The 62,501-nt window shown below is 37.5% G+C and overlaps 1 protein-coding gene across 1 annotated transcript; it reads right to left on the bottom strand.

Annotated features, from left to right (window-relative positions):
- Nucleotides 1-2,040: 2,040 nt before the first annotated feature.
- Nucleotides 2,041-32,476, bottom strand: LOC148817506 (leucine-rich repeat-containing protein 38-like). The gene is made up of 2 exons (XM_088938489.1): nt 31,849-32,476; nt 2,041-2,288 (listed from the first exon to the last, which is right to left on the bottom strand). The coding sequence occupies exons 1-2, from the start codon at nt 32,474-32,476 to the stop codon at nt 2,041-2,043; spliced, it is 876 nt and encodes a 291-aa protein (XP_088794615.1).
- Between the last annotated feature and the right edge of the window lie 30,025 nt (nt 32,477-62,501).

Raw genomic sequence — 62,501 nt, forward strand, 5'->3', positions numbered from 1 at the left:
TGACATCAACTCTTTGAAAATACCAGCAATTCAGTATTTTCAGTCAGGTGGAGAGCATAGATGTGGTTACACAATTGCTCAAAAAGGCCTCGAGCCCAACATCACAATAATTCAACCTCAGGGAGAAGATCACAAAATCAACACAGATAAGAAATAATTCAGTTTAGCAACCCCTAGACTAAAGCGAGACTGATGTATTTCTTGGAAATCAGAATGACTCCTTTACAATAACACATCCTGGAAAGTGGAGAGCATGAATTCAAAGCTTGTTTTTTTTTTTCAGAACAAATAATATCTTCAGCTACAATACAAGTCAATGGATATATTGAATGAATTAATGGATTTGCTATGTTAAATCTTTCAAATAGTAAAAGAGTGAGAGAAACAACACACTGAAATTACTTACAAAAGAGAATTAAAACCTCTTTTGGCCACAGCGATGAAAAAGCCAACAAACAGATACATGACTATGCTTTTTGGTCCATTATTAACCTTTGCAGCAATGTAAGAAATGAGTCCATATCTATGCTTTATCAGCACTTTAAAATAGGTCACTTATTCAATAGCACCTCCTACTAATTAAGCATTACAAACTCCAATTTGATTAAAACCCCAGCATGTTACAAACTTACGCAGATCATTAACACTTTATTAAGAGTTAGTATTAACTCCACAGCTTTGATTAGTTCAAATGAATTCAGAAGCAGTTCACTTAGAAATCCTATGTAGGTAATATGTAACTTCACTGGAATTAATAATATTTTAATGTACAGCAGAAATCACTAAACTTTCACTTTATCCTTAAACTTTGAATTAATCTTTGGCAGTCTCTGACAATCACATTTCTTTAAACGGAACATGAACCAGTATAAAATGCTACCATTTTCACCTATAAAGTGCAATTCATGAGATGTCACAGCAACTGGCTGAAGCTTGATTGTAATTTAAAACATTTTAATCTATTTAAGCTCTACACTGAACTAAGGTTGTTTTCTCCAGTAATGAGTAATAATTTCCACGTCTATTTTTCACCATAAAAATATAATAAACAGATTATATCCTTTTGATATGAAATCTAATCAAATAATGGCAGGTTCATTTATTTTAATTATCCTTTTTTGCGTTTTTCACGTTAATTTTATTTTATACGGAAAATAAAAGGAACCAGTAAGGGGCAGTTTTAGCTGTTGTCTGTGTTTCACAGAGCCATATCCCATGTAATTACACTTCCCACGGGTATTTTCTGGTAGTCATGATATTGCACTTTCCCTTGAAACTGGGCCTCTTCTGAACAATACTCATGACATTACTGCTGCTTAACATAGACATACACTCAGCATAAAATACTTTTCCTGTTTAGCTGTTTAAGAATAAGTGATAACGAATGTACAGTATATTCGTACTAATGAGCATGCATGCCTCAGATTGAAAAAATGTATATTCATGTACAGGGTTCCTTATTTTCATCGTTTTCAGCAAACTAAATTTTGTTTGTTCCATCTGTTGTTGTTTTTATGTTGTTAATGAGTCTTTGTCAAAAAGTATCATTGTTAATTATGAGAAGTATTTAACGGCTAGTACATGTGGGCCTGATTTGTTCCCTGTGGACAAACTGTGAACCACCAACCAGTTCTTCTATTATCCAGCATGCATCCAGTTTGCCTCTAGTGAAAACAAACACCAGCATTTTTGCACAAGATCGGAAGCATACGTCAAAGTACAAACACCATTTTGCACAGGTGGAATGATGCTATGGAACACCAGCCATTATGCTGAATAAAAAAGATAATTCTATCTTTAATTCTATCTGATGTTACCCACCAATTGCTTCTAGTGTGATCCTGGTCAATGTTGTATAATAGCAAATGCACTAATAGCTCAAACTACTTCATTAATTACAGCACTACCCTTCTCATTTCTCAGACCAACCAGGTCCGACATGGCGGATATCACCTGGAGCCTTGGAGCTCACTTCTCATCCCTATTTTGTGAAGAACAAGGCTGTCAAAGGGAGCTTTGCCCACAGCCCCTCTGCCTCTTTTAGTCATCGCTGTCCTCTTCATCGCTCTTGTTCGCTTTGCTCCAGCGCTGGAAGCAGTGCACAGTGGAGGCCAGGAAGAAGCTGGCAAGGATGGCAGCCACCGAGACGGAGATGCCCGAGAAGATGATGATGAGATAGTCGGTGAGGGTCAGGGTCAGCTGGCATTCGCGGAAACTGTCCACCGAGAGCTGGCTCAGTGCCACTCTGCGCCCATCCACAGGGAGGGAGCACTCCATGCCATCCACTCCTGCAGGGAAAGAAGAGGGTTAGACATGGACTCTTTAACGGACACTCCCTGGGCTCAGCTTTAAAGCTGTTGGATGGCTTATGTAAAACCTAGATCTTTGTCTGAGTGAGTAATTCTGTGTGGGATTGACAGATATACAGCAGTTAATTAAAAGTGAGGGTCAAGAGATCCCTCCTGTTGCATGTCTCTCACCAAGATAGTTGTCTTTGTTTTACACAAATAATTTTGTAATGTTCATTATCATTCCATGTCTTCAGTCATTAACTCCAGTAACTGCAATGACTCCCAGATACTCTAAAGTCTTGATCATGGCATTAATTAAATTGTGGCTTCACAATCCACTTTCACTTTGGCACAGAAATCTTATACTGTATAGAAAAGGGAAGTGCACTTTTGTCAGCATGAAAATTATTGAACACACGGCTTAAAATATCTTGGTTTGAGGGTAGAAGATGCCATGCATTTAAATTAGAATGCTCATCTACTAAATTTTCTGAGGTTTGACACAGTGTAAATCAATCCATCCAATATACGATATAATCACTTTATCCAATAGAGGATTGGGGGGAAGCTAAAGCCTATCCCAGCAAGCAACGGGCACAAGGCAGGATACACCCTGGACAGGACACCAGTCATTTGCAGGACACACATAGACACCACACATGTACACACCAGAGACATTTTTTTTCCAGAACCTAATTAACCTACCAGTAAATTTTGGACTTTTGGAGGAAACTGAAGAACCTGAAGGAATCCCAAACAAAGAACATACAAACTCCACACCCATAGCACCCCAGGAACTGAACTCAGGGCCCCCAGGCTGTGAGGCAGCAATGCTTTCCACTGCACCACTGTGCCACCCTGTACTACAAATCATGAAAAGCAAGACAAGTCAAGGTGCATACTGCCCTTCTCTACTAAGGGATCCTTTTCTTGACACCTGGCAATCAGAAGCTCAAACAGGATAATATAAGCAATGCAGTTGCAGCATGCTCCTTTGCAACAAGCAGACAGAAAATATTTGGAGTGAAAGAGAGCTAAACAAAAAACGTGACAGCAAAAATGTAAAAAGAAATGGCAATTAATTTGAGAAAATAAAGATTTATGTATTTCAGAGACCACTTAAAGACTATGAATTTTTAAAATGAACAAAACATTTAAGGCAAATTGAAAACGTTATGTTTGCACAGTCTTAATTAGGTTGATATTTTTTAATGTGCTAATATACTGTAGATTAAGTTAGATTTATATATATATAACCCCTAACATTATTTCATTGGCTTGACTATTTTTAGCTCTTCAATTGCAATGTGAGGAGTATTAAATGGATGCTTATTTCTGAAAAATAACTGTTTACAATTTGCTGTGCATTTTCTGTACATAAAATAAATCATTAATTGTTGTCTTGAATTAATGTGACCAAGATGCACTACAGCACTGCAACATGATGAATGGTTGTATGTTCTGCATATTAACCAAATCATTAGTATTTGCCCTGAATTAGTGTGACAAAGTAACACAACAGCACCGTAATGTAATATGAAGATGCTGCAATACTACAATACTTTGTCATTTTGAGTGGGGTTGCAGATCACATATAGTACCTACTTATTTGTATATTTGTATTTAAATAAACTTAGTTCAATATTGCTATAATCTTAAAGAAATGTCAATAATGGCATATTGTATGCATGTAACAAGAGGCTGATTCTACATGGTGCTAGCTGTCATGTTTTTATTTAATTAACATTAATTTAATATAATTTATTTAATTAGTTTGATAAATCAATTCATTGAAAATAAAAAAATGAGTATTTTCAGCACTAAGATACTGTAGAAGGACTATTTTTTAATTCCATATCTACTGTACAAAGGAGGAATAAATGATGATTGTCCAATTGGTGAGGAGGCTATGTACTTATTCTCTAGTTTTTGTGGATAACATTGATACAACACTCTCTGACTCAGTTCCCAAATATCGTGCTTGCCCATACAATGTGTAGTGTAGCCCAACATTTGTCTGTCAATATTGCCTTAAATGCCCACCCACACTCAGAAGTTAAAGGCTTGTACTGTTACTGTTGATATGAAAATTGATATCCAGGTGAACTGAAACTAATGATCATGGCAAACTTAGGTCGCTTACATTTTAGTAAGCATCCATTATGAACAAAATTAAAAAAATGTTTGTCTCCACTTTTACTTCCTGTTGGCTAAGCCATGACCTTTGTAGAGTGTCACGGCCTCTACACTTAGAGGTGTACCTGCTCTTCCTGTCCCTAGTTCCCTGTGATTATTCATGTCTTTCCAGTGTGTTTTGTTGTGTTGCCTATTTACGTCCTGTGTCTGGTCTGCTCCTGGCTCAGCATTGAGCGTACGGATGTCCTGAGACCCACCTATTACCAGGTCGTCCCATGTCCGTGGCCTGAGGGCACAGGTTTCTATACCGACATCGTCCGACCCCCTGAGCCTGGGCTAACCTCCCTGTTGCCCCTTGTGCCGCTACGCATAGGGTCTCATCTGCTCTCCTAGTCATTCCACAGCATGCCCTTCTGACATCTGTGACATAGTCTCCCTTACTGTACAGTACGTAACTGAGACTTGAACAGAAACACACAAATGATCAGCAGTCTGGAGCAGTGATAAGGTTTCTGGATTTACCACTGGAAGGCTGTAGGTTTAAATCCCAGATGAAATGCTGCTGTTGTACCCCTGAGTACTTCACGTCAATTGCTTTAGTAAAATACCCACTGGAATAAATCGGTGCACCTATAAGTTGCTTTGGGTGAAAGTGCTATTTAAATGTTTGTAAATGAAAAAATTAAGTTTAAGTATGGAAACAACAGATTGAATTATTGTTAATTTCCTGTTCTTGTCTAAATCAACAGCAGCTTGGACACATCATTTGTGACTTCCTGGGATCATTTATATCACGTCTGACCTTATCATATTAAGGGTATTTTTTTCAAGGTAATTTAATTTCTGGCTTTATTTCAAACTATATTTTGTATCATTACCCTTGAAAGGATATAGAAACCATTAATTTGATAAACTACTTCCCTTTTTGTCCTTTCCAGATTTCTAAATGGAATTACTTTTTTCTGAGACCAACAGTAAACCTAACTTTCTATTTTACAAGGTATGGCCATGATAAATTATCTTATATTGTTTATTTTAGCAGTATATCTTTATTAGAGTGTCCGTAATGACAAGTCAATTGATGTATGTTAAAATGTCTCCTTTAATTAACAGCCTGTGAAATATTTTGCTACCTCCATTCCATATCAACGAGAGGCTCTTTTTGATATACTCAATAATGATAATATATTAAAAGTTAATAAAAGTGTCATAGAAATTAATGAAATGTGGGCACTATGCAGGGTGAGTACTTTGAAAAGCACAATAGCAAAACTGTTGTTCAGTTTCACACTGAAAACTACTTTTCCAGTGAGAATTCTACAAGAATTCTGGTTTTATACTTAAACTTGCCTTTTTTAATGAAAAGCAAACATTGATCAGCATCTCCTTTAAAGCGGACAAAATATTGTATTATATGAGGGAAAAAAAGAACACGTAAGCCACAGTAGGCGAATGTAATGAATTTATAGAATAAGTGGAAAGTTTTGTATACAGCACAGCAGGAGGAGGTCAGAAGGAGGCAGGTAGTGCTTTTAGTAATGACATGTCACTCTATTGATTTTGAAATAGCTGCCCATGTCTGGCTTCTCCATTCCTTCTTGTTTCTGAACCTTTTATCGGATGAAACGCTACTATGCGAGTCCACTGTCAGTGTGGTTTCAGATTTCACAACTGACTTTGAAAACTGTGACAGTGGAAGTTAAGCAGCAAAGGCAACAACAAAAGTGAGACAGACGACAACAGTGTCTCCTGCACTACTGGTTTGAGAAGTAATTTAAAGAAGAATTTCCATTACACTATTTGAAACATGTCCAAATATATACAGTACTATGTTCTATTAATACAGTATGCAATAGGTGAAAAGACTGAACTATATTTCACAGATGTTCCTGTTGATGATGATTTTCAAAAGAACGTTAGAGTATGCATTCAAACTTTCAAGTTTAGCGTGCACAACAGTACTTGTTTTTAATATATCTGTACCCACTTGGAAGCAGGTTGTATGATCTTCCCTCCAAATATATAAATATTACATTTTGGACAATCCTGTAAAATTTCTTCCTTATAAAGCTTATTTCTGATTTTAGAAATATAGGTTGTTAAAGGTGCCAAGGATGCAAAAACGTAAAAGATAAATGGATACATCTTGCAATGCATTCATAACTTGGCCCCATTAAAACACATCTGAACCAGTAGCCTTATATTATTAACACCAATTCTTATTATTTTATTAAAGTAACCCTATAGGTGTACCAAAAAGAAACACAACACATGGGCAAGCAATTAAAGCTACAGAAAAATAGGAGAAGAAACTGTGACTCTCCATTGCTTGGCTATGAAATATCTGAGATTTTTACTTCTTCTTCATGTGAGGGATATGATGAGAGCTTGGGTGAGGGATTTGGGAGTTCAAATGAGGCAGCAGCTTAAATAGCTGTTGTTCTGTACACTAACACAGGGCAATGCACTTAGAGGGCAAAAATTCAAGTTAATGATTTAGAAGAGTTGCAAAACTCAACTTGCAAAAAATGCAGTGCATGAACACTTACAAGGATCAGTAGGTATAGCTGCTAAACAGCCTGGATTACAGACATCAATAATTCTATATAATTTATGCTCCCGGAAATGGCGGAGTGTCTCTGTTTCTCTGTTGTCAACATTGCGTATGTTTCCCATTTAGAAGAGACATTCAGCATGCAGCAGGTGGCCCAGCTGGACAAATTTAAGAACACGGAGCTGAGAGGATAAAAAAAAAATTGTGGCAACAAAATGCAAAAACAGAGACTAAATATATTCAGCTGAACGTAGTTTGCTCTCTATATGAATCCTTTCAAAAGGTTCACAAAACATTCCATATCTCCGTGCAATAAGATACTTATTTGGCCTGTATTGCTTCTTTCTTTTAGCTTTTAATGACAGTGCAATTTTGTTTTCCCTACTTCTATTCATACTTTATATATTTTTCAGACAGCAGGGTCAGTTTTGGCCTCGATTGGTTTTGATTTATGAAAAAAAATACTCTTCTCAGGCTTTCAGGATAATTTATAATACAAGACATACTCCTGTTCCTATAAATAAAAAGACACATGCCAAATCACAGATAATAGGATGTGGGGAGAGAAAGTAAATTTCAGAAATGATAATGATAAATGATTAATGATAAATGCTCTTATGTGTTTCTGCATTTAGACATGGTCTTATTTGTGGGGGTTGAATGCTACCACATGCAAAACAAGCTCATGGGCTTATGTGTGGGACTACTTTAATGTTGGTGCAGCTCTTTAGAACAGCTCTTCTGAACAGCAAATAAAACGTTTCATTTTCCTTATTAACATCATCACAATTTTTTGCAAATGGTTTCTCTGTTTTATAAATGAGGTCAGAGTGTCTCACTCTCTGATAAGCTTTTACAAAGAGAGCAGAGTGAGTCTTATTACCCAGAACCAAAATTCCCAGAAGGACCATGGTCCTGCAGGGTTAAAAGGGAGATTTAAATAATCAATAAGTGGAGACCCGGCAAATGTTATTTTGTAAAAATTAAGCAAATAATTGATCAAATATTGTCAACTAGATCAGCTCAGCATGTGCAAAAACAGATATCACTGTGGCTGTCATGAGCCACGATTACAGTTCTCTGGGCTGGGTTAATCTGAAGACTGCGAGCCAGGGAGATCTCAGACGCAGGGCATATTTAACTGGCTATTGCATTGTCGAAGTGCATTTTTGGATTATTGTCTAGAAATGCTCCACTTAATCTCTGTCACTGTCTAGGAGAGGGCATCATCATTAATACCTGACTTTTAGGTCTGTGGATGTCACTAAACTCTCTCTTTTAGTGTTCCAGGAAGGAGGTCATTCTGTATGAATTCCGCTGCACAACCACACAATGAACAAACACATTCTCGACTTTCATTTTACCCACAGCAGACTTTGAAGTGACATGCATTGGAAGGGAAGTGTGTACAAGAAGTGTGTTCGAAATTTTGTGGCCCTGTGTGGTTCAATCATAGCCTGTTAGACAGCTGGCCTGGCCCAATGAAAACCTCCACCTGGGGACACTGCCAAAAGCTCAAGCACCTGTTCTTTCGCTGCAGTGTTAAGTTACTTGCTATAGGTATAGCTTAAAATCTCCTAGAAAAACTCTTCATGTTTTTGTGGATCGTTGTTTTAAAGATGAAATACCAAGCAAAACAGAACCTGACCCAGCAAAACAGACAACAAACATTGCTGCGTGACACCGAAAGGATGACAAGGAGCTGCCAAATGATTGCTGTGCAAGCAACAAATAAGCACGTTATCCTGAGACCAAGAAGGGTTGCCATTGTCTGCCAGGGGTTACCTCATACACCAGCTCAGATCTATCTTTATTTACTGCCAAGATTTATACTGGTGATTTATTGTTCTTTACTGTTTGGGCATGTCTGACCACCTGTTAAACATTATCATTCAGAAGGTCAACTGGAAATCTAGTGTAACCTAATTAAACATGTCCACACTGTACTGTTTGAGAGTTCTGCAAACAATACCAGGTTTCTATCCAGGTGGTGCATGTATATGTCGTGTCAATATATTAAACAGCTCAAAAAAAAAAAAAACAGCGCAATAACTTCCAGTTCTGCTGTCACGTCCCACACTCTCCCTCGCAAACTCTGTTGCATTCCCAAACCCACTGTTTCACACTCCCATTCCTAATTGAACACGTCACATTCCCACATGCACCAGATTCCACAAATTCTCACTCTCGGACCAATTATCCAACCACGTCCCTTTACCTTCAATATTTAAAGTTCCCTCACACACCAACCCTTGCTCGCTATTGAGAAGCCTCCTGTAGTATTCTCTTGTGTGCGTTTCTAAGCCTTTTAATTCATCTCCTGGTACCAAATCTTTGCTCCTGCCTTTTTGACCACACCTTTTGGATTTCGTTTTTGGATTGTCTTTTGGATTTCCCTTGTTACCGAACTCATTGCCTCCCGTATCGACCAAGCCCCTGGATTACGTCTTTTGGATTGTCCCTATACTACTCCGCATTCTGCGGGATTCACGGTTCCGCATAAGAATCCTCCTAATCTACCAATTGACTTCCTGACATCTGCTTCCAGCTATCCCATAGAGCCAACAGTCTTCCCAGGCAGTCACACACAGGACACAAGAAAAGAAAGTCAGAATGAAAGAGGGAGATACAACCCTTCTTGTTGTTTGTGTATTGTAGTAATTTATCGATTTCAGGGTCTCATCCAGCTGTTTTCTTTTAAGTATCTCAGGAAAAGCAGCTTCAGCCGGGACAGTTTCATGGTTTCAAACATCCACAACACCTAGTGTAAATCCTTTTATCAGCCCTCTGTGTGTCTCTTCAGAATTTTTATGTGAGCTTGAGGGGTTTTGTGTCATTGCTGTATGTTAAAGAAATCCAGTGGGCTCAAGTCCTTTGAAGGGCAGTGGAACACTGGATTCAAACTCTGTCTCAGGAGGGCTCAACAACAATCAGAGCCCTGGCCTACCAGACTGTTTGCTCACTCTTTGGGAAAACAGTGGGCTTGCAAGCTCCCTCCCTTGTGTCAAGTCAATTGATCATATGTCCCATAGTGGGACAGCTAGAGCAACAGCAGGACAAGCACTCTACAGACACACCGACTACAATAACAACCTCCTTGTAGAACATCAACACCAAACAATACCTCCTTATTTAAACATGCGGCTAATTTAACATATAAAGTACATTTCAAGAGCATGCTAACAAAAGTTAGTATGCAAACATGTGTTTCATACTTCCCAAATGAAAATTATTAGTTTAATGCTTTCCATTCTATTCTTCAAGACATCTGTAAATTACTAAAATTTTATTTAGTAATAAAAGTACTATATGTGGACACTGGGTGCGTATAAATATGTGAATAAATACAGATACAATTTATTGGGTAACAATAATAAATTCATCATCATAATATTTTATTGAAAGTGAGAAATAATCTTTTACATAATGTTAATACATTTAGATCAATGAGAGTAAGAATACTGGCCCTACTGCACAGAGTAGAACTCTCTGCAAGAAAAATATAATTCACAACCTCAGACCTGAAGTTAGTGTACATGCTAAAAAACAGAAATTAAAATTTAGATATTTCCGCACAATATGTGAGATACTCTTCATATATTTTAAAAATAAGCTTGCATTTTCAGATAAACCAGTTTTTTACATTTGCAGATCCAGAATACTCTTCAGAAGTACCATGTTACAGGTGCTCCAACCCACTAAAAACACATTAAAATAGGTTCATCTAGAATAGGACTTCACACATAATACCAAGGAACAGTTCAATATGATCTCTGACACCAGAAAGATTTCAGTTTGAATAGTAAACAATTAAGTCCATTCCTTGGGTGTCACCTCTTGCACTGCACATATAATTTGCAACCCAACCCTGTTATGAGTATTTGTGTCTGTGATTCATGGCTGTAGGCAGGCTGCATGGGCAGAAGTGAAGGGCTGGGGACGACGTTTTGGGGAAAATGATTCCAGGAGACCCTTCCATTCTGTCTCCCAGTGCAAAACTGCCCTGTCCATCTAAAAAATGACTGACTGCACACTGCACTTCTCTCAAGGTTTTACAACAACAAATCAAGCCCTCAGGAATGACAAGTTTCACTGCACTGTAAATTCCCCCAACAACAGCCTTTCAGTTGAGCATTCATTTTTGAGTAGGCTTTTTTGGAGTATGTTTGGAATTCCAAACATCTAAGAGCATTGTCATCATCAGCATATGGTACTTGAAGGCAGTCAGGTACTGTAGTTCTGTTGCTGGGCATGAGTCAACAGTGCTGAATATGATGTTTCCTTCCCGGCAAAGATGTTTGTTATCATCATGAAAACCCCATGAGTGGATATTCAAGGCATGGAGGGCATTTCCATACTGACAATTCTGGATTGCCACATTTAGAATTTCAAAATAAGAAGCTTAACAATAATAAAAACAATTGCACGTGTACCAGAAACACTCATAGTTAAAAAAGTCTTCATTTATGTAATGCTTTTGAAACGCTGGGATTAATATCCAAACATTGTTTTATATTCCAAAAGCAAATAAAGGCAAATTACACTTTGGTCTTTTTTGTTCTATTAAAAAGGACAAAAATGCCAAAAGATACAGCACTTGCTTCCCTTTGTCCTGGGAATGGGGATAGATATTTTTAAAACAAGGCGTGGGGACACTGATGATCTAAGCAATTATCTGCACTGGGTAAAAAAAATTTATAAAACCAAGTAAAAACAAAAAAAAAACTCTTTCTAGATGTTGGAGTGTACTGTACTCGGACGGCTTTGAAAATGGTACTTTTTACATTATGATTAATGTGTTCTATTTATATTCATAAATACAGATACCCTTTGCCTTCCTGGAGAAAAGATCCATCTTGGGACATTATTTTTTTATTTCAAAATGATTTTAGACCTTTTTCTTATATGCATGAATAACGATATATTTACAGTTTTAATATTTCATGCATTCATTATAAATTGTAATCCTTCATCTTAATTTTAAAATGTATAAATTAATATAGAAATGTTAAAGTTTGGAACTGAATGGGAGAACAATTTGGACCTTCCACTCCTAAGAGTGACTTGCTTTTTTCTGTCATGGTCCCAAATTTTGCAGCTTCCTGATCTAGAGCACCACCTTTTTTTCCATTGGTTTTATAAAGAAAAAAACAGCATGGCGCACATCTAAAAATACAGCCATAAGGGAAAGCAACAAAACACAAAATATGCCAAAAATTTATAAAGCAAGTAATGAAAAAATGTAAGTTTGAGCTAGAACTTTCTCTTTAGAGGAAAAAAATGCCCAGTTAATTTTCTGAGAGTAAGTACAAACAGTAAGGAGCAATAGTCCAATGAATCTGATGACAGTAAATAACTAATTCTGTGTTCATACTACTGTTATTTCCTGCCAATTGATCATATATAGGATCTAACTTGAGAGAAACAAGATGCTTGAGCCTGGTTTTCTAATCATAATAAAATTGTCCTTGAGAACCACCTCAGCAACAAAGCTGAGGGAAGGGTATCACTCTGTCTTTCACAGACAATGAGAAATGGCTTCCCCTGTCCTTTGCTTTCATTAGAGACACCAGTCTGCCCACAGACCTCGTGTCTGCTCAGATTGCTGCCTACAGACTCAAGGATGCACTCAATGAGGTGTAAAATTATGACTTTTTTCTCATTTGAGAATCCCTTCGGCTCTTTTTCACAAGGCCTGACTATAATTTATCACGTACAAGGAATAAAAGAACATGATAATGGTTACAAATGACAGGGCTCTATTTGTCCTGTCTTTCCATTTTGGTTATTTGCTAATTGATCTGAGGATCTCATCCAGCTGTCTCTTGAAAGTAGCCAAAGTATCAGCAACACGACTGAGTTGCTTGTTCCAAATGTACACATCAATATGTGTACAGTATAAAAGTCCCATTTTCTCTATTTTGAATGCATTTCCCCTTAGCACTTGTGTCTTCTAATTTGTGTTTCACTGTTGGTCCTAAAATAACCATGTTAATCCCACACATGGTCCACATAACAAGAAAACCAGATGTATTAATTACAGTTAATGGGAATTGGTTTTCTGCAAATAGATTTTGGATGCTTAAATGAACTAAATGGAAATCAATACACAAACCCAACACAAAATGTCCCAATAAACAGCATCATCAATTTTGCAGCCCTCCAACAGCCAAGCAGCATAGGAAGTCATATTAATTTTAACCTTAAATCACTAAAATGCCTTTTGCCTACACCTTATCTGCAATCTGAACCTCGCTAACAAGTTAACTAAACAATACCATCAGGAAATTCTTTATTATAAAATACATGGGACATAAGAGAAAACAGACGGAAATGTAATTTGAATTCAAGACATTCTCAGTTTCAAGCATAACCCATCTTGAACAGAATGCACAGTAGATAACGCTATGGGATGTGATAAATTCTACAGTACAGCTAGGATGATATTAAGCTGTGTAGGGATATTCAATGAATGGTGGATGGGGGATTAAAGCTCAATTAAAATAAATTGCATACCGAAAATACTAAAAATATGAGAGATAATACTTACTTTGAGCTTAGTGTCTGTTTAAGGGATATCATTATTTATTCAGCACAGTGAATAAAAAATCAAGGAAATAACAAAGATAGCACTGGTGATGACTTAAAAGTTTTCTCGACTAAATGGACTGACACAATCCCTGTTCATCTTCCCCTGCTACAGATGACAATATTTAAAGTGAATTATGGGAGTAAGGTCCTTTAAGTAGGATCCATCTTCTACTCAAATATAATTGATGCACTCATACTGTAACTAAATGTCCCAAACTTTGGTATTTTCGGTGTAAAAATTAAACCATGTGTTGGGAGAAAAGATTGTAGAAGTCTTATTTCTGGGCTTTTGCTGAGCTTTTCACACACTTATGTTTCAGGAACTGCAGCTGTCAATCCAATCCTAAGAGAGAAATCTACAATCTAAAACTGAACTTTTGATTTGAAAATAAAAAATCTTGGATTTTTTCCAAGAGAGAACAGACCCAGATTAGAGACTATCCCTACTATTACAGATTAGAATGATTAACAAGGTATTTACTGAGGTTTCACAGGCCACTGGCTACATAAACCAGTTGTACAGTATTATATCATTTCAGTGTAAGGTTTGGATTTTGAAATTCTGCAGTATTGCTAACCTTCTACTTGAAAAAAAATCTGATCCTTCCCTTTAACAGGGAAGACTATAAAGGAACCTGATCCATGTTTTCAAATCCTCAAAAGGAATGAATTGAACCAAAAGTGAAACACAAACCAGAAGGCATAACAATCACTATTAAAAGGGCCTCTTCTGACTTCTTGCCTCTTGCTTATTCTCAAATTCCACTAACCATTTAGTTTATTTTGCATTAAAGGGACTTTTGTTTTAGTTTTGACCACTGTTTTACTTCACAGACAGTTGTGAAAGTAGGCAGAGAAGTAGTCACTGGCTTACCTCACCACACCTCATACTGTATAAAAACATCTTACTCTGGCTTTTGCAGTCTAATACATAACCTTTCCTTTTATGCATCTCAGCTCATGTGTGACATCTCAGTCTCTTTCACTCTCTCACTCGTTAGTTTCATCTTTGAGCCTTCCCATAAGTATACACATAACTCATGCTGTACTGTACATCGTTTCATTTAATGATTTCATTTTATTTGCCTGAAAAAAAAAGTCGAAATATTCTTATAATAAAAAATTCTTTAAAGCTGATTTTAAAATGGATGCAAGGATACATCCTAAAATACAAAAAGGAAATATAAGTATATTTTGTTAAACTTACTATATTACTATATTACTTTATACTATATAACTTGCTATATTAATTTATATTTATTATACAAGGTGTCATTTGGATGAAAAACAACATTAAAATGGACAAAGAAATCACAGGGCTGTGTTATCAGTAACACCTCAGAAAGTCATGTCAGAAATGTCCCACAGGAGTCGATTGGAACATTAGGAAACAGCTGATGTCTTCATTCACTCAGTATCATGAACTCCAAACAGAGGACAGACTGGGCTCGGGGATTAGTGCAGCATCACTATCTAATACTTGAAAAATGAGGTAATTAACTAACATATCACCCAGCAAAATCACCTTCTGTACATTAGCCAAGGGAGTGAGTAAGTAACAGACTGAAAATTACATGAACTGCACTAACACAAGCCTTGGACCACCTACTGCTGGTGAGGCTTAACTTTATGACGTATTCTCCACCTTTAGAAGGCTTGGCTGATGTCAGTAACACTTGCTCCTATTGTAACACTGAGACATTGCAACTTCAGAACATTTTGAAGCTCCAAGTTTCTTTGCCACATTTTTAGTAACCAAAAGGCAAAACACTTGAATATTAAGGAGTAATTTACAACATGCTGTTCCCTGCTGCGCTCATGTCATAGATTTCTAAATGTGGCCAACCTGGTTATTTGCTGTTTAACTACACAGGCAAATAAATTACTTCCAAAGGGCTTTTCAAATTTACTGAAAAGCATGCTGCTGCAGTGTAATTAGAGTTGCACTTCTGCCCATTTAAATGTTCCAGTGCTATATTGCCCATGGAATTTCCTCTCCTTCAGTTTCAATAAGAAGTGATTGAGGTTAAAGAAACTATTTAGCAAGACCTTTAGCTGTCACGTTAGAAAAAAAACAACAAAGAATGATGCAGAATATGTATAACAGGACTTGCAACACCAAGAATTGAAATAATAGAAAAACATTGATAATTTAAAGCTGAGAAGTTTATAAAGCTTAGAAGGTGATGAACGCTTTAAACAAAATTTAATGGGAGTTTATCTCCTGCACTGTTCTACCACCTGCTCACAGGCACAGTGTTAAGGGCTTTCATGCCTTCAGATAAAGAAATGATTGATTTTAAAATAAGGCAGTGTTATTCACATACTGTGAATTGAGCTGTGTTTGAGCACCACTCTGTAGAATTCATTGCATACAGTACACTGAACTGAAAGAAAGTCTCCTTTTTACTGTGAAGAATATGTAAAAATAATATAAAGGCAAGAAAAAGACTAACATATTTTTTAGCTTTGTTCTCTCATTCAAGCAATGTACAGTACTGCCATCCTTATAGCTATAGTCCAATGAGTTGTGCTGTCACATCAGTCACTCAAGAGACAATGCTTTATAATCAGTTACTACTAAGATGTTCAGATCTTAAGTGATCACAGCAGAAAGTAAACTAAACTGTTTGCCGCAAGCAACAAAGCAGAAACATGGCATACGCAGCCTAAAAAATGGATTTTAGTATCGCTAGTAAATCTACCCCAATTTATCTAAGTTAAATCATTACTGTTATCATACCCTAAGAGAATTTTGTGTCAGAATGTGGCTCATCTTTAAGCATAGTGGTCTCCGAAACATAACTTGCATCCACCCATCTATCCAAAGCCCAACACTTGTCTATGTGTTATTTCCAGGGAGTGCCTACTGTATGCTGCATATGAATATATATATATATCTCAAGATATACACTTGTTTAAACTTCTGCACAACACACAACAATGTAGATATTACAATACATGAACAGGATGAAGAATAGCTAAACTGAACAATAAAAATACAATTATAAATTCTAATTCTAAAACTCTCTCTTACTGTAGTATTCCAGCTTTCTTTATAGTGACCCAACCTGTAGTTATAGATATATAAAACATGCCAAAGTACCTCAGTTTCTCTGCCTTTGTTTGGTATGAGCCTAATGCAAGGTCCCCTATGACTGGTCGCTGCTTGTGTTATTACACGTATACCAGTTTAAAAATGTTTTGAAAATAAGAGGAAATGAAATGGGACTATAGTAGATAGCTGTTGCACCATAAATGGAATAAATAGTCTGGTACGACACTTGGGCACTAATTCTGCACAATACCTGCTTTGATGGAACATCTGTGGGTTAAGAAGTCACTGAATGCCTGCTAGGGTGACCAACTTGAAAATAATCTATACACCATTAAATATCGCTTCCATCTACCAGGGTGAGCAAGTAAAAAAATTACAGTAAAATGACTTATCTTACGCATAATTGTTAAAGTTATTTAATTTTCTGAATTAGAAATAAAATAATTATCATTACATATATTTGACAGAGAATCATATGAGCTTGTACTGTAGACCTTAAAATGATCCACACCGCATAACATATGTGCAGATAATTATTTTCAATTATAGAAAGCTGATGTAATAATTGTTTGATTTTTTGTTAAAATCCTGTGGTGTGGAAAATTAAATGTTTGACAACTATACTACAGTAATTTCATATTACATTTATTTTGCAGTTAATAATACAGAACATTTCAATTCTTATTAATGTCATAATGACATGGCAAAATGTCATTGAAACAATTCATTGCTAATTTCTGCAGTGTTCAAGTGATAATTATTAACTATGCATTTATCATTGTCCCCAGTGGGGGTGGGATACATCTGTATGAGGTCCAGACTTTACCGTGTTTCAAAAGCATTATAATCACGAAAACAACCAACTGTAATCGGTGAAAAGCAGATGCTAGTCACAGTAGGTACCTTCTGAACGGAGCCCTGCTCATTATTGGCATTAATCATCTGACCTCTCTTAGGTCCTGAAGCTGCCCAGGTTTAATGCAAAGGCTTCTTAATAAGAATGTTGGAAAATGTACCCTGAAAACTAATCAGATGAAGGGATAAAGGATATGACTATGGGAGAAAGGCACTGTCATGACACCTCCAGTGTAGTTACAGCAGAGATATGTTATACCAAGGGAACAGACTCTTGACAGATTAGAGTTAGGATTACAGGTTGAGACGGATGGGCTGTCAGCCTGTAACATCCTCCCTGGAGATTGATTGATATATTGGTTTGCCACCTGGATCATGAAAACCTGTGTCTTCATTAGTTACTGAACAGCAGTTAAGCCATGGGAATAGTACTATCCTAGTTAAATTCAGCACTTGCTGCTGTTAGCTAAGGGTTTTCTAGCAGCTAATGAGACAGGAGCATGGCTACCTATTTCTCTTTGTGCAGTAAATTGTACAGAGACAAAATTCTCATTACAAACACCACCTTAATGCTAGTTCAGCAAGTTATATTGACCTTTCTTTGCTTGTATATAGCCTGTGATGAGTTGAATTGCAGCAAAACCAGAAAAAATGTCTAGTTTCCGAATTCCTGCTTTAAAGCAATGCTCTTTTCATACTGTTAGTAGTAACAGACCCTTGTTCTCTGAAGACCCACCTGCTCATATTATAACCAAAGGTTATAGTAAGGCATTTCACCCTTATTACTAAAGGCCATTCACTTTTCAGAATTATAATAACATGCAAAATCCAAGTTTTTTAGTTTCTGGGAACGTAAGGAGGCCTAAAAAACTAAATTAAGCTCTTTCAAAGCTGGGGCTGAGCATCACACCTCTACTTTATCCTCTACAAGCCATTTCCCTGTCTTTTAGCCCCAAACGCCCCACACGGTGGTTTAATGACAGCTTCTGGTTCATTGCCTACATGTACCACCGAAGTAATGGCGTAGTCCATTTTGTATTCTGTGTGTAAAACAAGTGGCTTTTCAATCTTTGTTTAATTCTTTTCATTAAAATGAAATTGTAACATTGCCAAGAGTCATGTTCAGTAAACATTTTGCAATACAACTAAACTAGGTGCCCATAACCAAGAAAATAAGTCAATGAAAGGGACAAAAAATATATATCAATTAGATTTACAGTACGATGGAACAAAATCCAGTCAATGCAGAAGAATTGTTCAAATTGACAGGGCTAGGGACAAAAAGAGCCCCTTCTCTCTCCATGACTGATTGTGCTGTAGGTGTCAGGGTCTGCTGTTACTCCACCACACTGACTGCCAACAGATCCTGTGCACAAATGACAAGCACCAGTGTGACACTGAGGGCTCGGATGACTCATTCTGACCAGGGGGGCTTTTCCACAAGCCAGAAATGCACTGACCTCAGACTTCACTCTCCTTTCCTGCTCTGGTATTCCAGTCACATGGACAACCGTGTGGCGTGCCTGCCAATGAGCTCAGCTGGCCTCCCAGGCTTCCAGAGCAAGCTATGTTGAGTGGTCAATGATGAAACGGTTAAAAACGCAGCACCTTGGGGCATGCTGAAGCAGCACACGTTTGAAAAACGCATCTTTGTGCTTTTTTTTAAAAGAGCCAACCACAGCTGTAACCTTGTTGCCAGAATGCGCAATACACTGCCAAGGATAATTTTAAAAAGGACCGTATACTGAATACAAAGTACTTTTTAATGACTCTTCCTGACATTGTAAGGAGTAGTCACCATGATCACATAAAATATATGGTTGTTTTCAAGGCACAGAATACACCAGTAAAACAAAGCAACCCTCACATGCAACATAATAAACCAATTCATCTTTCTCTTAAATACAGCATCCTTTTACAAGCCTTAAGGAGAATAAAAACCCTTTGTCATTGAGGGCATTCATTTCAGTAGAAGTTTATATTCTGAGTCAGGGTTATGTGGATTGATGTACAGTACACAAGCAGAGATTTGAAAGCCATTACATTATTTGTAGCTGTGTCTGTGAAATGAAGCTGGTTTTGCTGAGTAAAATACTTGAACGGTACATATCTGCACTTTGAGTCAATATTTTAATTTACCTACTGCCTGTATAATGAGCTTTCAAATTCAAAAGGCTTTACAATGGATATTCGTAATTCATTAGTTTTATTCTAGTGCATAGTTATCAACAATATTGAGCTTAGAAGAGAAAAATATCTTTGTAATAGTCAACCTTCTGGTAGAATTTGGAAGAAAGCTTGTGTAGTTTATTATGTGGAATGTTCAAAATAAAGGAGACTTCAGAGATGTCAAGTATACACATTTACCATTCTTGTGGTGCTATATGTGAATATGTATCTCATTTCTTTGCAACTTACTTGACATGAGCTAACTACTTCAGCACAAAAAGAGCTTTTGACAGAACTTATCAAAATTATCAAAGCTTACAGGAAAGTGCAGAGGGAAAGCAATTCATTCCACACTTTGTTTTCTGCTCTGTAAAGTGAGTCTGCACTCTGTCCCATACTGATAAACATCACCCACTCAGTCACTCTTTGTTGGCATTAAGACCTCTTTTCAGAACTACTTGTTGCCAGAATTCCCATACAGCCAGTTAACTAGTGACTAGTTAAATCTGAATGGATATATAACAGGATGTGGAACAAATAAGCTGTAAAACAAATATAAAGGAGATGTGTTTCTCCACTGTGTCCACACTTGTGATGGTTTACTCTGAAGCAGGGTCAATTTTGCACCTTCCCTGTGGTTTTACCTTTCACTGTTCTCTAGTACACTGGAAAAGATGTTTCTTAGGATTGTTAACTAGAGAGCACCATGGTTTATTCTTGGCTCAGCATAATAACGTTGTGCTCACCATGATAAACTTTCAAAAATTGTATTAGCTTTTCTTGTCTATCAAATGCTATATTACTGTATAACATTTACATACATTATCACACAGAGATAGGCCTCAAATTTACACACAGTGCCATGGAGGGCTTGGCTACAGTGCACAAGACCTACAGGTTTTATTACTGCGGCACAGTGGTCCTGAATGGTCAGCTGTGTCTTGTCACTCTGATCCCATTCAGTGTTGTGTTAAATTATGAATGGCATTTGTTCATCCTTAACCTAAGAGTACTTGAGACAGTGATGTATCACATTTACACCAGTTATCCTTTTGAATCATTTAGGCTGGTGATTTGCAGCGGACAGAAAACCCTTTGGCAAAAATGGTCCAAGGCTTTAGACCAAGCTTATAATCTGCCGTTAATGATGAAAAACAACTTATTCTGGGCCAAAGGTTTTATCGTGTCTTCAAACTCCCTAACATCTTAACATTGCTGTATATTGAATTTCTTTAGTACATTTTTGCTGTTTGCTCTGTTCATTATTTCTCAACTTGTTTGAAAGTATCTGAATTCAAACAGCTGATTATTGATCAAAATTTGGTGATACATCTACAGCTAAACTTGCGGGAGGTATTTATAAATATAAAGTATTATGAGTCTTATTTAGACAACTGTGTCATGTAACCTGCACCATGGAGCACAGAAAATTAGTGTGTATACCCATGGACAACAATGACACTCTACAAAGGACACTGCATTGGTCCAGCCAGACCACCATTGGGTTCTTGATGGAAGGATATAACATATAAATAAAGGCGGTCTGTTATGGTCTGTGGAAAGGTTATTGTCTGTGGAAGGATGTAACCCATTAAGAAATGTGTACCAATGTCTTTGCTCCCCAGTTGTCATGATTCAGCAGTCTGAACAGGGCAAGCAGCTTCATAGACACCCTGTACTTGTACAAATAATGCTTGCAGCTCTTCCTGCCCTTGCTGGCATCAGATCATGGTAGCTTGTTGGCTTCAAACACACACAGCACAGACAGTAGATAAATCTGCCACACCAAAACACCAGGTCTGGTGGCATGAAATTCAACACAACACCAGTAACTGGTGCACTCAATCAGTATTCAATCACAGTCTCTAGCAGTTGCAGAGGCACACGGTGCCACTGTACAGCCAGCAGAGAATTCCACTGCCATTAAAGATGAAAAGCAACTTACTGTATTATGGACCAAAGGTCCAGGTTCTCCGCTTGAGTTTGATGCTGTCTAGGATGACATAATTCCTGAAACTGGCTCAGTGTGTAAACCCTATTATAGTACATATACTAACTGAGAGGCACTAAAGTCACAATAAAGGCTATTCTTTCCAATACTCATTTACAGAATATTCATCGACTCTCAGTATATTTTAAAACACTACAGAATAAGAACGTGTATAGTGCTTGTTCACAGTAAGACAGTATATTATTTTGTGTGATGTTCAGTACAGTTTGTGCACAGAACATCGCCACCCCCTCAGTTACTATGGGGCATGCCATTGCTATGGATCCTCATTTTTATTTATCCGCACACTTTCAGTGTGAGGTCATTGCAAAGCAGTCTTCTGGCCGAGCTGATATTTACTCTGCACCAGTGCTGGATATTTCATGGTGCCTGGCTCTTACAATACCTGTTGTGAACTCTGCATCCCCCTAAAACTATGCAGATAAAATAATAAAGAGACAATAACAATGTGAGCCTAAGCCCACAAGGAAAACCAGTATGTATGAAAGAAAGCAGACAGAAGAAAAGGCTTAACACATGCCCACACAGATACAACTTGTATTAAGAAGAGAGGTTGCCCATGGACACAAAGAAATGAATAATTTTGCAGACAATGTGGTCATAATTTAAACAATTAAAACAGCTTGTGAAGAATGTGATTTTAGTGTATCTGGATCGGCCTAGGAACACGGACTAGAAAAAAGAAAAGAAGTGGAATATATACTGTACATAAATACAATATTTCAGGTGCTTTGACCTTTCAGTCCCAAAAGAAGACTTGATTTTAAAGTCCATGTCCTTAAAAACATGGCATTTCCCAATCAATTCCATTAAACACAGAAATAAATGTCTTTACTCATATTTTCCATAGTGGTGGGAATTGGCTTGCTTTTCTTGGTTGCAAGCAGAAGGTGTTAAACGTGAACTTTAACGGACAAGACATGTTTTTTACAGTAAGTTATTTTTATCAAAACTGAAAAACAAATAGATGGTTAAATCACAACACAGATTCCAAACATCTGCCACTTCCATCGCTGCAATGCGCTTGCCAAGGACCAAAAACACTCGTCATCTTTAACCTTGCCACATTTTAATCCAACATAGTACACGCAATGCGATGCGCCAAGCAGATTATCAACCCCCCCCTCCCATTCTCAGATCTGTCCATCTGTTCTGCGTGTGCATCACAGCAACCTGTTTCTAAGGGGCCTGGGACTGACACTGACTGCAGTCAGGTGAGTCAGTGAGTGAGTAGTGAGTGATGCTCAGGATGAGCTTTAGGCTTTTCTGAAGAGTACTCATCATTAGTCCAGGTGACTGAACTTATTCTTTTATCCAATGATCAGGTTGAGCAGCAACTCCATTGCCTCACTGACCTACATACAGTGTTCATGTCTGAGGCTGGGGGGAAAAAATGAAGGCCTCTGCTTACTAAAGCCACAAAAATAACACAAAAAAACATGGCCAGGCACACAGACAGAACCTTTGCAGTATCTACAATCAGAGACCTGCCATCGTAAGGCAAATTTAGTACACTAGATTTATTGAACAGCACAGGGTCAGTATTCCTTGGGGCACTTTGCTGTTGTTTAGCTCTTCTTTTTCATTAAAGGAGAGCTAGATAAAATTGAAGCATACTATATATAGGCTTTATTGGTAAAAACTGTGAGCAAGAGGTTCAGCTGATTTAAACTGAACTGCAGATTTTGTGGATAAATAACTTGAATTTTTGTAAAACTACCAGTAAATGAACAGTTATATTGCCAGCTTTTTCTGACCAGGAGATATCTACAATTCATCTATCTTTCTATGTGCATAACTCTACTGTGGAATTATATCTTGTTTTCATCAATTAAATAAAGAAAGAAATACCCAGAGACCTTAATTTTGGTTCGCTGTGGGAATCTGTTCTCAATAATCCAGCTCCTCAATAATTCAGGTTGAAAAAGGGCTCATTACAAGGGAAGACCAACTCCAATGAATTATTTACAGGAGTTTAGTATTCTGCCATTTTCTCTGCCCTTCAGTGTTCATACAAAAAATGTCCCAGTGAGGCTGGAATCAGACACGAAATTGTAATGATGCCTGAAAGGTTTCTTGCCTTTCACATACTGTAATGTATCTTACTGAAAACTTTGCAGTCAGACCTAACTGATATACAGGATATCAGCCACCACACAATAGTGTTTAATTATTTTGTTCCTTCCCTTTTATTGCAAACACTTATGCTGTCTTATTTTAAAATACAAGGAAAACTGCATTTACAAAGTTTGATCTAAATACTGGAACATGTAAAAGAAAATTATAGGAAAGGAAGAGTACATACAATATAAACTGATTTTGAACAGTGTTTCTATTAAAGTAGAAAATATTAAAATGTGCTTTTGTGCAGCAATAGAGCAGAAACGTTTTATTGCCATTGTGAAGAATTAAAAGTGCTGACTCTGAGAGGCACTTTAAGTTTAATTAAATTGTGTAGTGTACTATGTACAGCATCTACAGCAACACTGCTCCAAATGCTTTGTGTGAGCAAAAACACTGAAGTTTTTTAAAATATTTTCTGGCAAACATAATGCACAGTGGTTTCTTCAAATTTGCCAGGATTTTATTAATAGGTAATGCACATGAAAGATCGCATTAAATGACTATTATGAATAAGATATCTCCAGTATTCTACAATTAACCTAAATATTAGGAGACTCAAATATTACAGTTTCAATATAAAACTTTTGTAGATGTTGTTCTTCAGAATAACACCACAGGAATTTTGAACACCATGTTTACAGGATTCAGGATATGCAATATTTTGAATTTTACTGGAATTGTACTTGCAAGTAAGTGTTGGGAATGCAGCATGCCTCAAAGAGACAAAAACCTTTTAAGCAACATAACCCACATTAAGTCCAGGGAGTAGGTGTTGAGAAGAGTCTTTTTTTTTCTTTTCCACCAAACCACCTGCATTCAAAGTAAAGAATGACAGGAGTCTCAGAAACCAAAGATGTATGTGTTTTAACTTCGTATTTCAGAAAATTGGTCTTAGAAACTTTCTTAGACTTTGTACTCCTGGTTTCCCTGTATTTCTATTCCTGGCACATTTCTCCCTGGTCATTAAGCAGAAGTGTACCTTCACTGTAATTTCATATTCTACATAACATCCCTTCCTAAAAAGCTACAGTATAAAATACCATAGACAGCCCCCCTCTCTTTCTTGGACTCATTCTGCTTCCCTCCTCTACACTATCTCAACCTGTGCAGCTCTCCCTTAGGTATTTTTGCTCTGAATAAGGGGGTCGTAATTTTCTTGTCCTACAACCAGGTGGTTGACTATAAAATAAAGCAGATTAAGCAAAAAGCTAATTACTGTATGTCTATCTTCTCTAAAAACATTCCTGAACACATGATCTTAAATATGTTATGTTAACAACTGTGACTTTATAACTCAACACTTTGAGTTGTATATTACATGAAAGCTTGCATGAAATTCATATAGAAATGACAGGTTTTGCCACTTTGGAAACATATGGGAATACATTTGTTAAAGGAGGCTTTTTGCTAATGCATTACCAAAGAAAAAAACTCAATACAGTACAAATCACTATATATAGCTACATAGTTTACCTTGGCAATTTAATGATTAGTTATTAATTTTACTTAATACCAATTAAATAATTAAAAAGTTAATTACATGCAATGTTTTAGCCCTGTGTTATTCTTAATCTTCATCTCCTTTTCTGTGTTACAACAACCTACTCAGTTTCTAACACCACAAAGATAAGTTTTAAGGCTGCATTTTGTGTAACTTGATGGGATTATTATTGAGATTGTTAGCTACTCTGGCATAATTATGAAGTGGGGAAGCGTATTAGGGTTGCTTCATGAATAGGCACACAAGAAATGGTGTCCTTCCCCTTCCATCTAAGAAATATTTTTTGGAGTCATTTTACTTTGATAATTAAAAAGGAACATAAAAAACAGATTTAAAAATGCATTAAATGAAAAAGAAAGTCAACATCACTGAAAAAACAGCTTCCTTTTTAGAATTCAAAAGTTAAAATAGTATATATATAGCCCTTTACTGCAAGCATATTTAGCTTCCAAAAAAGTATAGTGGTTAAACTTCAAATTGAAAAACATTATCATATATTTTGTGGGTAAATTAAATATATATGTATGTTTTCTCATGTAAGTGTCAACATTAAACGCTATTATTTCTGTTGTAATGTGTAAGAAAGAGAGTTTAAGAATTAAAATGGCCAGCCTGGTAAGAAATGAAAGAAATGAAAAACAAGCTTCCCACTTGGGCAAAAAATAATTGATTTTCAAAATCATTACAATACAAAAAATAAATCAAAATTTAATGTCATGTTGCTTATCTGATTCAGATTCTTATTTTTACATCCTGCAAAGCTGCTGCTAGTACAGATGCAAATTTCAGACGGTAGGCCGGAGCCGAGATTAATTCCTAGGGAATGCAATTCCCTTCACACTTTTTGCTGTGAGTCCAATTTAGCACTCTTGCTGCTCTGCTTCAATTTTCTGTTAATAAAACTACAATTCCTCTGTGCCTTATTATTTTTAGAATGCCGTTTCACTTTCCTCATAAAAAAAATACAGGGATCCATTTGACAAAAAGGAAACAAACTATTTGATACATCACACAAAATCCAGTTTTGCACATTTTTAAAAACTGTTTATCCTTGTCGACTGTAGTTATTGCAAAGTATGCTTCTGTGTTCAGCCTGGCATAGAGGAAACTGCACTGAACTCTACAGTCCAGTTATGTGCCTTCTTTTATAGGAAGTGTGGAACAGCTGTGATTCCTGAATGTTTACTTCAGGCATAATGGCATGTTTACTCCATACTACCATGGGTAACAGATAAGAAGACTTTCACTGCACAGCAATCTGATACATTTCACAATGTAACAAGCTGTAATCCAGAGTTGAGTGTTTACAAGCTTTTATGATGTATTTATAAATGCAGATGCATGACATAATTCTTATGATTATTGAACCAATGATTTGGGTTATAATATAAATTCTAAATAATCTTTATTTTCTTAAATAATACTGTTTCTGCAATTACCCAGTTTCCACAAGAGATGCTGCACATACAACTGCTAAACAATCTTATTGTTTACCCCATATGATTTGCTAGTTTTCACATAGAGGTGGAAGGTTAAGAATTCCATATATTTTACTAAATATGTGGTGCTTTTACAACATATTTATGGAGCATTGCTCTTGTGTGACTTTAAACAGAAGACAAATAATGGTTCTCAATTGGGGTTTAATATTAAGAGCCTGGAATACTGTATGTACTCCCATTCAAGGAAACAGCTGCCTAACGTCTAATCTGGGAACTGAGGTTTCACTGCTGTACACGTGTTTTTATCAGTGCTGCTGTAAACCAGGACTATACAATAGCAGATGCTCACATTTCCAAAGAGCGGCCCAGATGAGGTACCATTCAGAACTGAAGAGCAGCCATCTTAAAATTGGAAAACAGAATCCACATCTATGTCAAAATGCAACATGACAGAGTACTGGACTTGGCCCAAATGAGGAAGGTGAAATGGGAAGCTACTTCAGTCTGAAAAAAGGTTATTGACATTTGAGACGTGCTATAAAATGTAAGCCTTTCCAGAGTACAATTCCCGAGTCACCAACCTCTGAAAAAAGCAAAGCAAAATCACACATAAACTCCAACATATTTACAGCAGCTCCAGTAAATATTTGCACACACTGATGTGTATACAACAGTGTTCAACTCAATGGGAAATGAGAAAATAAAATTCCATTCACGCATTGCGTTGAAGTGCTCAAAGAAATGCAGAAATAAAAACATGCCTTAATATACAGCAGGAATGAACAGCTGCAGTCCTCAACAGTCATAATCCCGGTCAGTTTATTAATATTTTTAAACAAGCATCTACTTAAGACCTGAAAACCCATTGGGAATGTGGATTCTTATTCAATTCATTAGTGGAATTGGGTCTGTTATGGAAGGGCATCCTGTCCAGAGTGTATCATCCTTGTGCCCGTTTCTTGCCAGGATAGGTTCTGGCTCCCCCAATGACCCTGAATTGGATAAAGCAGTTAGAAAATTGCTGGATTGATGGGTCATAAAGATCAGAGCTGCAGTGGAAAACAGATGGTTGTGTGGCTCGTATGGACTGTACTGTAGCTGCTCCTCCCTCTATCACAGAGGACAGTAGAAGATCGTTTGTTTCTGTTTGGTACTGTATATTTGAAATGACACAGGCCCATGTTCAACTGACCCACGTTTTCAAATATTCGCATGTTTTTTAAAACAGATTCCAGATCCACACAAACACATTATCTTTATGTTCAAAACTGATTTGAAGATGTTACAGTTTTAAAATTCATATCTCATTTGCCTGAAGATTATTCCAGATGAAAAATGAAGCACTTATCCAAATTGGCCCTCTGAGGGGACCAGTATCAGAGCTCTCTGTGGACTTGGGCAAGCCGGGTTCAATTTTTTTTTCCAAGTCACAACATATTAGCAATAACCAGAATGGTTTGAAACAACTCTTCTTTTTTACAAGTAATCCTAAAAGTTAATTTTCCCAATAAATAGTTGATACTTTCCAATAAAATTTATTCTGGGTTGTGTTACGGCATTAAAAAAATTACAAGCAGGTCTTGACAAGTTCAATGATAAATCTTTGTGCATATAGAAAGTAGCAGCATGCAAATTCATATTTTTTTTACAAACCTTACTGTAAAAGTAACAGTCTCACAATAAGTTATAACTTATTTACCAGAGGTCAAAAAAGACAAAAAATAGTAGCTTTGAAGACAAATATGGAACTGAATGTACAACTAGATTTCTGTAGCCTAATGTGGGCAGACAATCAATCACTCCAATACGAATAATGTCACGTGCGGACACAGGGAGACCTTGTGCATACTTTGGGTTGTGACAGCTGACTATGTACAAATTCTGAGGCCAGTTCATTTTAAAAAAGTTTGCTTTAACCTCTGTTCATAGAACAAAACAGCAGTTTTTTCTGCTAAGCATAAGTTTCCTCCTTGCCTTTATTACAAACTGAAGTAACATGATTAATTTGTTTGAATATACGTTGTGTATGTATTATAAATATTAGGCTGCATGCTAGACAACATACTGTAGTTGTTCAGATCAATGAATCAGCACATCTGCGATATTTCTGTTAAGTTACTTAACTTGAGTGATCCATGCATTGAATAATTTAATTCAGTTTTTTAAAGATACACAGCTTACGTCTGCTTAATCTGCCTTCTCCCTCTTTGTTTTAATCATATATTTTTTGGTATGTGCAAAGCTACATTTTCTGTTGAATTTGGAATGACCCTGGCTCACTGACAGTGACAGCTGTGAATATTTTTATTTATTTATGCGTTTGTAATTTTGACATTTTTGTCCTGCTCTGAGCGTTTAGAAAAATGTGGGCAGATGTCGGAGCGAACTGTGTTAACCTCGGCAATCATCAAGCTGGATGCCAGCTAGGGAGAACAGTAATTGTATCTCATTAGTTTATCCTGAACTTTGCACAATAAATTGTCATTGCTATATACGGATGTCAGGATTCCCTCTAAATGAGATGTTACAGCTGCAGTGCACCTATTATAGAAGATAAACTGAAGACAAAGATACAGTTGCAAGAACTGCTAATCACATAAGCCAAAGGGAGGTTGATTATAGTACTGTACGTAGTTCACTCACATACAGATGGCTGCATGAATGAAGATTTTTTAAATTATTTCTTAATTTTCTGTAGTTGAACAAACACAGTGCCTTACAATTGTTGTAACCTACAAAGAAAAATATATTTTCATAAGCTTGGACTATTATTTTGAAAAAGTACTTTGTGCCAGAATGAAGAAAAATTAAAGCACCATGACAGGACAATATACATTTTAAAGTGGTAATACTATCGAACACACTATATTAATTATGTAAGAATATTTCATATTGCTTTTTGGGAGCTTTCAGAAAAAGTCTATACATAGAAACAACAACAATGGTTAAAGCAATCTTCTAAATCTAAATATACCAAAACGTACAGTCTCAACAGTACATGGTTACTTATAGCATGGGCGATCCCAGATAGAAGTTTTTCCTTAAAAAAATGTCAAAGCCTTTATTCCAGGAACAGATATTACTGCAGTTGTTTCCAAAAGCTACCATCCTTGACCTACGATTGCTTTTAGATAGTTATACAAGACAGATAATAGTACAGCATTACGAAATATAATTGAAAATCATTCCATCCATTACTGGAAAGCTGCTTATTCCTGGTAAGAGTCACAGAAAACTACTTCCTATCATGGAGACATAGGATACAAGGCAGGACTACAGCTTGGCTGGGATTTCACTCCATGTCAGGGTACCTACACACAATTTAGAGACCCTTAGAGACAATTTAAAGACACCAGTTAATCTAGCTAGCATATCTTCGGAGGGTAAGGAGGAAATCGGACCACTTTGAGACAACCCACACGAATAGATGCAGAAAATGGGAACTCCACATAAATTGGGACCCCATGACCCAGGGAAAGTGAGACAGTAGTGCTAATCACCATGCAATGCCGTGCCATCTACCACTGTGCCATCCTTCTGTATTATTATTCAGGAAAGTTTAACAATATCTCAAGAAAATACTTGTTTCAGTAGTGTACCGTATAATTAAACCATGTCAATCACAGTCCTAACTGATTAAGAATAATGACAATGTTGCTTAAAAATAAACCCCACATGTTCCTGAGTACATTATTAGAGCAGCAAGATACTGAATGTCATGGCTAATACATCACTGAAAAAGGTTTATTACCTGATCTAAGAACGCAATTCCATGTTTAGTCTTTGTTTTCACAACAAGTCTAACAAATCTAGACCTACAGTAAACATATTTGGTGTAATAATTACAGAGGTTTGTTAAAATGGTTGATCCTGGGGGAGGATGGCTCTGTTCTGTCCATAACAGCTTTTTTCTGTTACCTTTGTCATGTCTGAGACAAGAAGAAGGTATGTTGTAATTGTATTCCCTACCTTTAAGTGGCAAGGACATGATCACACATAGGTATGCAGGAATTTGTTAGTAAGTAAGCATATGTTGTTTGAGGTAAATTAAAAGCAAACGTAGTATTTTAATATTACAAGTTATTATTCATTATTGAAAATAGAATTCGCTTTTTTCCAAGCTATAAGTGTTTCATTTAAGACACTTACTACATACTTTAGAAGATGCTTGACGCATACTAATATTGTAAAATGTTGCATAATGTGCCATAAAAACAAAACTTCACAGGTTCAGTACAGAACGGCTTACAGTGTAATTAAAGCTAAATGAGCTAAGGCCCTTTATTTGTACCCTGTATTTCATTTATGTTTGCAGAATTATAAGAAAGCGTAATGGTAACTCATAGTCCTTCATATTTGCCTTTGTTCTTCACTCCTTCATGAAAAAATACAATCCTCTCTGTGTTGTTTTGAATAGCTATGCATTTTAAAAATGTCTCTGAACACGGTGCTACGATTCGAGCTGAAACTAATGCTGAAACCTAACTGATCCAGGGAAACAATAGCTTGTCAGGGTAGAATCTTTTGCCGTTTTCATTTTTTACTGATGCTGTTAACAACATCATGCACTACGTCTGACTTTTAGAAGAGGAATCTGATAAGCTTGGTAAATTATCATGGCAATGATAGAGAAAAAGATAAACCAAGAGACTGCAATGTGTCTGAGAGACACAGCACACAGACATGAAACACTTGGCACATTCCAGAACAGAATGCTTAGCATCACTATGGTCAGGGATACTCTGAATGAATCCTTAATTCTGTGGTGCAATTGATCTCAAAGACTTCTACAGTGTGCTTAATGAACCCTTTCCAATGTGAAGAATAATTTTGCTTTCCATTTTTTCTGGCATCTTTAGCTGGAAGAGATAAGCGATGACAGCTGGAGCTCTGTCTGTGACTCGTTTCGAAAGCTTTTCCTTTGTTCAAGGAAAAAAAAAAAATAAACAGAAATGGCAAGGCCAGAGTCTGAATTCTCTGTATAACAATGAGCTGACTGAAAACAGGCATAACCCAAAATATTTTTCAACATTAAAGGGAGGTACATGAGGATTAGAATTTTGAGAAGAAGAGTACAAAAACACATACATGCTTGATCAAAGAGGAACTTGCTTACCGGTTGGAAGCTTGTCCGAGTTTTCCCTCAGCCATGCAAACAGGTTGGCAAAGTTACAGTTGCACACCCAAGGGTTGCCCTCCAGCCTTACCACCCTCAGAGAGGGCAGCTGGCTCAGGGCCGCCACCTGCAGGCCGGACAGGGCATTGCGCTCCAATTCCAGCTCACGCAGAGAAGTGAGTCCAAGAAAGGCGTTCTCGTTGACTGTAGTCAGGTAGGGGTTGTTGCCCAGGCGGAGTTTGATCAGGCTGCGGGACTCCCCAAAAGTCCCAGCAGCGATCTCGGTCAAGTTGTTGCAGCCAAGGTCCAGAAACACCAGCCTGGAGGAAGTGCTGAGAGTTCCAGGCTCGATGTATGACAGGGAGTTGTTCCGCAGGTCCAGGTAGACCAGATCGCTGTAGAGCACTAGAAAATCTGAGGGGATCTTGGGAATCCAGTTGTCTGACAGTAGGAGCCTCCGGACGTCCAGGGGGATGGAAACCGGCAGGCGGGTGAGACCCTGTCCACTGCAGTCGACTGTGTGAGGGTCCGGGCAGAGACAACTAGCTGGGCAGTTTTGCCCCCAAGTCAGTAAGGCAGAGGAGAGCAAGACGATGAGAGGCTGAAGCCAGCGGCAACATGGCAACATTGTCAAGGGGGTCAAGGGGGAAAGGGAATTTGGGTGGGGGGGTCGGGAAAGGGGGGGATGTGGGAAAGGGAAGGGGGGTGGGGGGGAGGGAGATCAGGAAAGGGGGGGAAGAGCGAGAGGATAAAGGAAGGAATCAATGCCCAGGCAGAGGCATCCTTTCCCCGGTATTACAAACTAAAAGAGCTCGGGCATCGAGCAGCGAGAGACTGAGTGCCGTTTCCAAGAGATCATGTAGCAGCAGCCTGGATCGAATAGCAGCCTGCTGGCTTTGAAGGAGTAAGGGGAGGAGAGATAGCGAGAGAGAGCTGGGTGAGCAAGAGGGAGGGGAGATTAGCAGACAGAGGTAAATAGAAACCAGCGAACCAGAGACTGGGAAAGGCCAGGAGCAGAGAGGAGAGGGGAGGGGTGAGGAGGTGAGTGGTGTGTGTGGGGGGGAGTTATTAGGATGGAAGGTCTGTTTGCGGTCTTAACCTGGAGTCTATCTTGAAGGATTAATTAGGGAGGACGCCTGGATCTTTGACACAAAAGGATACCCCAGGAGGCTCCGACGTTGAAAGGCGAGCTCAGTGAAAGAGCTGAAGGCTGCCATCTACCATTCGTCTGCTCCCTGGCTCCAAACTCTGAGGCTTGCTGGCTCGCTGGCAACTGCAAATGAAATCTGAGGCGCTCGTCGGCTGGTGTCATGAGGCTTGCAAAAACCTAGAACCAAAAAAAAAAGTAACGACATTGATTAAGGTGCTGGGCAGCATTGTATTATTTCTTCCCTCTCTGTGATACGCAGACAAAGCTGGGCTGCAAAAACACCGTCAAGCTCTGTTGCCATGGTGAACAGCACTAAACATCGACAATGGAGGAGACTAGATGCAGTTCATATTGCTGTAAATATCACAGAGTGGCAGTCGATTGGATACACATATCTGATAACTAAGCAATTTGTTTTCTGTCTCCTGAGTTCTTCAAAGGCCTGAATGTGCAATTTTAGCTGAGAATGTTTTCCCCAGAACATGATGGTTTCATGTGATGTCACTTCCGAATAGGAATGTTATCAGTGTTTATCCAGTGCAGTTATCCTCTGTTACTTCATTCACTAGTTGTGCCTTCCTAGGAGAATTATCTACCCTGCCTTTTTGAAAAATTGCATCTCTTCAATAAAGCCATTTTCACACTATGATTCTTTTGTTGTCAACAACAGAAAAACATCTTACTACCTCAACAGCTTAAAGAATTAATGCATCAATTCTTGAACACCCTCAGTTTTTTAGTTGATTTTTTTTAGCACAAAGTAATGCTAAACAGCTATTAGCATTTACCTGACAATACAGTTATGAATTTTAAATAGCCACATTACAAGTCTAGTTCTAATTGCTGCTAAAAATACCTTCCTAAAGTTTAAATACAGAAAAGGCTAATGATGCAAAGCATAAAATAATTTGCATAGCTGCTTCATTAATAGCTCAGAAATGTTTTCCTAATGTGGCACAACTAAGAGACTGGATTATCACATGCCCAAGAAATATAAAAACAAATCAAATCATGAAGTACCCTGAACTGATGTGTAGCACCAACACCATTCATGAGAGAATGGAATCACATTTTAATTTTATTTTATGTTAGAACAGATGTACACTTGATAATTCCATTCTGTAAGGATCTGGATGTTCCTGTTTGTTGCATGTCATGAAGTAATAATTCATTTTGTTTTCGGTCTATTATGATTAATGCAATACACAGCATGATGCTCTGGGCTTTTCTGCTTACACCATTGCATTTGTACTGGGATGCTCTGAGACAGATCTCCCAGATTCACCCTGTGAACTAATGAGCAGGTCCCTAGGAATGGACAAGACACAGCTGTGACCTTTTAAAAAAAACACCACATAACTGACGTCAGAGCAGTTAGTCAGCTTTCTTATACAATTGTGATCTTGAATATATCCCACTGCTACTGACAATTGCTCTCTGAAGGAAGAAGCACACAGTAGCATCTTAATACATCTCAGTATCTTGAGATTTCTTATCTTGGTTATTTGTAAAATCAGATTTAAAGCAAACAAAACTGTTATTATGTATTACAATACTTAGACATGCCTTAGTATAGTTTTTTTAGAAAAGAATCTTGATTATTTCCTTCAAGGTAAATGCTTTCTCATTCTCCTACAAACTGCTGCAGATGCTTTTGAATGGTTCAATGGCTCCATCACACCTCTCAGTTAGTAAAGTACCTAGTTTCTAATCGTATTTATTACATCCGGTAAGTACATCTAATAAAAGCTATTATGTTTACTCAAAGTGAAACACAGCAATCTTTGAAAAATTAGATTAGGTTTTAACTTATTATAGTCAGAAGAAACCCCCAGGAAGTATAATTTTACTGATGTATAACTAAAATGAATTCACAGCTGTCACTGATTAATTTTTTAAACCAATCCTAGATTAATTCTTGCCTGATAGTTATAATGTGAATTGGACAATAGAATAGAAACAGAATAGAAAAACATGGAATTTGTTCAATTCTATCAAAATATATAAAATGATAAGGTCTTTGGTATTTATATATAAGGTATATTTCATATAATTATCTCAGGAAAATAAAGTTTTAATTGCACAAATGAAAACAAACACATTGAAATTTAATTTAAATCTCAGGCATAGCCATACTATAAAAGTTATTTTATTATTATAAAGTTACTATCATTTATAGCTCACAATATTAATTAGTAGGGGGAAAAACAAACAAATTTTAGATGGTGTCTATTTGAATTGTATGGATTTAAGAAAAAAAACACTCACAATGTAGTTTGTTAATAATGGAATCTGCACCTGTGAATTCTACTCTGCACCTGCACACATAATTAGAGGAGGATATCTCAGGCTGTAGCTCATAGGATTGCTAGAAATGTGCTGGAGATAATTAACACAAAGACTGAAAAGGATTTTTAAAAAGAGTTGTTTAACATACATTCATCTGCTGTGTTTACACAAAAATATACTTTCTGCAGGTTTTTTTCTTCAAACAGGATGTTTACCTTTTTTTTTACGTGAATGCCATTGAGACAGTGAACTGAAGGAGTCAATGTTGGCATGTATCATACACCGAGCCGAAAGCTCAAGGCAAAAAGACTTTGACAAGCAAGCAGTCACTGTACAGCTGTTGTCCTAGTTCATAGGTTATAATTTGACTGCCCAACAGATACTTCTTCCACGTTTGCAGACAGTCAGCCTAACGATTTTTATCAATCTATCAAATATTTCAGCTGAGGGATGGCACATCATTACAGCCTCACATTGCTGGGGTGCTCTCCCTGTGTTCATGTGGGTTTCCTCCAGGTACTGGACTGGCGTCATATCCAGAGTGTATCCTGCCTTGCGTACATTGCTTGCCAAGATAAGCTCTGGCTCCCCCACTACCCTTATTTGGACAAAGCGGTTAGAAAATGGATGGATTATTGAATATTTCAGTTGATTACATTTTTTTTCTCCTTGTCTACCTTTTCACATTAATAAGGTCAGTTTTGATGGACTAAAATTGAAAATATGACTGTCTGAGATAAAGCACTGCGATATCTTAGTGAGGAGTAATCTCATAAATGTACAAGTAGAAAACCAGTGTTCTGTCCGGTAATCCCCAAGTAATAAAAAGTTCACAAACATATTTCCTCACTATATTTAAATCATATGGATCCTAAGAATAGAGATATATTTAATTTCCATGAACTCCTGTGGCCATTTGTGCCTACTGAGTAATTGATAAATAGCTTTAAACTGAGTTAAGGAGGCCATAGACTTGTGTGAAAAAAGAAAGATTACAGCATTTCAATCTAACTGGAATATTATATCCAGGACAGTCCTAATAGCTTCAAAATCACAAAACACTACACACCAGGAATATGTACAGTACATTTAATTCCCTTTTGTAAATTCCATATATTATTTAAACATTACATTTTTGTCACCCGACTTCCTTTTAGAGAAAGGCATAGATACCATGTTATTTTAAAACATAAATAGGTCTCATGTCCCCTCTTTTCTTGAGCTCAAAGACAGAAATGCAGTTCCTTCAATTGAACGGATTGAGTTGCAGATGAGACTGTGACACTTCTCACATGCTACTCAGCCAATTAGTCTAACTCAGACAAACAAATACACAGAGCAATGTAAGTGATCCTTCATGCACTGGCTCACAACATTGTAACCTCAGTTACAATCACAACCAATGTAGCGAGAGAGTCATCTCAGTGACAGAACTGACTGTTGTAAAGGAACCAGATAAATAGGTCAATTTTAAGACAGATTACCCACCTATAGTACATGTGTTTATACATATATTTGGTTTTAAATATGTATATGTACATAAATGTTCACATCAAGACCACATTTTAAAAAACATTCCCATTTAATAACAACATCTGGTTCCCAAACTTTGTGGGGTTTTTTTCTTTCTATTGACATTAAGCTTCACTTTTTCCTTTGCAGCCTGTACTCTGACGCAGCCCCTTGCTACAGTAAAACCTGTGATCTCTTATAATTAGTACTGGGCATTAATGGGTAAAACATCTGAAAAGATTCTCCTGTTTTTTCACAAAGTGGAAAGTGTGACATATGTAACTATATGGGGCAACTTGGTGATCACATGCACTCCACCTCCTGAATGGCTCAATTCACAGAGAACACTTTGTCCCTTCCTATTCCCCTACAGTATCTACACTGTTGTTAATGCCTCTCTGAAAAAGCAAAAAGGTGATGTGTTTTTCTACAAAGTTTTGCTGTATGTAGAAAGGAGATAAAAAAGAAAGAAAATTTTGCTGAAGAATTTACTTGGAAGAAAATAAATAGCCTTCCAATCTCTGCCACGTTTTTTTTTTTATGCTCGGGCGGTTTTCTAATCCATTTTACTTTTGTTCTAGTTTGCTTGGCAACACTTTACAGAAAAGATCAGTGAAAACAAATTACACCTCCAATGTAAAAACATAGGGAACTCGTTTTCTCCAAAGGCCCAGGCTTGAAGTTTGTCTCTCCCTGTGACAAATCAGTCAAGACATTTCTGATTTAAATGTTAATTTTCTTTGCCAAAATAAGTGGATGCAGGGGAATACATCCCTGGTGCTTTTTAAGACAGCAGCAGGAAAAGGGCTCATTGCTTTGTCAGATTTAGGCCCAGATCAAGCAGTTAAATCATAGGCCCAGGTTAAATCATAACTTCGACTGGCACGGCAGTAGTAAGCGACACCCTGCACCCAGTTCTGCCTATGTGTTTGCCAGCGGCTTCTTGTTTCCAATCATTGGAGACCTGCCATCCAGTACTGGGTTTGCAGTTTGTGACTGAAAGGTGGGTTGATGTTTCAGCTTAATCTGGGCCCTTGTCAGTGGAGGTTGGGTGGAATAACAGCAATTGAAACTAGTGGTAGTAATAAACAATTCTGTACAGAAACCAGGACACGTCTGAGGGCAGGAAAGGTAAAACGTTTGTGGAACTAGTTTTAATGTGCATGCCACTGCCGCCACCACAGGATTTTGCCCTGTTTAGATGCAATGGACTACATACTGTAGGAGGGTCTTCCTAACTTGTGCCCAGATGAACCCTGGAGGCAGGATTCACTCTGGATGGGATGCCAGTCTTCTGGATTGTGCTCCACCCATTTTTTCAGTTCCATAGTTATTCTAATGATTTAATCAGCTGAATAAATCTAACACTTCGAGGTGATGTAAGGGGAACTGTACCAATAATGAAGTGAATATCCTGTGAAATTGCAGGTAAAATATTACATTTGTCTCATTTCCAAAGTAGTTAGGTTAATTGATTGACTACTAAGGTTGAAACAGAAAGCAGAAGTATAAACACAAGGCCCTTGAGGAAGTGGGTTTGAGATCCCAGACTACACAGTGTAAAGAATATGTCAGGAAGATTTTCAGGCTTAGGTGGCCTCACCCTGCTAGAATGACACCATTTTGGTCTAATGACATTGCTTGTTCTAATACATGAAACTAGGGAGAGGGTATACTGTGCCTGCAGTAACACTACAGTAAGCATCCACCAAGGTGGATACAGCTCACTCTATTGATCTCCTTCAGGGTTAAAGTTCAACCAAGTTATTTTGCTTGTTGTATTCAATGTCACTTGGAGTCACTGCCTTGTCTTTACTGTCCTCTGTCAAGTGTCTCTAGTAAGTACACTGCACCTAGACTATACATACTTATTGTAACTGTATCTGAATTTTTCCCAGTTCAAACTGGGAGACACAATTCCCTCTCCCATATAAGTCAGATATCTGACTGACATTCATATTCAAACATCAGGCCTCTTCTGTCTGTGGTCTCAGAAACATGACACTTTTGCCATGATAGTGTTTCAATTTTAACTTCCAGCTGACCTCAGAATGGGTACACTAAGTTCGGGGTTTTAATTCCTCTCTGCTCAGGGTGCTTGCTTATTACTCAAATCTACCTTAGACCAAATACAGTGTCTGTGCCACACTTATGAATAAAAGAAACATTTGTATTTGAGGAGGATTTAATTATTTAAAATGAACTGCTCGTAAGTTTTGTTTTTTCCATGTTCAGATCACATCGGCTCACCAGAACACTCGCTGGTTCATACTAAACAGCTGAAGCAGAAATTAGTGCCTGGCTGCCTCTGCAGCATGAAAAGACTTGCCTGGCCAGTCAGGGCAGGGAGTGTGGAGAACTGCTGTAGCTGCTCGAGGGACTTGCCTCCTCTGCCTTCACAATACTGGGTGCCAAGAAGATATGGGAGTCGGAGAGACACAGAGTGAAATCTACAAGGTAAAAAGTAAGTTTTTAAAAAAAGCTGGTCCTTCAAGTGCGCAGACCATCAGTTTCTGTGAAATAGTTTTGTGTCATAATAGAAAGTAAAAAGCTGGACTTTTCATCCATCCATCGATTTTCTACCTGTTTCATCCAATACAGGGTTGAGGGGGAGCCTGAGCCTATTGCAGTCAGCAACAAGCACAAGACAGGGAACACCCCAGACACACAAACACAATCATACACACACTCAAACCAAGGCCCGTTTCTGTAGAAGCCAATTAACCTACCAGTATTGTCTTTGGAGTGCAGGAGGAAACTGGAGCAGCCCAAGGAAGCCCATGCAAATACTGTGAGAACACACAAACTCCACACAGATAGCCCCACAGGTCTAGAATTGAACCCAGGGCCCCAGCACTGTGAGGCAGCAATTCTAACCACTGTACCACTGTGCCTCCTGGGATTCACCTTTCTATCAAAACAGCTTCTACCAGGCTGAGCTGGAACTCTTATGCTGAAGCAGAATTAAAAAAAGAAAATGATGAAACCAACAACTAAGAAAAAAGACCTTTAGGAAATGTTACTAAGACAAAATATTACTCTATAGACAAGCAAACAAGATGAGGTGATGGTTTTGTGTGCATACAAGTTTGCATTCAGTTTGGCGTAAGTAAGCAATTAAGAACGAACTGATTAATAAGTGATAAATGTCAAACACAGCGCAGTCTTTTTCCATGGGTACCAAGCAGCTGCCCACAGCTGAGCTTCATTAGCGGGGGAACTGGATAAATGGCTTGCAAATGTCACTTCACTTTGAAACATGAACGCCAAACTGAGAATGCCGAAAGGTAGACCCCGCTGTTGGTTCTCCAGCTGCTCATTGGCCGGGTGAGAAGCCAGCCTCCTTCAGTGCGTCACGCTGGGGAGCTCAGCAAGGTTAGGTGCTGAAGGTTACTGCTTTCTGAGGAATCCCTCTTTAAAATGTGTGTGGTTAAAAAAAATACTAGACATGACATAGCCACTCACCAACCATGTATCTCTATAGTATCTGTTGCGTTCTGAAATGACCTTTCATAAAATGAATGCAAAGGGTGGTATTTGCCCAACATTCACAGGCTAATGTCACAAAAACAAGAAGTGATAACAGAACAAAACAGCTTTTCAAGCATTGTCACACCACAGTTGTAAAGGCATGCATTCTATATACAGTATGTATAGTATATACAGTAGTGTGTACATTCAAATATAGTGTGAGTCCCAAAACATACTGATGGGAAAAAGAAACACCTCGTCCTCCACACGTGTGATTGGCAAGTTGTAATGCCTCACTGCACAAACTGTATTGCATGTCAGAGGGCTTAAAACAAATTGACAACTTTTTGTGAAAGTACATAAGCTCTAACTATAGTATTTATTTTTCCATGAAAACGTTGCATTTCCTTTTTTCCATCAGTATATATTGTGCATATTGCATGTGTACTATATAGTGTACATTCAAATATAGTGTGAGAGTCCCACTGTATATTGTACATGTTGTACATGTACTATATACTGTAGTGGGATGAGGCAGTTTAAGTAGGTAGCTGTGTCAGCATACGTAGGCTGCAAAGGAACAAGTAAAGGTTTATTCCATTTCTACACCAGTAGAAAGGCTGTCTATACAAAGAATGCTGCTTGGCTTGCGATTACAAAAACATATCTGACAAACAAAAGAAATTATCATTTTATTCTAACATCTCTATAATACAGTATATGGCTGAAAGCTTAGTAAATACATACACAAACATACAAACCAATTTCGTTCCGATATAACCATATCTTCACATAGCTGTGAATCTATATCCAATAACTGTAGCAGCATGTTTTTTTTCTAATTGTTAATGGTCTAATTAATAAAAACCATAACTACTGCACACAGCTGGCATATTGAATGATATTGATGCTGTAATGTAGAGGTGGCAGGTCTTGTTCTCATCAGAGGGATAAGAGCCTATTAACTGGCTGAAGTCTGTGTGATTGCCATTTCTTCTCCCCATGAGGGTTTAAATGCAGGACCGATCCTCACTACATGTCATGCACTGTTCATTATCCTGAACAAAAGTCTATGATGTCTTATTGGGAATAATCTACTACAGTTGAAGATTTTGTTGGACAAAGCTTGCAGCCTGAAATCGGATGTGCTTAGAAGTTTTACACTTCTGCTTTTTTAGTTATTTTCATTTTGTAATCTTGTGTAGGCTTTCTCTAACAGCTTTTGAAGTGGGATTTTTAGCAACCCTGCTTTCTGTAGCAAAATAAAGCATTTCTGCCTAGACAGCACTGGATATCGCAGTTTAAAAAACAAGTACTAAGTGTACTAACCAGGATTGGTTCTATTTTCAAAAACTTAAATACTGTATGTGGCTTCCTATGGAGACTTACCTGTAAATACCTACGTGTTTTGAATAGGGCCCTATTTGCACCCACAACCATAAACATTATATTTTAACACATTTCAAGGATTTCCATTTCCATTTCAATTATCCTACTTCCATGGTATTACTAATGTCTGTTTGAACAAATGTATTCGTTCCAGAAGAAGTCTAAGACATACCACAGCAATCCAAATTAGTCAGACTTCTTAAACCCAACCCAACAGTGCTGTGATGAAACAGCTCAATTAACAGAGTTGGTTCATAAAATAAAATCCATTTGAGAAGGTTAAACCAGTAGGAGTCCAAACAATTTTAAAGTTAACCTTCAAGAAATACAAATGTCTTTGTTTTGCTTGTCCTATGAATGAATGAATTCGTGTCCTGACATTGCTTAATTAAAGTTTCTGACAGGTAATTGTGTTGCTCTGCCAGGTAATATACACCCACATGAAGTAAAAACAAGATCAGAGGACAATCTCATCATGACAGTGGATGTGAACAGGCAGGAGGGGTGGTTTTCCAGTGAGCTGTGGTGGTTGGTAGGCACTCTGATTTGTGAGCTCTCGTCCTTCAAATGTAACTTTAAACCAAGGTCTTGTCAGCCGTGTTTGTCTTGCAGCTAATATACTGAGTGGCCTAGGCCTCCTGTCATTGCCACATATTGAAGGATTACAATTGAAAAATGGACACAGATGCTCCTATTGGGACCCTGCATTTGGAGGCCTGGAGTAAAGCTTGAATTAGGTAAGAAAGTCCAGGACTTGCAGTTTAAGGTGCATGTAAAAATGTGGTTTTTTTTTTTAATGAAATGCCACACAGGATCATTTTCCAGTTTCTGAAATCAATTCTAAGTACTGTATGTCTATCATTCACCAATTGATCTAAATAACAGTTTCATTCATATTGTGTGCAAAACAATTCTACATAATCTATTATGTAGAATTGGATTTAACACGTCTTTTTAATACTTTCGATATTCTGTAGTTGTTTTTTTGGCTACACTGACATTTCCTGTACTTAAACACCCACTGTGACCAAAACAGTTTCTGGAACTGTGATTCAGCCGAAGGTCCAATCTCAAGGCTCACACGCATGTACGCAGTTCTGAGTCACCAGTCAACCCAGCAAGAGTGTCTTTGGAAGGGAGCAGTACCCAACCAAAACATGGAAAACCAACACCAACCGGGGAGGAATACACAAACTCCACACTGAAAGATCCCCAGTGCAGACCTCAGGACCCGAGAGCTGTGAGGCAGCAGTGCTCGTTACAATGCAGTTTGAATGAGATCTTCAACCCCCCAGATTGTTTCCCATTTCAATTTGCATTAAGTTTTTTTTTAAAAAACATTAAAATGATTTCAAATGAGAGGAGGCCATTGATCACATTTGTGCATTGTTAGTAACAAATTGATACAGGCATCTCAGCTGTTTCTTGACAAAAACCAGGATGTAGGCCTTCACTGTTTATTCTGAAGAGGTTCACTGGGTTGACTTGACCAAATATCTTTGTGGCTTTTGAATGTTTGCATCACGTTCCCTTACATTTCTCTGTTCAAGACTAAAAAGCTTCAGTTCTGTTTAGTCAAAAATAGACATAATGTGTTCTGTAAGCAACAGGCATTTAACAGAACGCTTTGTCTTTTGGTAACCTCACTCCATACTTTCATAAAATACTGTTATTCTGCAAGAGGCATGTTCTTTCATTGGGGTTTAACAACACATGTGTGCATTTTACTTTAAATTGAATAAAACTAATGTGAAGGGGCCCTACTTTCTATTGGTTTTGCATTTGATATTATGTCCAGATAAAAAGACATACTATAGAGGGAAATATGCAGCTTGTGTTGCATACAGTGTCTTTAATTACATTACAAAGACAAAAAAGAGGCACTGCTTTCTGTATATACTTACATAAACTCTGATTAAATATTAAAGTCAAAACAACGCATACGGGCTTATATTACCAGATACTATGCATATGTACATGTGTTTATTATCACTATGGCTGGACAGTTCAGAGGATTAAAAAAAAAGCACGTCTGAAACAGGCAGGAGTTGGTATGACTAACAAAAGAACTGGCACTTTCCATGACACTTTCTAATACTTGCATACACCAAAACATATAACCAAAAGAAAATACTGAAAAGATGGAAAAACAACTTAAGCATACTGCTTTTGCAATATGTTCGAAAGGATACTTTTCTAAAAGGATACAGTATAAACATGGGGAAAAGTGAATTTTTTGGGAAAACAAACATTTACTAGACCTTTTAATCTGTCAGTTCTTTTTTGGGGAGGAAGGAATCATGATCTGTCAAGAGCTCAAATCTGAACCCCTAACTAAGTGGTCAGGACAGCCAGTCACTGTGGCTGTCCTGAAGCATCCATAGCCTGAAGATTTAAGACTAGCAATCCTTTAAAAAGATTTTTTATTATGCAAGGCAGAGATACAGTAATCACCCCATCGCAAGCACTGACTTACACTGTAATCACAGCATGACATCTCTGGTTTGATTTTAAGCAGGGAGGGAGAGCAGGACTTATGGTATCCCCATTAAAGTGCAGGTCGACCACTGTGGAGTTTCTAAATCTCTGCTTAGTTCTTTAGCAGTTGACTAAGGCGACATTCACATGCAATTGGATACCCTGATGAAGAGTGGGGTATATACCAGGGTATATTTACTCCTAGAGTCACTTCTAGGAGTTTTAGTGGTATTTAGTCATGTAAAATATAAAGCTGTTAGTATTCTCAAATTTATTTGTAATCACATATTATCTCTACACCACTGTGTATGAATATATGAAATAATTTACTACACATTTAGAATCTCAAATATACAGTATTCTGAAATAATGCTCTTTTATGGGTGTAGTGACTCTCTGAAATAGGAAAATCTTGCACAGCAGTTCATTTGTATACCTATAATACAAAGCAGGATAGTGCTAAGTACCAACTCCTACTTTGTTCTCCTGATGTGGTGTGGGAGAAAATGGTCCACACTAAATGTGGCTAATATAAAAGACATAGAGATCTAGACATAGTAGATCTAGATCTAGAGATCTACTGTACATGGAACTAAATCTCAGCAAACATGACAACTTGTGGTGGGTTATAAAACCTGTCATCTCCGGCTTACAAATAAATATTAAACTTGCAATAACATAACATACTGTAAGTTGAAAATAACTTAAAAAGCATATGAAACAAATGCACAGCACAGCTTTTGCTCATTTAAAGTATGCACCATAAATATCCATGCATCAGCTGTTGTTGCTTCCTCCTATAGAGGTTGAGCTGGAGATTAGTTGGCGGATACAGGGATCAAGGCAGGACTACACACTGGACAGGGCAGCTGTCCATTTTGTAGGGCACACACACTGGAACAATTGAGACAGCAATTCACCTATCCAGCATTCTCTTGGAATCCAAACACCTGGAGAAAAACCACATAAAATGTACAGGAACGTACAGCTATAAAAAAAGTTGAAAAACCTGTACTGACACATCAGAGTGTCTTTTGACATGATCCTGGCCAGGAAAGATGGAAGGAGGGCAATGTGATGTCAGCTTGCTGATGGATAGTGTAACAGGCAAGCTCAGATAAACATCTTACACATCATGATGCTGTATTTTCCAGCCAGGGCTTAACCCTGTCACCACTTTCTACTTTAGTGTGCCATGAGAGATTTACAGTGAAGTTGGATTTCTTATAGATGCTTCAGGAAAAAGATGGGAGCTACGTGTTATTTAGGACATAACCCCCCACCCCAGAAATTAAATTTCTGCTTCTGTGAGACAGAACAACTGGGAACAGGAGAGGCTGTTCTGCACGTTCCGTTGACTCATTTAATTTGCGTACTTGCAATCCATTTAGTTATTTGATGCAGTCTGCAGCCAGCCCATAAGCAATCTGAGTGACCCTTCTATGAAGTCAAATCATGATTCACTTGTTTTTTTTATCTTATGACCGGGAGGAAAACACAGTGTATGATTTACATGCATTTTTAGACATCGTCTGGCATATGCTACTTGGACGTATACACTAAATGTGATTGGTATGAACATTCACAAAATAAAAACATGAATGATTCGTTCCTGGAATCACAAATTGTTTTTAATGTGGGATCAGCAATCATTAATTAACTCAGCTCAACCTTTGTACCAGGACTTGAAGTTGTTCAGACTTGTTTTCCTATTGTACCTACTGGGAAGTCCTGGTCACGTGCGGCTTATGACAGAGCACAGACATGAACCCTATAGGAATATGACTGTAGAGCTCAGCCTCACAATGTAGGAAAGCTACAGTATACTTCCCCATCTCAGAGGACATGTACTGTAGTTATCCCAGAGGACATACCTGTAATTGTATGGAGGTGAGAGCTGCTGTCTCAGAGCCCTGGGATCCTGGGATCCTTTTGTGTAAGCCCTCTCCTGTAACTGGGCAGGCAGTATAGGACTGTAGAAACAGGGCTGAACCTCCAGAGGGCAGTGTTGAGACAGACCAGTAGAACATTCCTTGTATTCTCACAAGGTAATTAGGGAATTGGCAGCACCTGAAGACTCCAGTTCTACTGAGGAGCCCGAAGATGTTAAACCGGATCCTCAATGCCACTCGGACAGAGAGATTATATGATCTCAGGGGAGAGGTACTTTGGGGAAACTACAATAGGTTTTACAAATACTCAGCTGGAGGTAAAAGCAAAGTCCAGACTTATCTCAATTGGTAGCAGCCTCAATCGTTGCTGTGCTGTTGTAAAAAAGACATAGGGTGAATGAGTGGTCTGGCCTAAACCGGATTGACCGGGTGAAGCATTTCCACTGCTACTCATCTCTGAAGTTAATGTGTGTGTTTAAGGGGCAACTACAGGGTAGGGAAGACTAAGGGCGGTTCCCTCAGCTGTTTGATCTCCCGTATTGGGGGTTGATTTCATGTGCAGTTCTCCTGATATGCAACCATCCATCGGGGATCTGTTACACCCTCATGTTCTCTCGGGTTCATCAAGTTAATTAGTGTCTCTGAAGTGTGTGTATACCCTGCAATAGACTGGCATCGTATCAAGGGAGCAGCCCCACTTGGCACTCTGTGTCTGCCATGCTAGGCCCCAGATTTCCACAACCCTTCCTAGCTTAAGCAACAATGCATGACAAACGGTTAGCCCAGTATGCCAACATCCTTCTGAGAAGTTCTGCTCACACAAACTTCTGCTTCAACACTGTTCCTTTAACTGAAGCTGGCAATTTTAAAAAAGTCTTTTAATTGCTGTAGACAGCTTAGCTTTCAAGGATGCCCTGCTCTCGCTGTATTAATAAATTTATGAACTGCTCTTTCAGTCTGTGAAAACAAAGCATTTGGGTATATTAATAGCTTAGGTGCTGGCAAGACAGACTGTGCTGGTCCTGGGAAACATCTAATGGGAATAGATTATTGGAACATCTGTTCGTAACATTGCAAGACTGCAGGATTAGAATTCATATAAAGAGGCTTGTGTAGCCTGTTTAGATTTTGAAAAACAAATGAATGAAGAAATTAGTTTATCAATTAATTTCACTTTAAATCTGAGATGATGTTTTGTAACAGAAAATGGAACAGATAAAATACTCCCACTTGGTTCAAATGAAACAATGTGAGGCATCTTACATACTTATACACTTGTTAACATAACGGCTGTTCACTGATTTTGATTTTAGTGTAGAAATTGACATCAAAATAGGATTTTTTTGCACCAAGGAGTCTTTCAAGAAGATTACATTTTCCATATACAATTGCCCTTAATGTGTCTTTTGCCTATGTCATTTATCTCAGTTATTAAAAAGGCTTTGGCATGACAATAAACTTAGATGTCTTTCCCTAACATGTCTGATTAATAAATGAATGGAAAAACTCCCAAATTCTTGATTTTAAATGTCAGTCCAAGTGAGCTTGAGAGACCCCAACACCTTATGCCCACATAAAGTATAGAACAATGTCAAGAAATGACAGATAAATGGAAGAATCAATGAAGAATGGGTGCATTGGTGCTGAATCTTCTGCTACAGGTTCCAGGGTTAAATCTCTCTGTTTTCTGCTTAGACATCCCATGCAGAACGAGGTGCCTTTCTGAGCGGTGATGTGGAGGACAGAGTGATTGACGTTAGCTCTCCTGAGCAGCTGACATAATTGAGTCTTGTCAGCTGGGGCTAAATTGATTAGCTGTTTCCAGCTGGGAAAGGCACAGAGGGGGTCAGCTAGTTTGCCTGCCTTCCCAGGTTTAGATACTCTTCCAAGGACTCGTTAAAAATGCAGGCGGAACCAATTACACAACTGGCTCACTGCGTATCATTAGGAGAGAGCTTTGGAAGGATGGATGACTTGGACCATTGGCATTGATTCACCTCTATGGAGAGTTTCAATCTGAAAAAGAATGAGGCAAGAATATGGATACAGTTAACACTAACTTGTTTCACCTGTCTTTTGAAGTTGGTATGCCTCAAAGTACTACACAACATGAGACAGCAAAAGAATTGACTGCAAGAAAACAGTATTTAATTATGATTTAAGGCTCTCCAGCCCAGGTGGATTTCAACAATAATTCTTAGAGCCTTGGCAAATTACTATTGTGGTGGAACTCACAAGTTAGACACTGGTACAGGGCAGACTGGTGTGCATTGAGAGTGCATTATAGGCAGGTGTAGGAGTAGAAGGCAAGTAACTGATAACGGCCAGGATTCCAGAAATATACTACTTCTGGTCATTTTCCTGCACAGAAGCATAAAAAATAATATCCAAAAGAAAAAATTTTGGGTTAACATTTTTATATCCCAGCACAGTGTCCTAGTAAAAAAAGTATCTAATCAGTAATGGTTCCTACAGTCTTGCTGATCTTAGCTCCTCACATCTCAGCACCATCTCCTGAGCATAGTAGAGGGAAGATATCAGAAGCTAAGATAACGGAGTGCTTAAGTGCTCACAATCTGTTCAAAAGTCAACTGTAGTGCTGAGGCTGAGACTAAGTAGAGAGGAGGAGTGGTTTCATGGTCAGTCACACATGAGTAATATGCATGAAGGAAATCACAGGTTTTTTCCACAGCAGAGATTCCAGTGGTATTCTTGGTAAGCTATTTCCATTGGCCAAATAGTTTTAAAATTTAAAAACGACACTCAATTGTGAATTTAAAATGAGTAAGCACTACAGTTTAGAATACATTGGTGGCTTCTTTCACATAAAAAGAACATTCAGAATATAAAATAGCAATGGATTAATAAATTAAAGCAATATGCTAAATATTTTATTGATAAAAAAGTATGTTTTTTTTTACATTTTATTACTGTGTTAGCATTGGGGCAGCATAATGTAATGAGCAACCCTTTTTAGTAACTGATGGGTTATGGGTTCGAGTCCCTGCAGCAGACACAGCTGTCATATGTCCTGTCCTGTTGTATGTAGGGATAAGCATTGCTGGGGGGTAATCTAATCCCTGTGATGGACCACCATCATATCTGGGGGGTGTCATATGCTCTCTAGTCCTCTTGGCCATTCTTAAAGTGTTAGCAGATTTACAACACACAGCACCACTACAAGGCCAGAGTTAAAGAACTGAACTGAATTGTGTGATGTTCCAGTTCCTTTTCACTGGGAAAAGTGCCTAGAAACACTAAGGAACAGGGGCATTAAAAGAACAAAAGAAAATCAAAAGACATTGAAAGACAGAAAACAAAAATAAAAGTTACAAAATCACTTTAAAGGACGTTGCTAAAAAGCCTTTACAGCCACTTTTGTCCATTTGAAAAAGACAAGTGTTAACATTTGGCATTTCTTTCAAATACCCATTAACCGTGAAAATGGCCGTGTTCCAATGCAGAGATTGTTGCAATCTAGTTGATTCAGAGATTGTCATACATCACTCACACAACACTCACTGTATCAATGTAAAATTCGAACACACATCACACTGTTGCTCCGAACTGTGCCCATGTTTCTTACATCCCGAGATAGACAAGGACATGTTTTTACATGTACAGAATATAAAACAAAAGGACATCAACTGCAAAAGTCTAACTTGGAAAGAAAGAAGAGTGCTACAGAATTTTAAACTGGTTTGATCTTTTTATGTTCGTAATGACCATGAGCAAAAGCATCTCAGAATTTTGCTGTTATACACAACAGGATAATCTATACAAAACAACGACTTTAGCCAGTCAACTGTCACAAACTGCAGGTGTCAATCCCACTGCCTGTGTTACTAATGTTATTGTTATTGTTTTGTGCCTTGCTTGTAAGCAAGCAGCAATAATCTCTGTGATTCTGTGTTACTTTCCATTTGGACAAACCATCCTGGCAAAAACCAGAATACATTTTCAAGATGTTTTTGCTCCACAGCACAATTTACTCTTTATTTGCTGAAAGTTTTCAAAGATGCCAATGCTAGCTGGAACCCAAAAGACATGGGGAATTACATTGTAAGTTTTCCCACATAAAGGTAATTTAGGGAACTGGAAAAAAAATGGAGTATCTTTTGCACTGGAGCCAAATGCTCCAGAAGTAGTCTTGAAAATAATATGTAAGGAAGTGTAATGAAAAAACACCTTCCATAAAGAATAAAACAGCTTTTACTTTTTTTCTTTCATAGTAAAATAATCCATATCAGGCTGTACAGTATCTTATTTCAGATTGAAAACCTATATTTTTTTAATACTGATTTACCAGCTTTAATTCTGGAACCTGCAGATATGAATCTAGCCAACCACAATTAAAAATGTTACAAATTATCAACAACTAAAGGAGTTTGGAGCTCTTGGATCTAATTGTCTAAACATTCCTTTGAAACTACAGCAGTAGGTCAGAGATGGCAACTGCCACCCAAAAACTTTGCAGGACCTGAGCAGAGCTTGTAAGCACACTAATTCTGTTTAGATCACGTGAATCTACTGTCACAACATCGTTCATGAAGCTCCTTGCAGATCGTGCTCTCTGGAGCAACGATGACTGCAAGACGTGACAAGTCTTTCCCACTCTCCAAAACCAACTTCTCCCAGTCCCCTTTATTTAATTTAATTCTTGAAAATCCCTTTAAAACCGGTACCCACTATAAGAAGGAGCAGTCTTTGCTTTATTCATTTTAGCCTCTAGAACTCTGGCAAGGAGACTTTCCACCATGGAGAGTCCGACATAAAGGTATTACAATTGTACCCCGACAGATACAGTACATGAACATCAGAGACTGGGAGAAGCTACTGGTAGGATGGAAAGAAGACCTCATTAGTAAAGTTTCTTTGATCCAATTTAGGGTTTAAATCTGCTGAGTTTGAGGAAATAGAAATCAAAACACACATGCATGCGCAAACTCAGCTCTCATAAATATAACATACTTCATTAAAATTCAAATAAATTGCATTATTGCTTTCTTTTAACAACACATACTGTAATGCCCTTTCTTTTTGAGAAAACTAGAGCGGTTTTATGTCAAATGACATCGAGAAAACTGATAGAGTGTAACACTACAGACAAAACTATTAAACGCATAGGTGATAACTTCCTTTCACTAGCCTTGAGTATTTTCACAAGTTTTCAAATCAAATCTGTTGTTTTCATCACACACACATTTTGAAAATCTTGTGAAATGTTTGTGTAATGGGGCATGTTTGTCATTACATGTCATTACATGATTGAAATCCCAGTGCATTGGCACTGATAAATATAGGCAGCATGCTAATAAACAAACTTGTTTATCCTTCATAAACCACCTTGAGAAACACACACGATACAGGGATATCCATGCTGTATATCCACTTCCAAGTTTAATAATATAATAGCACCTATCTGCTTTAAGTAAAATGAACTCCACAATCTATAAGGGATATGGAGACATTTAATAAAATTTCAAATGAGGAAAGACAAAAAAGAAAGGAAAAAAAACATAGGACAAGCAAATGAACAGAAAGAAGGGAGACCATTTAGCTTGTCTTTTTTCTAGTATTCCAACAATCCAAGGATATCATCCAGCTATTTTTTGAAAGATCCCAGGTAATCTCACAAAAACTCATTTTCCTATTTCTATTTTCCTGCAAAAAAAAAACCTCAGATTATGATGCAGATATTTTGTTAAAGATACAATTATACACCAAGTTAAAAAAAGATGGCACTATTACAAGGCATCTAAGACCAAAGCTAAACTTTATTTCGGATCATTTAAACAATGCAGAAAGAAGGCCTACACTAACTGGACAGTGCAGGCTCACAAATCCTAGTCAAAACTAATAACATCACTCAGGGACTCCAGTTGTCACACAGGGATTTCTGGTGAATGGCTCTGAACTTCATTGCCAACTCTCAGTCGGCAGTAAATGTCAGGACACCTTCTCTTCCCTGAGCATTGATGGCAATTTAACAAAAAGGAAGGTCGAATTTGCTAATTGTGGAGAATGGAGTCGAGAGGCTGTCTCCATGAGAAGCTGAGTGATTGAAAGTGGCTGCAGAGAGCAAGCAGGGACTCGGCGATTTATCGACTGTCTGCATTAATCAGGAGTTCTGCCGGCCTCTCCCATTCTTCGATGAACATCTCGGGTTTTTTTCTGACGTGCTCCATCATCGGGACTGACAGATTCAAGGGCACATGTGTTCCCAAGTCCGCTAGTACAATGCTTCGCAATTATTCTCTAACTCCCAGCTATAAGCAAAGTAATAAACCAGAGAGTGAAAGTGTCCTGTGGAAAATTTTACCTCAGCTCTTGTGTTTGACAAAGGTGTTTTAAAAGCATACACTGTCCATCTTCTCACAATGCAGTGTGCCATGTTTTCTAGAGGCATTTTTTATGACTGTGCACAGAACATCACCTCAACCATCAGACTTATCAGGAACTGATAAGGGATCATAGTGTAGATTTAAGCATATTACAGAGACAAAATTGATTTTGGTATGTATCAAGTGCTCAGGACATGCAATTACAAACATTTTGTACTTCAGGTGACTGAACATTATCTCACAGCAGTATATTTCTCCAATATGAGTTACTATGTTCATGTTTGAGATTACCAGTTACAGGCATTGATAAGCATTTGTCAAACATTCGCAATTTTAGACAGAGAAAAGCTCTTTTAATAACCCTAGGCACCATATGTTGCTCCCTACAAATAAAGATGTTCACATTTCCATTAGTTCACATTAGTCCAGGAGTGTCAATGTATACAGTAAATATAGCAAATTAAGTAATGTACGACGGTCTCTTTAGGGACATAAGCAAGCAAATTTCTCTTCTAAGAGGAACTGTGTTTTGACAACCTATGGGCAGAGATTGACTTTTGAAAGCATCATACTCAAGTGTTTCTAACCAAACAGCCTAGGTGAAAGGTCATAGTTCAGGTCCCACAGAGGGAATCTTAAAGAGTCATAGGCCAGTCTGTACAAATTGTCGAACAAGGAGGTCAAATAATATCCTTTAGTGGTACAAAGCATACATGTACTTATTCTTTCTCTTTCTCGGACTCATGGAAGTTTGTATTAAAAGTGGAATATATTTTCTACAGCTGCATTTGTCCTTTACATTTGCACCTTCTCTGGAAAAAAGGAGATGGTAATTTAACCTGTCTTGATTTGAAGCGAGCAGATAAGCATCTCCAAACAATGTCCTCTCTCTATGGAAGTGAATAGTAAGGCAGCACATCACTAACTGACAGGCCGTCAGAGCTGCCTTTTTATACAACTGTCAGAGAGCTCAAGATCAGTCAAGGCAGTCTTGTTTTATAACTTTCACCCTAAACAACACATCAGTCCCATAAAAAAAACCAAATGCATCACCTTCACAGACAGACAATAGGGGCTGAAATCAAAATAAAACAGAATGCCTATAGAAATACAAGGGAAAAAATCATTTAATTAATTTGTCTTGTGTGTCGGAACACTTACATTGGACACACAGTTTGTACCAACCAAGAAAAAAGAAACATGAGATACACAATGCTTTAATAATCATTATATCATTATCCATGCTTTTGTAATATCCAGTTGAATGGCCTTTTCCTCTCCTGTTCTGTAAATTATTATGCATCGTGAGGCTGATAGTGGTTGTTCTCGGTAACACTAATGAATCCTTAATTGTTTTAATAATTGGACTAATTTAACCTGTTAGTTTTCAGCAGTTACAATGTTGGAGGTCACCTTTTAACTCCTGAATTTGCTAAGTAACTTAAAATTCTAAGCTTGCAAAAGCTACAATCAATCAACTTATTAGTACAATTAAGTAAAAAACTCATCTGGAATGAAAACCAGCAAATGAACAGGCCTCCAGGAGCAGGACTGGGAATTCCTGTATTAAGCAAAAGAAAAGATTCTAAAAAAATCTCCTGAAAAAACTTCTAATAAAAAGTTAGGTTTGTATGGCAAAACATGAATTGCATAAATATGTGTGAGGGATTCAGAAATGTTTCATTTAATACAGGTTTAAGGTTATTATTGTGTCTCTGGATTACACATTTTAAGTTTCACAGGCCTGAGAGATGAAGGATCACTTATTTGACCTCAGTCTGTTTTGGCCACAATGAACTCTTACCCAGTTCCAGATTCTTATCCGAATGTAATAGAGATTTTTCATTTTCTACTTAAAAAGGGCTGTGAAAAGCAAAACATTACAATCCCAGCTCATTAATGATCTCACTATGTTACGTAGACCAAAATAAAATGATTAAGAAGCTATTTAAAAGTTTTTGGATATGCTTTGCTTAGATCTGTGTAAATTCTCTGTAATGTGCTCCTGTAAATAGAGATTATTTAAAAAATAGTCATGCAAATTTTCAATCTGTGAGTTTCAAATCAATTGTGATTTGGCAACAGAATATGCCTTCTTCGTTTCCCAGTGGCAATCTAGGCTGTAAAATCACTTTGATTCAGAGACCTCAGATGCACAAACCACATTTAAAGCCTAACTCAATGAAACTGGGTGGATTGTACTTACTATTTTCATACTGTTCTTTCACTGTGTAGATTTCCTTTTGATCTTTCCGGCACTTCATTTTCTTGAGGGGGGTCGAATATGAGAAGTCCGCATTTTCACATCAACCAATCTGTTTTCAAACCAAGAAAAGAGATCAGCCCCTCCTTCAACTCCCCGAGCCACTATCCAAATTCCACTATCAAATTCCAGGAAAGTGTTCAACAAGCTCGTAAACCGATAAAACTGTGATACCTGAGGATAAAAAGCCTCATTGAAGACACCCACTGGAAATAAAACCAAAAAGGGGACAATATTGTCTGCTAGTGTTTGTCATTTATCTACATTTTTGTCATAAATGATTGAGAGATACCCAAATTTCCTGTTCTTCTCTCTGTCATTTGCCCTTAAAGTTTCATGGGATGGTCCAATTTATCCTCAATCAACGCACGAAGCATCATTAAAACAATCTTCCTCTTGGCTGCAGGCATACCTAGAGTTAGCTTACATTGCCGCCTAGTGGTAGGTTGTTTTGAATATTTTAAGCATTTTCTCTATTTTTTTAGGTGTTTATTTAATTGTTCACTAGGTCAGTTTTTTTACATGCAACATATATTCGTGATACATATTATTTTAAGAATATACTAATTTCTATTGTGATATGTCCAGTTTTTAGTGATAGTGACAGTGATAGTTGAGACAATCATTTAAAATATAGGACATAAAATCAATATGCATTTCTGTAGGTTCAACACTTAAGTACATCTACAACACACAATCACTAGTGAATGAGAAGTAAGGTATAATACATTTAGTCTAACATCACTAATGAGTGACAAATATAATAATGGCCCTAATGAAAACAAATGGCTAGCATTTAATTTTACTAGGTTTTCCTCCAACTAAATAAAGCGCAGTGCTAGAAAAGTGTAACCAGAAATATTAATCTTTTTAGGCATACATGACTGTAGTCCATCTATTCAATCATTTTCTAAGATATTTATCCAATTCAGGGTAAGAGGGGAGCTAAAGCATATCCTGGCAAGTAGCAAGTGCAAGACTGGATACACTCTAGATAGGACAGCAGTCTATCACAGGCCAGACAAACACAAACACAGATGCACACACACACTCATCTGTCCATTGCCGGGCACTCCTTGCTCATCAATTTCTTTTTAAACTCCACAACGTCATCATTAGTGTGTGTTTTGTAGGTGAATTCATTTAAAGGTCCCAATCTTGAGTTATTTTTTGGTGCTACTGACATACAACACTGTCAATTAATCATTAATGGTCAAACAACCTATATTGACTTTAATGGTCTTCTAGGAAAATTAATTTCCACAGGTTTCTGAATGGTCAAGTAGGGAGTATTATTTTACATCCTGAGTCATTGATGATACTTGAGATAAAAAAACAGTAATGTGAAAGTAGTGCTTTACATGTAGCAATGTATGAGAGATTAGCTCAGCATTCGAGACACAAATAGGACTACTTTGCTTTCCAAAAAAAGACTGCCTCTTATTAAAATGACTCAAAGCTCATGACTTGGTTCTAGCAAGGGTTCATCTTCTGAATTGTGTGTCACAGTCCTTCACAGTTAAACAGAGAAAGCCCTTCCATATGGAAAATTATTATAAGAAGGCAGCTTAATAGTTACAGCTATAATATGAAGTAACAGTGCTTGCGAGATAATGTAACGATTTACTGTAGTTATGGTGAATTGCTGCCACTAGATGGTGAACTAAACTTATTTTTGTGGGAAGGCAGTTCAGGCCAACCTAGAGAAGCTGAAGAAATAAAGAGTTTGACATTAATTCTACCTTACAAATAAAATGGTATTTTGCCTAGTTTCTGGAAAAAAAAAATTAAGTCAGAGCAAAGGGATTTGTATGTACAGTATGTAATGAACTGAAACAACATTAAATTAAGTTAATTATTTTTTATTAATTACTGTACACCTTGAATGTTTTTTGGATATAGATTCATTCTTGTACTGTAAGTACAGTACTATAGTAGTAAAACATGAGGGCCTGAGAATCCAATTAAGACAAAGATGTCTGAAATTTACAGTAGCTTTACAAATCCATTGATGCCTGTGAAGCTGCAGACGACCCTGAAAGTATTGCTACTGTATTCCTTGTCTGAAATGAATTAACCCACCTGGAATCTTTACTACAACAAAGGGAGTTGATTCACTGTCTAATAAAATTTAAAAAAAACGTGTGGGAGATAAAGCTTCATAATATTTATTCAATTGGGTAATTAAGGGAACAATAACATAACAACAGTTAGAAATGAGAGGAACCGATTCAGCTGATCTGGCCTGTTTGATAAGTAGTAGCTTATTGATCCAGGGATCTCATCCAGCTGTTTCTTGAAGGATGTCAGGGCATCGACTTCAACAAAATGGCTGGGTAGATTGTTCCACAGAGTATTTCCACAATCCATTAGAATTGTGTAAAATAAGTGCCTCCTTTTCTCACCTTTAAATGCAATTCCCCATATTTTCCTTTTGCATTTTTGCATTCTGTTCTTACTTCAGTATTGATTCTGAAGAAGTACACATGGATGACTATGTAAATGCCTTTGAGGGTGCTGAATACTTAATTAGGTCTTCTTTCTGTCCTTCTTTTAGTCCTTTTAACCTTTGAGTCAGGGAATGTATCGGGTCTCCCTTCCCTGGATTGATTCCATTGCTACAATGTGTTTTTTTCATATTGAAGTGAATTGTAGAATATGTCTTGGCATCATTTTATAAAATTTGAACATAGCATACCTTGTTTTAAGAAATAAAGTTTAGTATTTTTTTTTAAAACAAAACCAGACTTTCACATAAACATTATGAAATTAGACCTAGAATGACCTAAAATCTTCATAACATTTTAATGTTTTAAAAAGGATACATTTGTGTCTCGGTTTTCTTCAGTCCAGTTTAAATATTTTCCCTTTCGTCAGGATATAACTTTTCAGAATTTTTAAAGTGAATTAAGTGGTCTACATAGTATTTATTTTGACTGAAAACATCATGAGACACAGCAAATACATGGTGCATTAGAGATCACTGTTTACAGAAAAATAGAATTACTACACTGTAAGACTTTTCCCTGTGATAGGATATACAGTAAAACCATCACAGTTGTAGCATTGCAAAAAAAAAAACACATTGTAATTGCAAACAATCACGACCTCCAGGTGGTGCTTATTCCACAATAGATTGGTATTTCATCAATCAGAAAGAAGAGATTGTGTTGCACGATCACAAAATTAAAAAGTACTGTATTTTTAAATGTATTTTGTCTCGGGAATCTTAAAAACTCCATTACAGCTGGTAAATAAAATAATGAATTTATTTCCATGAGAAATGAGGTAGGATCCTTATGGATATTCTTATCAATTTAATGAGCTAAATTTGCATTGTTTTGCATTATGCTAAATTTACATTGTACTTACCATACAAAGCAAGGTAACAAAACAAGATGTTTGTTTGATTTGACCATTTAACAGCACTCTACGGTTTTGGCACATTGTCTTAAAGACTTGATGTTGCTGTATTTTACATCTTTCAAATGCAGTTGTTATGTAGGTCAAGCTCTGAAAAGCCACAGAGCCCTGATCCCTCCAGAGTGTTTCGGTCTCAATTATGTATAAAACATCTTCCCATATTACTCTCGTCACAAAATCCACCCACTCATTTCTTCAGCACTAAAAGTGTCCCAAGAAGTAAAGCCTAACCACACCAAATTATTTCTGTTCATCCAAGTTCAGACTCTTTCCTGAGATGAGTAGATACCTAACAGCGTGTTTAGAACACAAAATACTTCTGTGCCTGACTAATCTGGTCTAAATCACCAATGCTATATATAAAGTAGTTTTAAGTTAACATCTTCCAGCAGAATACATGAAGCTAAATGAATACATCTGAACTGTTATTTTTTATGTTCATGTAACACTTACTCAAGAGGTCCTGTGTATTCTCGGAAAGCACCACATACTGTATTTGTTTCACAGTTATATGAGAAGAGAGTACAAATTATATCACTGATTGTATTTTTTCAGAAGTAACAAGTTTCCCAAAATATGTTTGATGGAATCCATAATCAATCCTTTATCCAACGCAAGGTCATGAGAGAGCCTACAGTATCTGGACAAGCAACAGGTGCAAGGCAGGGAAGGACAGGACGCCAATCCATCACAGGGCAGACACTCTAGGGTCAATTTTCCCAGAAGCCAACTATCCTCCCAGTATGTCTCTGGACAGTGGGAAAAACCAGAGCACCCAGAGGAAACCAACATGAAGATAGCACCCCAGGTCCAGAATTGAACCCAGGGCGTTCTTGGGGCAATGCAACAATGCTAAGCTCTGAGCCACTGTGCCACAATTCATAAACAATTCATAAACATCTCTAATCCTTATCTTAGATATTGTACTGTATGTAGGTACAGTATGTGTTGTTAATCCATATGCAAAAATATATTAAAAATGAGGAAAAATGTTACAAACTCTTATGAAAGATCTTACAGAAAGATTTAAAGTTAGCTCCATTATCCTCTAATTTGTTTAATGGACCTGAATTCTATTCTGCAGAATTGCTATAAATTGCTATATTTTATATATCTATAAAATAGCTTTAGTATCTGCCAGAATTGCACATTTAAATGGAATCAATTAGATTTTCTGTCTTTTTCTTTACAGATTTATGAGTTATAATATGCATGTTATGCTGTTTAAGCCACTAGAGACAATACATTTCTGAGATATGCAACAATTATTTAGTACATTTAGTAAGTAGTTTATATTTAGTAAGTAGAGTTATATGCATGCTGTTTAACGTGGTCCCATAAGCATGTTCATTTGAAATACTTTGAATGCACATTAACTATTCAAGGTTTCATTAAAAAATTATACTTTAAACACGTGTATATACAGTACTGTACATCATTTACAATTCAGCCAAATGGGCATCATGCGGGCAGTAGAGTGGTACAGAGGTTAGCACTGCTGCCTCACAGTGTTGGGCCCATGAGCTCAGTCTATAAATTCTCCCCATATTTGTGTGGGTAGGACATACAGTAATTCCAGAGGGATGAAGGAACTTTATATATAGTATTGTTGAAGATGTGCTTAGACACATCTGAAATTAGGATTATTTTCTCCTATAGCAGTTATATTTCTGAAAATGTGTTTGCCAGGCAAACTTTTAACACCTTTCATATACAGTACAGATTATTTTTTCTTTAATGGCACAAGTTACTTCATGTCTTCTCGGTAGGAAGAATTGCACTTCAAAAATGACACTTCCTGTTGTTCTTGTTCTTCATATTGGCCAGCAAAGATTATTTTCAGTAAAATTATTATTTAGCTCTATCAGAAGTCTTCAGCACCAAGGTTATTTCATTCACAAGCACACTGAAAACCACAGGTTATATTAATTGTAATCTTCTCCCATTCATCTTAATGAAAAATGTTCTCGCCTACAACATTCTTCTACGTTACTATATCTAAGACCAGATTATAGCACCCATAGAAGAAAATTTAGGATTTTTCTTCCTTACAGCGCTAATACTGTAGATAAGACATTTATTAAATGTAGTAGCCATTTCTGCCAAGAAACAGAACTGGCAAGACAAAAGAGATTGTTAAACTCTTAAATGAACTGTGAAGTAGCATCATGTGCTGTGCTACTTTCAAACAGCATTAACCTAACATCTATGGGCAAGATGGGTATTTATCAAGGTTCAAATAGGACAGCAATGGTCATTTTAACAATGGAATTTAGTCATGCATTACCTGTTTGATCTTTTCTCACCCTGTGTCATTTCCTGTAAGAATCAACAGCAGCAAGCAAAAAGACACTCGATTTTAGGTTATTATAATTTGATGACTAAAGAGATAAGATAACATTATAATATTATCTTTAGACCTCTAAGTAAGTACCTAATGTGAAACAAATTTAAATACATGTGCACGTATCATTGTTGCTTTGAAAGGCTGTGTTTTAATGACGTGTGCTACAGACAATAGTGGCCTCAAGCAGCGCGTCCCTTGGGTGGCTACATCTTAGACAAGGCCCAGCGCTGAGGCTGCTGTCAAATTGAGGATCAAATCCCAATTTAGGCACAGCTGTGCTCCTTTGTGAGGAGCCAAGGGTCCCTGAAAGAGTACCCCCACACTGTCCCCCCTTGACAGGCACAGAGCGCGTGAGAGAGAGAGAGAGGTGCCAAACAATTACATCGAATTAGGCAAGATGGGGGGGGGGGAGAAAAGAAAGAACGAGCGCTTTCTGCGACCGTCTCCAACAGAACAAAGCTCCTGTCTGTCAATACGCCGGCTCGTTTTTCTCCACAAATCACACTTAATGGGCCCTTCAAGTGCCTACATCACCACTGCAAGTTTATAATTGTGACACGTCCTTCGGAACGGAGCCCCTGTAATCCACTCTGTCACCATGGCGACCGTCTCCGAGGCCTTCCCCTGCTGGGGTTTTCAGCACGGCCTGCCCAGTTTTATTTCTGACACCAGAAGCCGCAGACCCACAGAACCGACACTTTAAGTGTGAAAACACCTTAGAACAGTCATGTCGTGTCGCCCCAATGTCCTGCCAAGCAAATGAGAATGACCTTCAGGTCACTGATTTTCTGCTTTAGTCATGGGTTTTGGCCTAGCCATCCCTGGGGGAAGGGGATTTATGTTGTTTAGCTGCACACAGGGGATCTGAAAGGTTGAGTATTCTGTGCAGCGAGACATGTATTGAACCTTCCTTTATTGTTTAAAACTGATTTACTTTTATAGCTTTTAGCCTGTGGCATTTTTGTTTGGGCAAAATTAAACGATGGAAGTACTGAAAAAGACAGGCACAAAATATTTGATAAAATAGAACAGCTTTATGTCTTTAACGTATCGATGATAATATCTTACTACTTTTGCCTTTAAAATAGAATGCAGGTCACCATATGTCTGATTATTGTTTTATGACACAACTGGTGTAGTTATATAATTCTTACCGAGATGCTGATTTCCAAAGACAATGCTGCTTTTTAGACCCATACAAAACAATCTGGAGCTCCAGCGTGGAGAAAACGACCAAATCAAACCGAGATAATAGTGTGATTCAAAGCAAAGTGAACAATTACTCAATTTCAAGGGCACACAAATCTTTGTAGTCAGGAACAAAACAATCAGCAGAAAAAAGGAGAGAAAACATATTGAATCACTTTTACATCAAAAAACGATCTCGCCACTTTCTAGCCTCATACCATGAAATGTTTTTTATTTCTTCAAGAAAACCCCTTTTAACAACAATTACAACACTGCAACAGACTATGATCGTATTTCAGATAGGGTACATTGGCTCATAAACATATTAAGCCAAAGGCTACAACAAAGTGACTGAATGAACCGCAGTTGCCTTGGCAATATCCTAGACCCATTAGAATATGTAGCAATTATTAGAGGGTTGAAAAAATCTTCACCAAGTCCTATTTTATTTCCTTTTGGTCATATTCCAATGCTTTTCTCAAACCATGTCAACGAAAAAACAAATAATTGAAAGTGAACTACAAAAGAACGTGTGGACACAAGCATAAATATTATCTGTAAAACAAAAGCATCTTTATGCAATTTGTAAAATCTTCTTTTAGATTTTAAAAGTAGATTCAAAAATCCCTGTAAAATCTACTTTTTAAAGACCTGTACTGTATATTGAAAACCCTTCCCAGAACTTTTCCAGCTGACTTCCACTGTTTAAAACACATAATTCGATTAATGATGATCACAAGTTTCTCTTGACGCAAACCCCTCTTGTTCTGAGTTACAGCCTGGGAAATTGAGTTAACCAAACATAAAAAGGCTACCTCTTTTGTGTTGTTGATTTCTTCAAGTATAAAAGAAGTGATCAAACTCTGAACCGTTTGAGAAATCAGTACATACAGATCTACTGATCATG

Source organism: Atractosteus spatula, chromosome 20 (assembly GCF_055471065.1).
Source record: "Atractosteus spatula isolate fAtrSpa1 chromosome 20, fAtrSpa1.hap1, whole genome shotgun sequence".
Taxonomy (NCBI): domain Eukaryota; kingdom Metazoa; phylum Chordata; class Actinopteri; order Semionotiformes; family Lepisosteidae; genus Atractosteus; species Atractosteus spatula.

Excerpts from the sequence above, each read along its gene's own strand:
- LOC148817506 (XM_088938489.1), bottom strand. The coding sequence starts at position 32,476 with ATGTTGCCATGTTGCCGCTGGCTTCAGCCTCTCATCGTCTTGCTCTCC. Across the intron at positions 2,289-31,848 it reads CTCGGACAAGCTTCCAACCG|GAGTGGATGGCATGGAGTGC; the intron begins GTAAGCAAGTTC and ends CTTTCCCTGCAG.